This window comes from Cibotium barometz, chromosome 2 (genome assembly GCF_041138505.1).
Source record: "Cibotium barometz isolate CiBa-2024 chromosome 2, ASM4113850v1, whole genome shotgun sequence".
NCBI lineage: Eukaryota > Viridiplantae > Streptophyta > Polypodiopsida > Cyatheales > Cibotiaceae > Cibotium > Cibotium barometz.
In genome coordinates, this window is record NC_141047.1 from 73920248 (window position 1) to 73992336 (window position 72089).

Sequence of the window (72089 nt, forward strand, 5' to 3'; positions counted from 1 at the left end):
TGGCCTTAAGCAAGCTCCCACATAGTATGAGAAGATACACATACTTGGTTGTAAATGGTTTGTGCAACAATCCAACTAAGAGTACCCTCTATGTAAAGAGAAATAAAGATTGTTATTGAGTCGTCATTTTATACACATTCATGATATGCTGCTGACAAGCCCTAATGAGGAGAAGATTTCAACCTTCAAGGATGAATTACATGTGTCATTTGTTAACATGACAGATTTGGACTCGTTGCATTATTATTTGGGCATACAATTTATGTAGCATGATGATGGTAGCTTTATGATGGTATTATGATGTTGTAAGCAAAGTACTTACATGGGCTACTTACACGGTTTGGTCTTAAAGACCATAAGCCTCTCTACACCAGTAGAGACAAGTGCTAGGCTTAGTCTTGAGGAAGCATGTGAACCATTTGATGTATCACTTTATTAGTAGAGGTTGTAGGATGCCTCGTCATCAATATAATATGAGGCCAGATATTCAATTTGGGGTCTCCCAACTGAGTATGTTTATGTAAGTCTCGAAAGTAAGCATTAGTAGGTTGCTAAGTGGGTATTTTGATACTTAAAGAGCAATCAATCCCTTGGCCTATTCTATGCTAAGAGGGGTGATATTTAGCTGCATGATTTTAGTGATTCCAATTGGATTGGATGTTATGACATGTAGGTGTCCACCACTAGTGGCTTTTACTTTTATCTTGGTGATTCATGTATATCATGGCTCAGTAAGAAGCAACCCCGTCAATGGCCAGTGAGTTGTGAAGCAACTATGGAGTGTGTATGGCTCAGACACCTTTTAGCAGATCTTGGTGTTAAGACAACAATCCCCCATCTCCATCTTCACTAATAGCTAGAGTGCTTAAGCCATTACAAGGAACCCAATGTTTCATGTTCGCATCATAAAGCACATTGAGATACATTATCATTATTTCAGGGAGACGCTCATTGCAAGAGACATTGGCTTGGCTTATGTATGTACACACAACGATGTGGCAAATATGGTCACAAAGGCTCTCTCATGAGAGAAGTTTGAAGCATTTCGCAAAGCTTTGGGCTTATTGCCATTGGGGATTAATTAACCACATGATCCCTATACAAGTTTACATCATCATTACAAGTACAAGACATCCAAAGAAAAAATTAGAGATAGAAACTATCTCAACCCTTAGAAGAAAATTTATAATCATTAACAAAATAAGTAACTACAAGAGTTTAAGCAAATATTACAGACATATGATTTGACACGACTCCTTGATTTTAGTAGACCTTTATTTCCAGCATTATCTTTGATTGAAGAATTTTCAAGAACAAGTTTAAAATTTATAATTAGTTTAAAGTTAAGGAAAATTTTGTTGGGATGTAAGTTTCAAGGGGAATCGGTCTTTCCATCTTAAACTTCTATTCTTAAAGGGTATTTACATGGTTTAATCTAGTGGTATGGGACACTTAGATTAATTTCATGTGAATACACTATACACATGTGTGTCTCTTATCTTGTACCAACAAGCGTTTGTATGTGGAATATGCCTTCGTGGTACGGGACACATAGACCTATTCCACATACAAGCGTTTGTATGTGGAATATGCCTTCGTGGTATGGAACACATAGACCTATTCCACACATGATTACTTAATTGGTTTTAAGAGTACATGTCTACTAAAATACAAGACTCCGTCTTCCACATTTATCATAGAGTCATCCGCCCATACAAATACACAACTAAGGGCAGTTTACAACCCAAGAAAGAGGGGATGCTGCAAGTTATCCATCCAAGTGTTTATTAGGGACATTATATTTTTAGTTCTTAATGGGCATACCCATGTGAACTATGCTACTGGGCACATATATTGCTTTGATACCATCAGTGGTGGATGGATTTCCATGCATGGGTGGACTCCCATATGTTTATGTTGACATTTTGGTTATTTGGTATTGTATTTTTCTTGTGTTGTGCCATTTCTCATGATCTCATTGGGATTGATTGATGTGTTGTGCATGGATGAACTCCCATATGTTTATGTTGATATTTTGGTTATTTGGTATTGTATTTTTCTTGTGTTGTGCCATTTCTCGTGATCTCATTAGGATTGATTTATGTGACTTTAATTGATTGCTTAATTGACATGGATTATATTTGTTAGTTTTAGGTTATGAGCTACGTGAGGGTACTGACAAAGGTGTCACACAATGCAAGGGTACCGATTCGAGTGTCGCATGGATGACGAACTGAGTTGCGGACTAAGAGATGGTGTGAAGATTGAGATCTGAATATTTAATATAATATTTTGGTGACCATGTGATTTGAGTATTTAATTTATATACTATTTACATAGCTTGATATTATTTTAATGTGCATTTATGCATAAATTGATTTATTATGGCTAGACACACATGTACATAATTATTGGACAAAGGTTATTATTTTTTATGGTACCTTGGAACATTGGACAAAGATTATTTTTATTATAAGGAAAGCCTAGACTTGGAAAAGATGCTATTATGGCTCCAAGGGATAATTTTATGAATATGATTTAAATACCATGTGTAGGGAGTGGAGCCACACACATTAGGGGGGAGATTGCACCCAATGAGTTTGTCTTTATCTTCTTGAATATTTTTGTCAAAAGCTATGGTTAAGTGAATTGTTTAAAAAGTTTTGTGAGATTGATGGCACCAATAGTTTATCGGCTGAATTGTTTGAAAAGTTTTGTGAGATTAATGACTCCAGTAGTCTATAGGCTGTGTGATAGCACTTTTGGTTCACTAGAGTCATGGCATAGTTATAGTGCTAGCTCATGTAGCTAGGTTCACACTATGGGGACCGACCATTTGTATGCTTTAGTAGGAGAGTAATTTCCCTTATCGTAAGCACTCTTATCTTTGTATTATGATTATAGAGAATGTTGGGTATTCCAGAGTCTAGGCTGAACACCCCCTTAGGGTGTGAACAACCCTTATTAAGGTTTAGGTCAAACGATGAGGCTTGATATCTATAGCAATGTACGTGGTGGAAGTATTATCATGATTCATTCATCATTGTATTGTGCAATCTCTCTCCATTGTGCTCCCTCCCTCCCTCCCTCCCTCCCTCTCTCTCTCTCTCTCTCTCTCTCTCTCTCTCTCTCTCTCTGCCATTGTCATGGATTGAGCTTCCATTTTATCTCTCTACTTGCACCCTGTTACTACACACCTATCATGATATATCTTTCATGCTCCATAGCTGTATATGTGTGATCCTGAATGCCAAAATAGTATTAGAGCTAGGCTGAACCACATTTGCATTTTTAGGGTCTCTGTATTTTTTAAAAGAGGTTTTGTGTTTTTTTAAAGAGTTTTTACATTTTTTAGGTTTTTACTTTTTCTCTACTGCCCCATGATCTGAAAGATCCCTGCCCCCTCCGCGCAACGAATTTCGGGGGTGCTAGCAGTAGCAGAAGTAGCACTTCTTGCGTAGGGCAGAGCCTCCCACTCGGGGCCTGGCCCCCCACCGATATCCGGACAAGAGACTAATCCCTCGGTTCTTCCAAAATCGAACCTGGAAAAACTTCCCTCGCCTAGCAGACATAGGCGATTCCTCTAGGATAATTTTATTCTAACGTAGTCAAGGTCATCACTAACCAAACTGATCCGACTGAACCCATAAGTCTCATGGTCAGCTCAAGGAAAAGACTTGCACTTGGATCATAGAGTCAATTTTTTCTCATCAAGAGGCACAGCCGTTGATTCTTTTCCATAAAACAAGGGTTATCCAGGATTTACTTCAACTATCGTAACTTAACAGAATTGAGTCTCATTTTAGGGATCCATGAGTCCAGCCTAACCCCATCAGACCCATGGGTTAGCCAACCGCCCAACCACTGTAGTGATAGGATCCATTTAGAAATTTGGTTATGTTTTGCCCCGGGTACCAGGGAAAAGAGTTCCCAGGCCCCCCTAGCTGGCGCTTCAAGCAAACTTCAAGATAGTCACACCACTTACACACCCCCAATATGAAATTGCCTGTTTCACAGATTCAGCTGTCTTTAAAACAATCTTTTAATGAAACCATAGTATCACTAATCATAATCCTCCAAATATCCGATTGAATTTTAATTTCGAATCATTTCTTCATCAGTGTACCTATGACATCATTGGCAACCAGAACGCTCACCACCAGTTCACTCAGGGGCCTTTCCAATAGTTCCTAGCTCATAGTACCCGATAATATAATCACATAAGAAAATCCAGATGGACTCTCCGTTGAAGATCAGTAGATCAACTAACAGATCCATATAAAAGAGCCATGGACTCATCCGTTTGAGGACCAGCAACGACAATCAACCAGATCCATGCCCGAGTTTAGAAAACAACTCTAACACCTTGTTCCATTTTCTTCCTCGACGCACGCGTGGGTATCTTCGACGACCCAGAGCCCGAACACCGTATGGTCAGCACCCTCTAGGCTCCTTCGCAAGTCACCTAGCACTTCACTTATAGGCCGCTTTCCTTGGTCCCTCATCCACTGTACCAGAAGCTCACCATTTAAATTAAACCGAGGCTGGTCAAGACCTCGGTCGACCTTGCTACGTGAGACGTCCTCCGTTGACTCTCCGTCAGCTGTTGCAACTTTATCAATTAGGTCTCCAGACCTCATTCACAAGATGGTCAAAATGCTTTCCCAGCATTCTTGACATAAAATAGTCATTTAAAAACAGGTCATAAATACAATTTCTAACAAACTCTCATCTTTCCACATTGTTCCACATCATTTCTCGTTATTCCACATTCTTCTACATCAATTCACATTGCTTATTCCACATCCAGTCATATGTATTCCCATCGTCTTCATCCATTCTCATCCAATCCCATCATATTACATCTCTTCATCCATTCTCATCCAATCACATCATATTACATCTCTCATCCAATCACATCATATTACATCTCTTCATCCATTCTCATCCAATCACATCATATTACATCTCTTCATCCATTCTCATCCAATCACATCCAATCACCTCATATTACATCTCATTATCCATTCTCATCCAATCACATCATATTACATCTCATTATCCATTCTCATCCAATCACATCATATTACATCTCGTCCAATCACATCATATTACATCTCATTATCCATTCTCATCCAATCACATCATATTACATCTCATCCAATCCCATCGTCTTCATCCAATCACATCATATTACATCTCATCACATCTATCCTCATCACATCTCCTCCATTCACATCTACCCATATCCACATTACATCACATCACATCCATTCACATCACATCTCATCCATTCACATATACCTAGATCCACATCACATCACATTCATCCACCTTACATCTCATCTCATCCATCCATTCTCATCCAATCCATTCGTCTTCATCCATTCTCATCCAATCACATCATATTACATCTCATCACATCTATCCTCATTACATCTCATCCATTCACATCTACCCATATCCACATTACATCACATTACATCCATTCACATCACATCTCATCCATTCACATATACCTAGATCCACATCACATCACATTCATCCACCTTACATCTCATCCATCCATTCACATTACATCACATTCATTTATATTCATTCAGATCCACATTCATTTATATTCATTTACATCCATATCTCATCACATCACATCCTTTAACATATCATCACATCTCAATCTCATCTCATCACATTCACATCCACATCCATTTACATCCCATCCACATCTCTTCACATCCACATCCACATCCATTTACATCACATCACATCCCACCCACATCCTATCACATCGCATTTACATCTTATCACATCCACTCACATCTTATCACATCGCATTCACATCTTATCACATCGTATTTTATTACATCATATTCATATTTTGTAACATTTTCTACTTTCGATACCGATGATGGGACTTTTCCAAATTTCTGCCAATTGCTTGGCCTAGTTAAAGGCACTTTTTCTCGATGGATATTTTCATATTCTTTCTCAAATTTCTCAAGTGAAATATATTCAATATTCTTCTTTTTGAGTAAAAGATTCATGGAATCTACAAAAATCAATTCTACCTATATTTCCCAATTAAATTTAATAATGCTCAAAATTCCACTTTTGATAAATACTCATAATTTAAATTATGTCAAAAATTCCTCTTTTACCATTTAATTTATTGGATCTCAATTATCATGGGAATTTCTCTTTTTGCATAAAATAAATTTACCAAAAAATTCTCTTTTTTCATTTAATTACTTGATTCTCAAATATCATGGGAATTTCTCTTTTTGCATAAAAATAATTCTACCAAAAATTTCTCGTTTCTCTTAATCAATTAATTAAGCATAATTATAAAAAAATTATTTCTCATGAATATGATGAAAATCAATCTTTTTGCATATGATGTCCAATCCTAGAATATGGTAGAAAGTCCTCTTTTAGCATTATGCATAAAAATAAGATGTGTTAATTTCTAAATTTTTTGCCATAGCTTCGCTGCTATTACAGATAATTTTTAATTTTTCTAAAAAAGAATAAGACTTTGTAATACAATTATGACAGAAGAACTATCCTTAAACTTAAATCCAAATTATGGAATTAAATCATAAATTTACCATTATTTTATTAACATAAAAGCATAAAAATACTATTCTCTTAACCTCTAGCTTAACAAGCTTAGAGTTTGGTTTTGAATTAAGAATTTATCAATGAGGAGCACTCTTTTTCTACAGAATTAGCCATAGGAATGACTATTTTTTTGGGAGAGAGAGATATATATAAAAAGCATTTAAAATAAGCATAAAGATTAACTTTTTTGTGATTAATCATTAAAGTTCTTAGAGAAAGCTTGATTTGCATTAAAAACAACTAATTAGAAACTTCTCAAGCTTGAGAGGAGTTGAGAAGTGAAATCATTTGAGAATATTAACAAAAACCATGAAATTTCTTCTTACCTCTAGGTTAGGCTTGCTTCTTTATCTAGAATTGAAGCCCCCAACCAATCAATTGGTTTAGTGAGTTGATAAGAAAGCTCCAAGCGTTGTTGAAGAGAGAGAGAAGCTCCAAGCTCTCCAAAAGTAGAGGATTTTTAAGGGATAATAGAAAATATCATTATTTTAATGTAATACTGACATGGTATAGTTCACATATTTTTTTATAAAAGACTAAGGATCTATTTATAGGTGAGGGAGGCCACTAACCAAGTCCAACTGGGTTCTAGAATTTTCCAAGTTCAGTTTCACTTAATTTGGACAATATTTTGACAAGTTTGGCTCCCTTTTTTATTTGGTTTGATCCAAGAGAGAAGAGATAAAAATATGACAATTTTTTTGAATTAAAAACCCTTCCACATGTGTGAAATAGGCACCTACCTCAAGGGTTCTCCTCTCCTTACACCAAGGTGTCAAAAATATATCATTATTCTAAAATATCTTATTTTTTAAGTAATATCTCTTAATTTTTAACTAATAAATCTTGTACTCAATCAACTATTCATCTTATGTGAGCATTTACTCATTTTTGGGTATTTTCTTTTATTCTTTGGATTTATCTCATCCCAACAGTCTTGGATTTATCCTATTGGCCCATAGGAACCTTAATTGGACCATAATCCAAAATTTCTAAAAATGTAGACCCTTAGGCTAAGGTCCTTTATACACATTTTCAATTAATTCCAAATGCACCCTGGAAAGTTCATTTTGAATTTCTGTTTCAGGGGAATCCATTTTAGACACTAGGAGGATTTTTATATCCAAAGATATCTTAATTTTGGATTATCTCTCTCTAGGCCAAAACAGGGTAAAACAAGATCTTTCTTTTATTTCAGAGAGGAATAATTACAAGAACAGAAGGGGAGGATCTTACACCTTTACACCTTAAAAGCTGGAGGGAGGAATTTTACATGATCAAACTTGCATTTTCTTCCATTCAGCTTTGCTCTTTTTTTTCTCAAATGGGCCGCCATCATCTCATCATTCTCTGATACCACTAGCTAGAAGGGAGTCCTCAGCTCTAAACATAGGCATAGGAGGATAACCATAGTCCCAAATCAACATCAATCTAATAGCCTATAGAAGCAAAATACACATCATAGAAGTTGTCTAATAGAGTCTACCTCTTCAAGGGGCCAACATTCAACCCATGACTTCCACCATCTGCAAGTCTATTGGTTGATATAAATAGGGTTTTATAGCCCTCAAGAGATTTGGGGATTTCACAGATGATTGAGAAATTAGTATTCAATAACTTGAGAATTTGGGGCTTTTCTCCAATATGGAGAAATTCATCAAATTGGAGATTCAATGCTTGCAAGGATTTGTAAAAAATTCAACATTAAGCCTCTGGCATCAAATTGGAGCTTCTGCATTGATTAAAATTTAGGGTTTTTCCTTGCTGCTCCCAACTTATGTATATACAAGTACTCTGCCTTGGCCTCTATACCTAAAAGGATAGCCCAAGTGTCTATTACTTGGCAACACTAATGAAAAAGGACATATCTTCATTGGAGCATCGCTAGAAGTTTCCATATATCTAAAGTTTTATCTATTTCCAGTTATTAGTCACGGGTTATCTGCGTGAGATGTCCCCCAAAATTTAAATATTTTGTAGTCATGGGTTCTTTGCCCGAGATGAGTTATTTACCCAAGATGTCCCATTCGAATCTGAAAATTTTGTAGTCATGGGTTGTCTACCCGAGATGTCCCATCTGAATCTTTCGGGTTCCTCTTTTATAATTCTCCATCTTTAACTTGCCTTAAGAAGGGGAGGGGGGTATATTGGTAGATTGATGTAGGCTATCTTTTGTATCCCGAGGTAGGACATGACCTTTGAGTCTTATCGCACTGAACCATACTACATTAGCCTCTCAGCCATGCTAGTTAGCCTAAGCCATGTTCATGAGTCTCTAAGCTAGTTTCCGGGGACCATGTTTTGTTTCTTTGCTAGTGTTGGAGTATAGAGACTACCTTCATCACTCCGAAAGGGGGTTTGTTGGGTATTTCGGAGTCTAGTAGTGCCACCACATCCTAATGTGTGCATAAAACCCTAACTCGTAGGTCTATAAACCTTAAATTGATTACCCTAATTGTAACCATGTTACCTCTTCCTCACTCTAGCTCCAGTGACATTGTTAGTGCTTAAAATCCACCACGAATCTTAATTGTAAATTTGAGTTATAATAGTGTAAAATACGATTTTTCAAAGTTTTGTTCACAACCTTGGGGTATCACTTAAAGAAAATGTACAATAATATCACTTGCATGTACAAGACCATTTTTCTAGAAAGGTTTAGATGCATTATATGTAATTCTAAAATATATTTTGAAATGATGAGACTCCATCATATGCATGTATGATATGAGTATCAACTTTTCAAAAAATGCAAGTTATACCTACATTTTATTACCCATTGCACAAAGTTTTATCTGAAGTGAGTTTCTTGAGGGTCAAAAAACTTATTGAATTGTATAACTCATTGCCATTTCCCCCCTCTTTAAGCCCCCCATGTTTCATGTTTCTAATTTATTAAAGATTTTGAGAGTGTTCAAAAAACTTATTGAATTGTATAACTCATTGCCATTTCCCCCCTCTTTAAGCCCCCCATGTTTCATGTTTCTAATTTATTAAAGATTTTGAGAGTGTTCAAAATTAAAACTAGTGCAAATCACAACCTATCTCCCTTTTCCCTACATTTTGCTTCTTTCTTGTTTATTCAAGATAGCACCATGTGCATAGTAATCCATTTTTTATATTTATGATGTGAATTATTTGACTTGATAAACAGAGCAAGTGAGTAGATTTAGGAGAGTTAAAAAAGAAAATTTTGGTTTGGAATGGATCAAAGTATTCGGTGTCAGTTTTATGTCAAATTTATTATTAATACTGGGTAGTCATTTGACTTAGCCATCATCTCTTTACACATCAATATTTTTGACCTAGCTTCCACCTTTTACTCCTTACATGGTGACCCTATTAAACTTGTCATTAGCTTTTATTATTGTTTGCATCTTTGTTAGAGAATATGTGAGCATGTGACATGGTTGCTCATGTAGTTTTCTAGTGCTAGAGCCTTGGGTTTGTAAGCAATTTTACATGCATCCAAATCATGATGAAGCAAACAAGAAGGTAGGATCGAGGAAGGCTCTCTCATGTTATGCAGAGTCCTTTACCGTTGTAGAAAAATCCATGGGCTCCTCTGAATAGTAGGATATCAAGTGTGTATGCACACTAACGTTAGAAATGAAAACATTGTTTTTTGAAGTAAAATAGTTACAGATGAAGAAACTTGGTTGTTGATTCTTTGGGGCTTTACACATATCGTGTGATCCTTAATATTAAGAGGAAGTTGAAGTCATCTCATTCACCAACTCTAAGCACAAGGGTGATGCCCAAATCTAAATTCATCTTATCTCTTACTCTCTCCATTCCAACTAAGAGACCTCGCGGTTTCTATTGTAGCTAAATGTTGAGTAATGTGTGTGTGTCTTCGCCCATGGAAGTGTCCATGATTAGGCATGGGATGCTCACGCCATGTGAGGGCTAGCTTATGGGGACGGGACTACAACTTGCCATGAAGACGCTAGGGAGTGGGTTACCCAAGAAACTCACTAAGAACGTATTGATTGGAGACGCTCAAGCCTCAAATGATGAGAGAGAGAGAGAGTCTCTCTCTTCTCTCTGAGCACTATAGTCGAGCCACCTGGGACACAGCCTTGTGATTGCGCACATTGATTGAGGAGAGAGAGAGAGAGAGAGATGGGTAAGAAAAAGGAGAGGGGAGTCGGGACTCGGCGGGAGGGCCGGCAGCGATGTTGATGGAAGGCCCTGGAAATGATAATTATACGAGGGACCGGTAGGGTAGGCCCCAAACACTTGCCACCGACTAGAAGTGTAGGCGGGGGCACGTGCACATCGATCAGAATGGCGTGTCAATGTCAAGGGCAATGGCAATGGCGACACAGCTCGGGACGTCTGAGCGGTAAGTGAAAGCTCATATGGCCCTTGCTTGGTTAAAAGTTAAAAACTGATGAAAAAATAAACTAAAAAGAAGTCACAGAAAGTGAAGAGCCGAGCAGTACAATCTAATAGCAGCGCTTGCAGCAGCGGCAGCAGCAGCTCTGACGGGTGTAATTCGTGCAATGTGCCAAGACGTGATCGTCATACACAGCTGTCTTTGCCAACCATCACGCTGTTCCAGCGCCCCACAAGCCCGCATCACACACACGCACACGTTTCATACACAGACACCCTCGCACCCACCAGCAAGAAAGCCCTTCTCCTCTTTTACTTTTCTTCCATCCACCAATGCTGTATACCACCACCAAAGCGAGACCTGCAGTACATACCCATCCCGTATTCACAGCAGCTTATATTAGCATACACAACAACAGGGTGAAGATTGAAACACCTCGCCTTGTCTTGCCCAAATCTGTCCACATCCCGGATGATGATGAAGATGGAGTGGATCAGGCCAGTATTCATCCTGCTCGGCCTCCCCTTCCTCCTCTCTGCTGCCCTGGCACTCACAAACTCAGATGATGGTATGCTAATTTGCTTCTTCCCTCACCCATCTCATTAAGAGAAGCAATTCTGTGCAGTCATATGCTCGAAATTATCTCCTCTGTGGATTCACCCGTGTCCTCCCGTTGGTATTTTTTTTGCAGTGGCGGCTCTCCAAAGCCTGTACAGCAGTCTCAGTTCAACCGGCTCCTTGACATCCTGGACCTCCAGCAATCCAGATCCGTGCGGCCAATCATGGAAGGGCATCCAATGCAGCGGCTCTGCTGTCACTCAAATGTAAGACTTGCTTAGGAATCTTTCATCATTGCCGGTCATCTCAAATGGAGGTGCTTGTGCTACGTATGCAGAGTACATGTACATGTTGTGTATATCCTACATAGGCGGGTGTGCTTTGATTGGCACAGAAATCAACATACAGAGGTGTACGTGTCTTTATAGTACACAGGCCGATGTACTATTTTGGTGTTGTTTGTGCAGCAATCTCTCCAGTCTCGGTCTTTCGGGTCAACTTGGCTATGATATGGGGAAGCTCACTTCTCTCACTGTCATGTACGTCTCATTTTTTTGAGCTAAGAAAGCTGAGTTCATAGATATTTTGAGACCTTATCTCAAATTGTGGCTTAAAGGATAAGAATCCTTGACCTCTGTCAATGCAGGGATTTCAGCAACAATCAGATATCCGGCAATATACCTTATTCTCTACCTCCCAACCTTCAGACTTTGTATGTTTACCTTATCTTTCTGCACTTCACAATCATTTTTGTTTTACACACTAGGTATAATCCTTCAACTTCTCCTTGGAGATTTATCATTTAATCTCACCTTTGTTGTTCAACTTAGAAATCTAGGAAACAACAATTTTGCGGGCAACCTGCCGTATTCGATTTCTGCAATGACAAGCTTGGTGTACCTGTAAGCTCCAGTTAACATGTTGGCTGTTTTAGGCTTATGCTTTGTAACATATCAAGCAGAATGATAAGTAGTGCAATAACATATGGGACAAACAAGTGCAGGTATGCTGGCCACAATCATATGACTGGAAGCCTTCAAGACATGTTTTCGAAGCTCAATAGCCTGTCTGTCCTGTAAGTTGGATTCTGCCTTGTCATGTAAAGATGCTTTTTTTTAAATAATTTGAGCAGATTGTAAGTAGAAGAAATCATTGCATTGTCATATAAATAACAACTCCACCCGTACACTAGTCTTGCAAACCTCATGCACTGACAACAACAGATGAAAACCAAGAGATGGGACAAAAAGAACCTGGGAGGAATGCTTCCCCCCTCTGCCATCGGGAACGATCTCTAACCTGCCCTCATTGTGAATAGGGATAGTGGACTCGTCAGCAATCAAGATGTGACCTACGTGCCTCCGAAGATCCTATAATAACTCTCGGGAAGGAGTCGTGTTTCGAAGCACCACTATTTAGAATCCACTCCCGAGTGTCCCTAGTGGTGAGTCCAAATGCCTCCCATCTCGAAGAAGATGAAACGCCGGTGTCCATAATCTCCAAGTGCACAAAAGCTGGAGTCTTCACGGATACTGCAGAGGAATCTGCACCCTGTTCGGTGCTTCGCTTAGGACATTTTCTCCAATAGTGGCCTTTCTCGCCACAATTGTTGCAGGTTCTCTTTGCCTTCAAGGCATCACGATCCATGTCGGGCTCTTGCTCAGAAGACTTTGCCTGTGAAGAGTTCCCTTTGCCTGTACTGCGGCCTTTCGACCGCTGGCTAGTCAATAGATCGGTACAACTACATGAAGTGGGGTTAGGAGTGGTATTTATACCAACCCCCCATACTGGTCGGCCAACAAACAAAAAGGCAGCCAATTGGCTGCTGGACATGCTCACGACTGTATACAAGCAGTCGGCCAGTAGGGGGACAGTCAGCTAGGTACAAGGCTCAAGTCGGCCAGACTAAGGCTAGTACAACTCCAGGCGGCCAGCAAACAACAGCCCCACGACCATGAAAATAGGGAAAAGATACAGAAAGTGGGAAAAAATGGAGGAACACCTAAATGGGCGGGCACACCCACAATAGAGGCCCTAATGTGTAGTGTACAGACAGGAGATGACTGCTAACAGAACAGTCCCAAGCCTAGGACTCAGCATAAACGTTTTGATGGAAGACTTTTGATATATAGCATAAGTTTTTGTATCATGCACAAGGGCTTGAAAGAAGAATTTACAATTAAACTTTTCAATTGACTAACTTAGACTTACTTTGTAAAGCTCCTAGCTAAGAAGGTAACCCTTTAAGTGAAGCCCGATAGAGGCGCATCTAGCGTTGAACACAAATCGCTGTAGTTATCCATGTAGCATCTCCTCCTCTGGTTAAGCAATGAGAGACTCAGGGTCACGGACAAGCTGTGGCACATTCCAAGGCCTCCATATAGTAGAAGCCAAATAGGCTGTGGCACATCTTAAGGCCTCCGTATAGTAGATTCAGTGGTCTCCATATAGTAGAAACCAATGGTCTTTGTTTGTCTGTCTGAGGAAGAAGGGGGAAGAAGGAAGGCAAGGGAAAGAGGAAGAAAGAGAAAGAAGTAGAGGAGGAGAATGGGAAGATCGAGATGTTTTTAGGTTGTAGCAAGGTGATAGTAAGAGAAGGGTCCTATGGAAGGAGAGTCTGATTCTAGTATTGGGCAGATTTTAACGTAGGCAGAAGAGAATTGCTAAGAAAAGAGGTTAGAAAATTAGGGCGAAACAATTTTTGATTGCTGAGTGTTCAAAAGATTTGCAAGCTAGAAACGTTTCTATTTCTTTGTACAAGGCCAACACTGCACTAGAAACCTTTCCAAGGTTTTTGCAGACTAGAAATGGGTTTCTTTTTGTTTTTATGCACAAGGCTAAAACAGCGGATGTGACAATACTCAAGCCTTTATCTTGTGGTGAGTCTCTTACTGTATTTCATGTTTGTATATCAAGATGTAGATAAGAGAAAGAAAGATTCACCAAAATTGTAGACAAACATGACATTTGTACTTGGTTAGATTTTCTTCTAGATAACCTTTACATATCCTTATGTGACTCTTTATTTAAGCAAGCAATTGGTATTCCCATGGGTTCCAATTGTGCCGTCTTTCTTGCTAATTTTTATCTTTTTACTTATGAGTTTGATTCTATGGAACGCCTTATTTGTAAATACTTGTCCAGTCTTTCTTCACAAACTTTGTAATGTGAGACGTTTTATAGATGACCTCTTCGTTCCCGACATTCCTTCCTTTCAAGAGTTTTGGTATATCAGTCCAAATTCCTTAGTGAATGAGTGCACAGAGCGGAAGCAAATAAGCACTAGAGTGTGTTGAGTAGAGAGTGGAAGAGAGAGAGATACGGAGCAACTATGCTGAATATACTGAAGTGATACAGTCCCAAGCAAGAGACAGAAAGTGTCTCATAAGTGAGGGAGCAAAAGAAAGACTAGGCAAGATACAAAACTGAGAGGCCAGCCCACCTATTTATAGGTGGGGAGAGCTGGCCGACTGGACATGCTGTAACTAGCCGATTGGGCATAATAAAGCTGGCCGATTGGGAAAAATCCCAGAAAAATATGTAAAATAAGGGGTGGCTAGCCCACAATCAAGGGCCATGCAAAAGAGACCAAAAGGACGCCAAACATGGGCAAAAATTGGGGATGAATGTGCTAACACCCCCTCTCAACACCAGATGCTGAACAAACTCCGAGAAGCCGAAAGCTAAGGAAGCTTGAGAAACCGGCTTGGTGAACAATTCTGTAGCATTCTCCGTTGAAGGATAATACTCCAAACGCAAATCTCCAGCAAGAACTTGTTCACGAACATTGTGATACTGTATCTCAATGTGTTTCGTACGAGCATGAAACACAGGGTTCTTGGCGATGGCAATGGCGATGGCGATGCAACTCTGATTGTCACACCAAAGAAGAGTAGATCCAGTAGGAGGACAGCCAAGCTTCTCCAATAATCTCCGCAACCAAATCGCCTCACATGCAACATAACAAATTGCACGATACTCTGCCTCTGTAGAGGAAAATGCCACAGTAGGTTGCTTTTTACTGCTCCATGAAATGGCCCCAAACCCAAGTGAAAAAACACAAGCAGTGGTCGAACGTCGAGTATCTGGATCTCCAGGCCAATCTGAATCAGACCATCCAAGAAGAGTGCATCCTTGGCCATAGAAAATGCCAAAGTCCAGAGTGCCACACAAGTATCGAAGAACTCTAAGAGCACACCGCCAATGCTGCTGACGTGGTTTGGATGAGAAAGAACTCAATAAGCTGACTGCAAAACACACGTCCAATCGGGAGTAGGTCAACCAAACCAAACAACCGACGAGAACTCGATACTGTCCCTAATCAATCCTTGGAGAAGCATCAAGAAGAGAACGCTTCTCACTAGTACCCATAGGAGAAGATATTGGTTTGTATCCAGTCATCTGAAATCTGTCAAGAATCTCCCATGTGTACTTCTGCTGAGAGAAGAAAATCCCTTAGGGGTCTGCCAAATCTCAAAGCCAAGAAAATAATGCAGAAGGCCAAGATCCGTCATCTCAAACTCTGTCTCCAAAGCATCCATGATTGAACGGATCCTCACAGAATAAGAACTTGTAAAGATGAGGTCACTAACATAGACCACAATGATAACAATCAACCTCCTCTCAAGGAGGATATAAAGGTTCGAATCTGCATGAGAACGGCGCTGAGCCTCTGAAAGAACTCATCAATCCGTTGGTACCAAGCCCGCGGAGCCTGCTTCAGACCATATAAAGCTTTCTTCAGTCGGTACACCTGATCCTGTTTGCTTGGAACAACAAATCCCGGCGGCTGTTCAACATAAACCTCTTGTGTAAGCTCTCCATTCAGGAAAGCTGACTTTACGTCCATCTGGAATACGGGCCATCTATGATGTCTTGCCAAAGCAAGAACGGTGCGAATGGTAGTCATCCGGGTCGTCGGAGCGAAGGTCTCATCGAAGTCAACTCCAGGGCGCTGAGCATAACCCTTGGCAACCAACGTCGCCTTGTGCTTGTCCAAGCTGCCATCAGCTCGGAACTTCGATTTGAAGATCCAGGGCACACCAATCACCTTCTGTTGCAGTGGCCTAGGCACCAAAATCCAAGTGCCATTCCGTTCAATAGTATCCAGCTCTGCCTGCATAGCACGACGCCAAGGCTCATGTGAAAGAGCCTCGTTCAGAGAAGAGGGATTAGAAGGACCATGAATGATAGAGGACATAAGAGCATAGTTAACAAACATGTTGCCCTCATGAATTTGTTTCCTTGAAACTCTGGAAGATCGCCTCAGAGAATCAGGTGGAGGAGCAGAAAGAAGCTCACGTAATCCAGAATCACGAACTGTCTGAAAGTACCATCCAGGCACAGATCTGCTTGAACTCGTTGGAGGAGGAGCAGAGTGATCATCATCTGACTGAGAATCCACAGCTGGAGGTGTAACAGAAGCAAAGGGAGGAGGAGGAGAAGGAGGCGGAGGAAGAAGAAGCTCACCCCCCCCCCCTTTGAAGATGTAGGAGTCTCGTCGAACACCACGTCACGGCTCACAACAACTTTGCCGGCCTGAGGATCATAAAGACGATATGCCTTGGACACAGTGCTGTATCCGAGAAAAGTCATGCGCTGAGACTTCGAGTTCAACTTGGAGCGATGCTCCTTTGGCACATGAACATACGCGGAACAACCTAATATCTGGAAATAAACAACAAAGGGCTCTAAACCATGGAAAGCCTCATATCGAGTTTTATATGGAAGAGCAGTTGTAGGAGACCTGCTCTGAATGTAGACAGCAGTAGACGCCGCCTCAGCCCAGTAACGTCGAGGTAATGAAGAATGCTCAAGCATAGCACGGGCCATCTCCGTGTTGGTCCTATTCTTCCTCTCAGCAACTCCATTCTGTGATGGAGTATATGCTGTAGAGTAAGCTATCTCTGAATGCCATGGGTCCTGTAATATTGCTGAAACTCCTGGGGTATAAACTCACCCCCTCTGTCGGTCCTGAGAGCCTTGACCGAGGAACCGGTCTCTTTTTCCACCTCAACTCTCCAATCGCAAAAGTGCTGAAAAGCCTCATCCTTGGACTTCAGAAAGAAGACCCAAGTATATGCGGAGAAGACGTCCACCATCACGAGCACGTACAATGCCTTATTCAAAGACGCGGTACTCATAGGATCACATAAGTTTGCATGAACAAGAGCAAGTGATGTCGAAGATCTTTGTGTCGCCTCCTTTGGAAAGGCGGCTCGGTGCTGCTTCCCTTGTAAACAAGAGGAACAAACAGAATTTGGTGCCTTGATGGTCGGTAAATCCTCAACAAACTCATCCTTCGAAGCTCGCTATAGAAGCTGATAGCTCAAATGGCCAAACCGAGCATGCCAAAGAGCAGAAGAAGAACCAGAAGAAAGTAGAGCGGTCAACTTGTATAGACCACTATCTTGGACTCCCTGAGCCAAGATGCTACCGGTCTCCTTATCACGAATGGTAATCTCATAACGAGAGAAGTTCACCTCCACACCGACAAAAGGTTAAATGCCAAATCTGGAATGTATAGAATGTTAGAGGAGTACCTCTTGTCCTCGGAGGAGCGGAAGATGGGGATGGTGCCATGTCCATGCATTGGCACGGAAGAAGAATCACCCAAAGTGATATCGCTTGTCCTGGTAGTGAAGTCCTCGAACCAATCTCGATGGGGAGTCATGTGAGCAGTAGCACCGCTATCCACAATCCATGACCGCGATTGAGAAGTCACAAGAGCAAGTATACGACGAGTACCTGCTAATAGAAGAAGGCGAGCGTCCTTCTTGGTCTGAGACATCGCTCTAGAGGAAGAGTTCTTTGCTTCTTCATCCCGCTTCTTCTTGTGACATTGGGGCGATTTATGACCCTTCTTGCCACAATAATGACACTCAATGTCCTTGTTTTTAGAAGATCTGCTTTTGTCTTTGTCTTTATCTTTGTCGTTATCCTTGGAGTTCTTGTCAGAACCCCCTTTCCCTTTCTTCTGTTGATTCTTCCCTTTATCTCGTGCAGCCAAAGCTCCTTTAGAACCACCAGAGGTGCCAGTCCGCTCCTCAAAGCGAGACTCAATCTGCATAATGGAGGGGAGAACTTCCTCCCAAGTAACTGGAATAGGATGAGGAGAAGAAACAAGAGTCTGAAAATAAGCATCAAACCTCTCTGGAAGCTTGGAGAGAAGCCAAATAGCCGTATCCTCTGTAGAGATATCCTTGCCACAAATAGCATGCTCGTCCCGGAGGTCTTTCATCTTCGAGATGAAAGTAGATAAAGATGGAAAGGCAGAAATTGACAAGTTCATAAGCTGCTTTTCCAACACCAAAATCCGACTTGGAGACTTAATCTCGTAGAGATCTGCAAATGCCTTCCAAACTTCATGTGCAGCATCTCCTGTACGCACATGAGAGAGAACAGAATCCTGACAATTCAACATCAGAAAGGAGAAAACACGACGATTATTCGCCTGCCAAATATCAATTTGTGCCTGAGTCACACCACCGGAAGAAAGGGTGGGAGGGGTGGCATTGGCAGGTGTATCAAGCCAATCCCAGAGATCCACTCCACGCAAGGTTGATTTCACCTTCACCTTCCACAAAGTGTAGTTGGAACCATCCAACTTTGCAGACTCTGAGAACATATGAAGTGTAGTCGGGGCAGCCATCACAAGAGCTTGGGCTCAATCTTAGAAATATGCACAATCTCGGAAGGAGTGTCCACCACAGGTACCAAGGTTGCCACCAAAGCCCGAACCACCACAATACCCCCTCTACACAAAGGAATGTCCATTGGAGGGGAAAACGCAGCCAAAGAGGGGCTGCTGTCCTGAAAAAACAGGCCGCCTAGTTCCAAACTCCAAGTAGAAGAAAACGCTGATGAGAAATTACCTTCAAGCTGTAAGCGATGAAGCCAAAGTGAAGGGAAAGCAATCAGCAGCGGCTGTCCAGAAAATGCAGCATTCAGAGGGCTGCAAATCTGAGAAAAACGCAGAGGTAAAGGGGCTGTAGATAGGGCTGAATCTGGGGCAGCAAAGGGAATCACTGAACTGGGAGCAATGATACCATGAATGAGTGCACAGAGCGGAAGCAATTAAGCACTAGAGTGTGCTGAGTAGAGAAGAAGAAGAATATATTATCGTCCTCGGGAGTGCAAGAGAGAGAGAGAGAGAAAGAAAGAAAGAAAGAAAGATTTTATTAACGTCTTCCAAAAGACCGAACTTGGCCTATGAGACAAATCGGTGTACCTGTATGGGGTATCCTCTGTCATCCCAACAAAATGAAAAAGTACTAAACTAAAAAGCTGAATCTGGGTGTGCAATAAGTACAATGAGTGGGGGAGGGGATGGAACTCTATTACTAGGAGAATGCAAAGCTATATGCGTGGAGTATACAATCATGATATGCAACCTAGCTAGCTCCATCCTGTACCATACTGGGGATATAAAATGGTATACATCAATGAAGGGGGTGTCCACAGCTCCCTGAAGAACATGCCTAGGTTTGCTCTGAAGCGAGCCAGTCGCTCCGCACCCTCTCTGTGAAACTGAGCTTTGATCTCTGTCATCTCTCTCTGGTATAGGCATGGTGTCCGAAAGCCAGGTGTCCTCTGTCTCCTGCGGGCTCTGAGTGTCTCTGCTCTCTGGAGAGTAATTCCCTGCCGTGTAGGGGCTGGGAGTGGGATGGATCTCTGAAAAAATGTAGTAATGTGTGTCTGTCGTCCCCCCTCTGGAGCTGTCTGAGCCTGTAATGATGTCTCTCTGTGACGCTTTATGTCTAGAATGAATCTTCCCAATATGCGCTGGTCTGCTGCCTCAAAGATCTGGCGTAGGGAATGTGGCTCTCTGAATAAAATGGGATATCTCTCTCTGATGGCTGTATATGCTCTGCATCTGCATACATAATGCTCCTCACTCTCCACCTCCTCTTTGCACAATCTGCATACCCTCTCCTCTCGGGGGATCCGTGCTGCTCTGCCAGTCTCGATCTCCAATCGATGTGATGAAACTCTAAGCTGACCAATAGCCACTCGGGAGCCGTGTGGTAAAAAGCCCTCCATGTATCTAGGCCTCTCTATAAATCCATCATCAGTGATACTCATGAAGTGATCTCTGTAGTATAGCCTCTTCGGTGGAAGAGGCTATGTAGGCGATATCCATGTCTCTCGTGTATAGAGCTGCCATAGGTCCTGTCTCAATACTCTGTTCCTCTCACTATGAGAGACGGATATGTGGTGCATCTCGGTCATACTGGAATGGTGGTAGATGATCCATGTCTAGGCCATGCTGTGAGAACCAATGTGTGACCTGTGCATACCATGATCCTCTGTCTCCTGCCTCAGCCAGCTGTCTAGATGCCTCGAAAGCTTTGTGTGACAATCTGTCCTGTGGCATCTCTCTGAATCTGTCTAGCAGGCATTTAGTCTGAAATATGGCCTCTACCATCATAGGAGGCGCAGCAAACTCTGCCCGGATAATGTCATGAGGTACTGACGGTTTGCTGCGTATCATGCGTGGCATCATGAGGGCCTGTGGTCTCTCTAGAGAGAGAGATGGAGCAACTATGCTGAATATATTGAAGTGATACAGTCCCAAGCAAGAGACAGAAAGTGTCTCATAAGTGAGCAAAAGAAAGACTAGGCAAGATACAAAACTGAGAGGCCAGCCCACCTATTTATAGGTGGGGAGAGCTGGCGGACTGGACATGCTATAACTGGCCGACTGGGCATAATAAAGCTGGCCGATTGGGAAAATGCATCCAGGTTGGGAAAAATCCCAGAAAAATATGTAAAATAAGGGGTGGCCAGCCCACAATCAAGGGCCATGCAAAAGGGACCAAAAGGACACCAAACATGGGTAGAAATTGGGGATGAATGTGCTAACACTTAGGGGATCTATCCCAAGGAATTTTGCGAACTTAACCGCACCTCGAATAGTGATAGTTGTGCTTTTTTAGACCTTAAGATCACTCAATCATCTTCAGGCTTCATAGTAGATATTTATGACAAATGCTTACAACTTGAATATGCTAACTTAAAGATCATTTGGATGCCACACTTTTCTTCTAATATTTTTGATACAGCTAAGTATGGTGTTATCTATTCTCAACTTTTTAGATTCTCTCGTCTTCGCTCTACTAAATTTGCCTTTATCTCTCAATCATGCCATCTTATTTTGTTGCTTATTGAAAAAGGTTATAGTTTCAATAAAATTTTGAAAAAGGTTCGTTCTTTCATGAATCGTAATAAGTTTATCTTTGGTATTTCAGCTTTTGGAATGTTTAAAATGATAAGGAGTAAGTTTTATAGAAGTGGGGAGTTGAAAAGCCCACTTAATTCATAATTCAATACTCTTTTTTGTAAAAGTAGCTTGTTTTAGCTTAGAGTAGGGTTTGTTGTTTTAACTTAGAGTAGGCCTTGTTTAGTCTTTTTGTAATTCTTTCTCGCTCTAGCTTAATATAGACTTAGTTTGGTTCTTTCCTATGTTTTGTGATTCTTTGTTGTTATACCTTAGAGCAGACTTTGAGTGCTAGTCTCTATCATGGCTGAGTATTCCCATCACCTCCGGAGAGTGATACAAACTCAATTCACTGTTTTTATAAAGCATGTTCTTTTGGACTAACCATATACAAACCTGCACCTACTCTTGGACACTGATGACGTGAGTAGGGATGTCATAGCTTATTGTCCACTCTATGCATGATAGAGTTGATGAACCTACACTTCATGTTCGTACAGACATTGGAGTTAATGGTTGCACTTTTGAGTCGAAGTCTTTTTTAAAGTTTATCTTAATGTTTGGTTCTAGCTCTTAAGTGCTTTAGGTCTAGAGTTTACAGTTCTTTGTTTTGCTATTTTGTGTTATTGTTTAGTATCTTAGCTCAAAAGGTTTAAGTTCTTATTAAGAAGTGTGTGTATGCTTGTGTGTGTGTGTGTGTGTGTGTGTGTTTTATTTTTTTTATTTTTTATTTTTATTATTTTTAAAGTTTCTTTCATTCATGTAATTGTTTTGTTTTTTTTTCTTGTTTTCTTGTTTCTTGTTTTTTGTTTTGTTTGTTTGTTTGTTTTGGGTTTTTGTTTTTTGTTTTTTTTGTTAATGTTTTAGTTAAAAAGTCTTTGTTTAATATTATCTTTTGATTTCCCCTCCTTAGTGGCTAGGTTTGTTAGTTTATTTATTTTTGATCTTTCAAATGCTTTGTTTTTGTCTTTGTCCTTTTTCACTATTATTTCTTTCTCAAATCTCTGAATCCGTAAGTTCAGATTTTTCTGACTTTATGAAGGTATATATGAAAAGGAGAGAGGTTTATGTACTGCTAAACTGTTGCATATGAATAAATCCTCTGATTTTAATGCATTTGGCGGGGGGAATTTGCATTGATGCAGTGACTTGTCCTACAATACTATATCAGGCCAGTTGCCTCAGTCCTTTTCGACTTTGTACAACCTAACCTCCTTGTAGGTTCTTATTGACAACCTTCTTTGAAGTTTGAATCATCCAAGTCCTCTTAGGCTTGAAGGAAATTCAATATAAATGTTGAAAGGCTAATTTGGTACCCGTGCAATTCGCAGGTATCTGCAAAATAACCAGTTTACAGGAAGTCTGAATGTTTTAGCCAATCTTCAGCTTCAAGACTTGTGAGTTCTTACCTTTTTGAATACAGCAGATACACTAGTGTGTGTGTCTGACTAGCTTTCTTAGGGTGGCTTCACAACATTTTAGCAGGTCTGGGCATTTGTGGTCCTTGGAGGCCCTGGAGGCTGCCTGATAAGTTGGCTGTCCTCGTAGCATGTCCAGGCTTGCCAACTTACCAGGTGGCCCTGGAGGCGGTCTTACCCCCTGGATGCAATTGCAGCACTGAGATGTTAGTAGCTTTTTGACATGGGTATTGGCTGAGGGTCAGTACATGCAAATGACATCCTTATCATGCCTATGTTCAGGAATGTTGAAAACAATCAATTTACTGGTTGGGTTCCAGCATCTTTCAGCTCCATTCCGAATTTGAGGTGAGTTTATACTTTCCTTCAAAAAAGGTGTATGTTAGTGATCACCATCTATTTATTCATTTTCACCTTTACAACAAAGTTGCTCTTTTTGTTGATTAAACAGGGATGGTGGGAATTCTTTTAGCTCTTCTCCAGCTCCTCCACCGCCACCTTATACCCCACCTCCCCCTGTTCCAAAGTCGTCCCCAAAGAATTCGAGCCCCAAGGGTTCATCCAAGAGTTCTGAGGGCAACAAATCTGTCATTAATGGTGGAGCTATTGCTGGAATAGTGATTGCTTGTATTCTAGGAGTCATGGTTGTTGCTCTTATTGCAGCATATTTCCTTCGGACACCTCGAGATAATTTCAACGATGAAGAGAAGTTGCAATCGACAACTCCGGTACTAGGATCACTTACACCTGATAACCAAGGCAAGTTTTTGTACAAGCATTTGTAGTTGGACAGAAACTAAAAATAAAGATTTGAGTAGGAACAATCATTGTTATGAAGCATGCTTTTGCATGCATTCTTGTCTCCAGAGCTTTGCTAGTTAACCGAGTACTGCTTGCCTTAGCCTCGTCCATTGCCTCTTGTTGGTGCTTCTCTTGTGGATGCATTGGCGAGTTGCAGAGATTGGTCCGTAACTTTCTTTGGTCAAGTTAGGATGGTTCACTTGTCGCATGCACCCTGCATAGGAGTGCTATGTGACACACTGGCTCTACATCAGTGCAACATTCATCAATAGGATTTACCTTTTAGGAATATTTGTCGTATGCCGTGACCCTATTGGGAGGCCTAGTTTGGGACATGTCAGGCACGAGCTACGTAGGCCAGTCTCCATAAGCAGCGCTTATCATTCTCCATTTTTCATTCAGAGTCAGATCAGTTCCCAGCAGTTACCAAGCAGTTTGGTGTGCTAAAAGCCTCCAGCTTCCTTGTGCATACTTTCAGCAGCATTCCCAAGGTTTCCCTGAAGAGTCTTTTTAGCATTCAGCCAACATATGTGCATTCTTGAAGAGTCTCTTTAGCATTCAACCAACATATGAGCATGCATAGTGGTCATTGAAGAGCTATTCAAAGGAGCTTGGACAACATTTGGATCAACCTGCATTAGGTCTACTTCGTCCTTGCGTTTGGCAGTCCTCAGTCATCATTCATATTCATTGTAAAAGTTCTCCAAAAAAATATAAGCAAATACTCTTGCTTGCAGGGGGGGCCCTTCAATGGGTAATTGGGACCCAATATCGTGTCGACTACTATCTACGACAATCAACCTATTGCATGATACATCACTAGACACTTGGGCTAGAGTGGCTTGGGAGACTGTTACATGTCCCATACATGAAGAGGGGCTGAATATTGTAGATTCGGATATATAGTGCAGGGTATTGCTTTGCAAGCTAGTGGTCAGAGCATTCCTCCTAGGCACCGAGCCTTGGAATGTTTTTTTATGTTTCACATTTCCAATTGTACACCTCGTGGTGGTGGAGATTGGATGCTCAGTTTACGTTTCATTTTCATCAAGGTAGATTATTGGCCACCTTCTTCTCCACTTATAGTTGCCATTATCAGAGCGTAAAGTTGCGTGAGACCTTTTTTGAGACAGAGGCTTCCTACATTAGTGGATGAGGCTGATAGCTGATAGACAACCCATTATGTGTGATGACCTCAGTAGAGATGAAGTTGGATGATTTTTGGGTGCGTCCAGATATACGTAGTGGCCTGGCCGGGAGAGATGTGCATTGACAGTTATTTTAAAAGTCTCCCTATGGATCGGAGATTTGTATCTACCTAGTACCTCAGAGAGAGTCTTAGACGAATCAATCAAATTGATGCAGCTATATCTCATGAGTGGATCACTCACTGTCCGTAGTGCCAGGCTTCTTCTACTTGGGCAGATTTAGAGGACTCCTACTCACAGGCCACGCTGCAAAAGCTATAACAACAGCCCGTCGATTCGAAAGAGGTTTTCGCGTAGGCTTTGCCGGCACTTGTAGGAGCCAAAAGAACATATCTCAAGGTTGGCATCATGCGAGGGTAAGAGCGAGGGTAAGATTTGTATCTACCTAGCACCTCAGAGAGTCTTAGACGAATCAATCAAATTGATGCAGCTATATCTCATGAGTGGATCACTCATTGTCCGTAGTGCCAGGCTTCTTCTACTTGGGCAGATTCAGAGGACTCCTACTCTTAGGCCACGTTGCAAAAGCTATAACAACAGCGCGTTGATTCGAAAGAGGTTTTCGCGTAGGCTTTGTCGGCACTTGTAGGAGCCAAAAGAACATATCTCAAGGTTGGCATCATGCGAGGGTAAGAGCGAACCAATGCCATCATCCCATGTAGCATCACTCAAAAAGTCAAAGACATGATCCATTGCATCAATAGGTATATGGGCATGAGCCAAACCATGCACCATCTCCTCATGTGTAAAACCCTCTATGTATGTATGATGATCTAGGATAGCAATATGGTCATCAGCATCATCATAGTCATCATTGAAAAATGAAGAGACATCCCCACATGAAAGATAAATGGTAAGAAAGATATATTAAGCGTCTGCTAAAGACCCAATGGGCCTATGAGACCAGTGTGATATAATAATGTCTATGGCATATCTAACTATATATATATATATAGAGAGATAGAGCGAAAGAAAGAAAGAATGATATATTAAGCGTCTACTAAAGACCCGAAACTCGTCATGGAATACTAAGAACATAAAAACATGGGAGCAACATCAGCTCCGTGTAGATGGTATACCACTCTCCAAAATGTCAAGCATGGGGTTGACGAGTATGGCCGAGAGATCTCCCTCAGCTATGTCACGTGGAAAGGTTGCTCGATGGCGGTGGAGCTGTCAGAGGGCGCAGCGGAGATGATGACAAGATCTGGGAACATAAGAGCAAAACGCAATGCAGAAAATAACAGCGCAAGAGAGAGAGAGAGAGAGAGATAAAGGCGTGTAACTTTGCTCTATATACACAAGGAAGATCCCAGAATGATACAATGTGTGGCAAGGGACTGGGGGCCATTTTATATGGCCCCCCTACAGCAGTCGGCTTGCTGCAGGGCAGTCGACGGGGCCTGAACCCTCACGACCAGCCTTCACCACCAGTCGGCCAGCAGCAGGGTGTCGACCAGCTCATCTGGAAGGTCGTGGACCTGAAGCAACACAAACAGCCAGCAGCACATGTCCAAATGCAGTCGGCCAGCTTTAGAGGTCCTCCTTCCACCGCGGGGCTGCCACCCAAGCCACAGAAAAATAGGGAAAAATGGGAAAAAAATACGGGGGCGGGCACACCCACAACAAAGGCCCTGGTGTCTACAGAAAGACAGGAGATGACTTCTAACACCCCCTCTCAGCTCCTGGCTGTGAAACCAACCACAGGGAGCTGGGGTGCCGCCTGAGCAAATCCTGAGATAGCGACTTCGTGAAGAAGTCCACTGTACTGTCCTCCGTCAAACAGAACTCTGGCAGGATGTCATCAGCAACGATCTGTTCACGAACAAAGTGCCTTTGGATGACCATGGGTTCCTCCAGTGGAAGCCCAATCCTGCAATGCAACCTCTGCATCCTCACCACCTCACAAGCATCCCGGTACTCTGCCTCTGTCAATCGTCGACAAGGCAAAAGATGACTGCCTCTTACTGCTCCATAAAACTGCTCTTGGGCTTGAAGTAGATCTCCTCGTGTCCTGATCTCCTCCCCAATTTGAGTCACTCCAACCGTGGAGTCGGACTCCATCAATCAATCTCCCTCCTGTGTAAAAGAGTCCATGATCCTTCGCATGCTGCAGAAACCACAAGATACGCAATCTTGCCTCCCAAAGAGTCAGTTGCAACCATGAGCTCAACTGCCTCATGAGGAAGCTCCCGTCCAATTTGGTGTCCATCAACTAGATCAATGAACCATTCCGCTTCTGAGTCAAAGAGGCATCACACTACTCACAAGGATCAACACTTGTTACGGTGCAAAGCCTAGTCCTGGAAACCTGCTGAAGACCACGCAAGGCCTTCTGAAGCCTGTCAACTACCCCCTCTGAATCCGGAACCACAAAGTCTGGAGAATGCACCTCCTTTTGCAAGTAATCAACTGCCACCTGCTTGGCTTTCTGAAAGGTCCCCGTGGAAAGAACATCCTCATCTATAGGAGTTTCTTTGTCCCGAATACTACGAGACATCAGAGCATAAGTTACTGTGACGGAACATACAACACCTGGGATGAATGCTTCCCCCCTCTGCCATCGGGAACTATCTCCAACTTGCCCTCATTGTGTATTGGGATAGTGCATGTATCCCCAGTAAGTATGTGACCAGAATACCTGCAAAGATCTTGTAAATCTGAATGGGAAGGAGTCATGTGCCTGGAAGCACCACTGTCTAGAATCCACTCCCGAGTATCCGTTGCGGAGAATCCTCCAACCTCCTCCCTGCCTGAAGAAAATGAAACATCGGTGTCCATCACCTCCAGGTGCACAAAAGCCGGAGTCTTCATGATTGCTGGTGAGGAATCTTCACCCTTCTCGATCTTTCGTTTGGGACACACTGCCTCCAATAGTGGCCTTTCTCGCCACAATCATTACAGGTCCTCTATGCCTTTAGTTTCTCGCGGTCAGTAACGGACTTCTTCTCAGAAGACTTCTCCGATGAAGCCTTCCCTTTGCCCGTGTTACGGCCTTTCGATCGTTGGCCAGTTAAGGCCTCCGAACCTCCGCCCTGAGGAGGGTTCGTGAGTCGTTCCTCCTGGTCCAAGACCATGGGCACAAGCTCCTCCCACGTGATGGTACTGAGCGTGCCACTGGTAATCAAAGACGAGTAAAATGCTGAGTACTGAGAGGGCAAATGCGACAGCAATGTTATGGCCATGTCCTCTGACGATATCTCCTTTCCTGCCTGAAGAACTTCTTGCTGAAGAGCCTGCAGCTTGTTAATATGCTCCCGCATCGTCAACGACTTTGCAGGGCTCATAACCCGCATCTGTACTTCGAAGGAAATCCTCTGGGTGATACCCTGTTGTAGAGAGAGGCCAAATGCTACCATATACCTCTGGCCAGTGTCATATGCTTTACATGATTGATTACCTGCGGTGTGCAGTTGGGAAAGATGAATGAACGGACCCTGGCGTTGACACGATCCGACATATGTGCCTGTGCCTCCCAGTCTTTTCGGATCGACGGTAACTCTCCTTCCTCTACTTCCGGCTGTGGAACCTAACAACGATGAAATCAGCGAGGTCGTAAGACTCCAGAAGAGATTCCATCATAACCTTCCATATGTTGTAGTTGTTCCCGTCCAACTGACGGTCCACAGGGAACGTGGGGAGTGTAGGGATCTTCACATGCCTCTCGGCCATCTCTAACAGATTTGCCATTGCGGGAATGTACTCTGAAAAAGGGTGGGTGGGTGGGAACAAAGAAGAACTTACACCTGCAAGTGGCTGTCCAGCAAATCAGCCCGCCGTCCTCTTGCTTCTCCTCTTCCCAAACAGTCCCGAACAGTCCACCAATCAGCAACACAACAGTCCCCCTCTTGCTCACACAAATCCCAAGAACTATCTAGAGCCTAGGCTCTGATACCATGTCAGAATGCGCAGCGGAGATGATGACCAGATCTGGGAACATAAGAGCAAAACGCAATGCAGAAAATAACAGCACAAGAGAGAGAGAGAGAGAGAGAGATAGAGGCGTGTAACTCTGCTCTATATACACAAGGAAGATCCCGGAATGATACAATGTGTGGCAAGGGACTGATGCCCCCCCCTACAGCAGTCGGCCTGCTGTAGGGCAGCCGACAGGGCCTGAACCCCCACGACCAGCCATCACCACCAGTCGGCCAGCAGCAGGGTGTCGGCCAGCTCATCTGGAAGGTCGTGGACCTGAAGCAACACAAACAGCCAGCAGCACATGTCCAAATGCAGTCGGCCAGCTTCAGAGGTCCTCCTTTCACCACGGGCCACAGAAAAATAGGGAAAAATGGGGAAAAAATACGGGGAGGGAGGAAAAATGAGAAAACACCTACAAGGGCGGGCACACCCACAACAAAGGCCCTGGTGTCTACAGAAAGACAGGAGATGACTTTTAACAGGAGCATGTCCTGGATTTGGAGCTGATGAGGTGATCGTGGCCGACGGGGGAGTCGAGGGCGTCGGCCATGCTAGAGTGCAGAGGCTCGGTCCGAGGTAACTCCTCTCGGGCGGGGTAGGTCCAGAGCAGCTCGTGGAGGGTCCAAAAGATCCACTATGTCGGTGTCCTCCACCTCCTGGGTCCGGAAGAAGCTGGTGATGGTTGGCTGCCGAGGGAGGGAGCGGGGTGGCTGGGGCCTGTGTCTCAAGAAGGTGTCCCCGTGCCTGAGGAGCTCAAGCAGGAAGAGACCCAGGCAACGCTGGTCCTGGAAGTCAATGATCCTGGAGAGTGGACCGAATCCCTCACGAAATAGACAGTGAAACCTCCCGCGGATCTCATAGTATACTGGGCAGCGGCATATGTAATGCTTCTCCGTCTCAACCTCTGTGTGGCATAGTCGGCAGATCCTCTCCTCTCCGGGTCTCCGTACGAGCTTCCCGGCTCTGAAGATGCACTCAGCTCTACCTGTCTCCACTCTGAGGTGGTGGGAAGAAACCCGTTTCTGGCCAATCGCAATCCGCATGGCATGGGACATGTGAACACTCAAGTAGCCCGCCTGCTGGATGAATCCATCCTCAGTGAGTGTGAGGAAGTGGTCTCTGTAAAAGTGCATCTTCGTGGGGAGCTCCGGGGGTGTGATCCATGCTCTTTGTAGTTCGGCCCTAAGAAAAGTTGGTATAACTCATCCTCTTTCTGAGCATAGAACTCCTGTTTCTTGTGTCAGGTGAGCCGTTGAGAAATCCGAGCGCTTGGTGCTTCGTGATTTGCCCAATCCGTACCTCATGCTTAAGACGGGAGCGTGTGGCCTAGCATTCGTCATCATACCAATAGTTATGGGGCATGGAACCGCAAGGTGGCTTGGCGGTAGACCGCCGCGTGCAGCGGTGGCGGATGTGTGGAGTATGGTGCGGAGCTGTGATGTGAGGGTGGATAGGGGGATAGTAGGTTCCACATCTGGAGTTGGCGGTAGATGTGGTTGGAGTAAACAAGGTCAAGCTCGTGATCAAAAAGTGTAATGTGAGATGGGGAGTGGTGGTGGAGGGACGGGTGGTGTGCAGGTAAGAGTGAAAGAGAGGTACGCATGGTCAGCTTCAAAAGGGGGTGGCGGGATGGAGAAGTTGGGGAGAAGGTGTGCCAAAGCCGGAGATCCCTTAAGGTAGTCCACGGTGCTAGTACCTCCTGAGCGTGGGAAGGAGGTGAGGGCGCCGGAGGAGGGCCATCGGGACATCCCGTTATAGATAACGAGACCATGTGGAGCTCCCAGCTCTAAGAAATATCTCCCATTTACTGTCACCTCCTCATGGTCGTGTGATGATCGCTGCAGCCCTGTGTCAGTGATGTCTAACTCCTGTAGTCTTATAGGGTCGTCTAGATCAAGTAGTAAGACCTTCTGACTTCCCGTCCTGGCGTTGAAATCCCCGAGCAGGAGGACTTCCCCCCGCTGTGAGAACTCCATAATATCCCCATATAATGGTAAGTACGGTGACTGGCCATGCTGTGCGGCGTAAGGGGAGTGGTGTGGTGCAAAATAACTCACAGCAATGTGGATGACTGTCACTGCTAAGCTGTAGCCGCACCCAAAGATACCGTGCATCCTCATCCTTCCGGATGATGCTGAGAATCTGTCGAAGATGGTATCTAAAAGGGACAGCTACCCCTCCAAAGCCACATACTCCTGATATGCGGGTCTCGCCTCGGAAAGCTGACTCCCACTCATACCCGGCCTGTATGGTAAGCCCCTCTCAGGGCTCTGATGAGGCAATAACATCTCAGGACAGCACAGGTACGAAATGGACAGCACAGGGCACAGCAGCAAAAGGGCAGGTGTAGGGGTTGCACAGGTACGACACGGACAGCACAGAGCAGCGCAGCGCAGCGCATAGCAGCAAAAGGGGAGGCGTAGGGGTTGCACAGGTACGAAATGGGCAGCACAGAGCGCGCAGTGCGGAGCACAGGTGCAAAATGGGTAGAGGGCGACTATGCACTGTGTTTCTTGTGGCTGTCGTAGTGCAGCAGAGCAGGGACGTGGAGCACAGCACATGTACGAAACAGACATCGCAGCGCACAGCAGCAAAAGGGGAGGCATAGGGATTGCACAGGTACGAAACGGACAGCACGGAGCGTGCAGCGTGGGGCACAGGTGCAAAACGGGTAGAGGGCGACTATGCACTGTGTTTCTTGTGGCTGTGATAGTGCAGCAGAGCAGGGATGTGGAGCACAGCACAGGTACGAAATGGACAGCGCAGCGCACAGCAGCAAAAGGGGAGGTGTAGGGGTTGCACAGGTACGACACGGACAGCACAGAGCAATGCAGCGCACAGCAGCAAAAGGGGAGGCATAGGGGTTGCACAGGTACGAAACGGACAGCACAGAGCGTGCAGCGCGGGGCACAGGTGCAAAACGGGTAGAGGGAGACTATGCACTGTGTTTCTTGTGGCTGTCGTAGTGCAGCAGGGCAGGGACGTGGAGAAAAAGGCTCAATGGGCCTATGAAATAAAAGATGATTACAAGATTCATGAAGTATCCTTGTCGTGATATTGAAGAGAAAAAACTGAAAAATAATCTGAAATCATAATGACTAAGATAGCCGAGTACTTGGATTAGTGCACCTAGTAATAGGGATAGTGAAGTCAGAGGTAGAGAGAGAGAGAGAGAGAGAGAGAGAGAGAGAGAGAGAGAGAGAGAGAGAGTGGTTTGAAAACAATTGAACCAGCCAAGCTTAGAATTGTATCTTGTTGAAGGGATGTAATTAATGCATGTTGGTTCTTTATTTCTTGCTTCTTGTCTGGTCTGTACTCATAGTTTTCACCTATCGAGCAGTTAAGGAAAAGCATGAGTTCAGGGCAACCCTCTTGCCACTAGAGACGGTATTAAAGCCTCCACCTTCAGAGAGCATCAAGGAGCCCGTCATAGAAAAGGTTTCAGGGAGGAAAGCCTCCAGCAGAAGGGGGAAGAGCCCAATTTCTGCCTCAGCTTACTCTGTTGCTGACTTGCAACTTGCTACCAACAGCTTCAGTCAAGAGTGCCTTATCGGTGAAGGTGAACTGGGTCCTGTATACAGGGCGGAGCTTCCAAATGGCAAGGTACGTGTGCATACAATATATGTAGATGAGAAATGGAATCCTGTCACCACTTTGCTGAACATGAATGCGTGTGTTTGGTTATTCTTAAGCGATAATGGTTGTCCAGATGGCCATGATGGGGTCTTATCTGTGCAGCTTTTAGCAGTCAAGAAGATCAACACGTCTTCGTCTTTATCAGTCCAGAAGGAAGAGGATTTTATGGAGATCATATCTAGTATTTCACGTCTCCGCCATGCTAATATTGCAGAGCTGGTTGGATATTGTGTTGAGCATGGTCAACGCCTGCTGGTATACGAGTACTTTAGCAAAGGGACATTGAGTGATATGCTTCATATTTGGGAAGACTCAACCAAAAGAGAACTAACTTGGAATGTTCGTGTTAAGATTGCGTTGGGCATGGCTCGGGCTCTGGAGTAAGAATTGTTTTGTTTTGGACTTGATTGTAATGTTGGAAACTTTTACTCTATTCACATGGCCTTACTTGGGCTTTGTTTGCATATGGGATAGGTATCTCCATGAAGTGTGTCAACCTGTCGTTGTCCACAAAAACTTCAAGTCTGCCAACATCTTACTGGATGGGGAACTCAATCCTCATCTTTGTGATTGTGGGATTTCTCCGCTGTCATCTAATTCAGAGTTGCAGGTAGAACAACTGGAAGATGATTCTCTTCAAATAACATTTAAACTTTTCAAGGTAGCTCAATAGCAGCATTTTCTGTGCTTGTGCTATTAGGCTTCTGCCATGGTGGGTTCATCTGGATACAGCGCTCCAGAGTATACCATGTCCGGAGTATACACGTGGCAGAGTGATGTATATAGTTTCGGCGTTGTCATGCTTGAGCTTTTGACAGGACGCAAGCCCATGGACAGGTGACTAAGTTTTCCTGAACAAAGGAAACATTTGTTTTAAATGCATACATGCTATTCCTCACAAACATGCTTTGCTGTTTGGTTGCAGCACAAGGCCGAGGGCAGAACAGTCATTGGTAAGATGGGCAACTCCCCAGCTTCATGATATTGATGCGTTAGCAGATATGGTTGATCCTTCTTTAAATGGCACGTACCCCGCCAAGTCCCTGTCACGTTTCGCGGACATCATTGCACTATGTGTACAGGTTGTACTTCAGCCTTTTCTAAGATCTTTGGAGTGCCTGAACCTGTTGAAAGTGAATGACATGATTTGTTGTTTATAATGTTCTCCTTAACAGCCTGAGATGGAGTTCCGGCCACCGATGTCAGAGGTGGTCCAGTCTTTAGTGCGGCTAATGCAGCGGGCAACTCTCAACAAGAGGAGATCTGGTGAAGAACAAAGGGGCGCAAACACCCATGATCAATCAGATGTTTAACATGTCAGACCACTAGCAAGGTCAAAGGCATGACACCGCTCAGGTCTTGATTTGAGGAATATTATGCCAGCCAATTGCACAGTGGGTCCAAATTGACTGATATGGTTTAGGGAAGCAAGTGATACACTACAGTTCCACCCAGGGCAGTCGATTCTTTAGTGAGGGTGTATATTGATATGGATTCACGAGTCTGAAGTATTGCATACCCATGAGAAGGGTGTATATTGATATAGTTTAGGGTACAAGGAAATCAATATTTTCTTGGAAACTATGATTCTTTCCATTTATTTGTTGCTCATTCCAATAATTGTCAAGCCTCCTTTGGCCATCGTTCTTTCCAGTTAAGAGCCCTTAGGTCCGTTACACATACACCACCGCCCATGTATGGGCGGGGGAGATTGCCTGCCCATGAATTATGGGCGGTGGATACCCCAACCACATCAGCATGGGCAGGCAGGGGTATGGCGATGTGTAATGGGCCTTATTTTATGAAGTTCTAGATCCCAAGCTGCGTAATCCACCATTTTTTTGATGATACAAAATTGTTTAGAGTCGTTCCATTGTTTGTGCAAGGCATCACATGAATGGAGAATGAAGATGTGTTAACTTGCAACATCGTAGGTTTGGAAGAATGTTGGCATCTTGCAACCCTAATTTTGAATCAGCCTATATGTCATGAACCATCTTGATGCTAGTATTTGACTATTGGTCTTTCGTGGTCTGTGGTATCTTTCAAGGGGCTTGCTCCCAAGCCACAAGATAATGTAATGCAGGTAGTCGTGACTCGTAATTCCAATGCAACTTCTTATTCACCAAGGCATTCAGTTCAATACAAAATACCTGCATAGGTGCTTTTTTTTTCTCTTGAAGGAGCAGTAACTTGCGTCCATGTGGTTCTATTTGCATTGCTCTCAATTGATGTCTTGATCCATGGAACTTCTATTCATCCATTCAAAGTGGGTCGCATCATGCATATTGCTGTCCAAGATCAAAAGCTATTTTTTTCAGGAGGAACGGACTTCTGATGTCCTGATCCACGCAACTTTAGATGCATCGCATACAGCCATTAAAAGTGAATCTGTCATATGCATATTGCCGTCCAAGCCCAGAACCTTCTCCAGGTCCACGAGGACAAACTGATTAAGCTCACATGCGAAACAGGCTCTTTTCACTCTCAAAGCCAATGCGGTCAAAGAAACATCGGTTTCTCATGAAGTTTCAATCGATTTGTTACACATTGCAACAACTGAAATTGCTAAATCATACCAGACAATCCAAAGCCTAATTTGAATTTAAGAAGACGCTTGCACAAAATTGTAAGCGCAATTGTTTTGTCATGATTTGACCATCTTGCTGTATGGTTCTATCTTCATGTATATGCACAAAGATAATATTTGTTTTTTTGTTTGGCAGTATAGACAATTGTAGGCTCACAGAGCATCTATCCATGTTTATGCCAAGAATGTAACATACTTCCTTTATTAAGACATCACCTGCATAATGACAAAAGGGCAATTTGATAAAATCCCCATAGCTCATTTAAGAGTAAGTCCTCTAATGACCTTTTTAAATTGATACCCACTCAACAAAGGAGTTTGCATGTTAAAGATATCAATCTAGTTCTCGTATGTCCTTTTTTAAGTGGTGCTTTACTCAACCAAGCAGTTTGCATGTTACAGATCTCAATCTAGTCCTCATATAATGATGCCTTACTCAACCAACAAGTCTGTGTGTTAAGATATCAATCTAAATCAAGACGTTCTAGTCTTCGATGTATAATCATTCCTTGAATTTATTTGGAAATTAACCCGATCGTTTCACGAGTGCACAAATATCTTTCCCGAGGTTTGTGGGCAATAGCCGCATTGGTGGCTACATTGTTGGGATAGGCTCGACAAGTCGTAAGGTGACTCGTTGGATTTGCCCTTTTCTCCCTCTTCTAACTAATCACGTAGAAGAGCTAGCACCAGATTTGAGAGGGGTACCAACGCTAAGAATATACCGAGCCCTATCCCTATGGTCTCCTCCTCATATTCCTACCTACCCTAACCGATAGCTAGTCCGTCATCCGAGAGTCTCTTGGCACAAGTCTTCATTGCCAAGGATAATCCGAGATCCGAATTTCATAGGCTTGCTAGTCTCTTACCTTAACTACTCATATGAATTAAAAATATGGAAGATATTGGCGTGAATGCAAGTGTGAGCATGAGTGCGAGGTGGTTGAGTGTGAGTGCAAGTGCAAGTGCTAGTGCGCTAGCGAGAGTCGCGAATTCACCCATGTTTGTGGAGGGAGAAGGCAAGCCCATGCCATTGTTGAAGAGCTAAGAGCAACATATTTGGATAATCCTAGATGATGGAGGTGCTGGATGTAGTTGAGTAGTGTGCAAGTGTTTTCAAACTGTTGAAAATCAATGCTCCACCCTCGTCACTATCACTATGCGGGTGTGATGGGTTGCTCTATTTTATGGGCCCCTATATGAGGAGTAGCCATTGTGTTGAGCATTGGGGTGCTCGTATTCTCGGACATTGGATGTTGGCCATGTGTAGTTGGATGGGGCTAGGAGACATCTTATGTAGACGTAGCACTATGCTAATAAGTAGGATGCATGTTGGTGCAAGCTGATTGGTTGCATTATTGGGTAGAAGAAGGGACACATCCGTGGGTTGTGGAGGGGCCTTTTTGAGTGCCCAAATGCCCTCACATGGGTTTGAAAGCTATGCTATATTGTAGGTTTCTGGTGTTGTAGTATGATATGCTTCGAGATGGGTGATGTGGTCGCCCATCCATTTGGACCAATCGTAGAGTGGGTGACATTGGTAGACCTACAATGATACGAATAACCCTGGATACTATATACATACGAATTCGGCAAAGTCATCGAGATCAACAACTTTAGATCACACTTCATTGCATTGTGCACCCTTGTATGTGCATGACATCCTTTGTCTAAGTCCCCTCCTAAGTCTCCATGGTCTCCTCTATAAAGAGTCGTGCATCCATAGTCTACCTAGATCGCCATTCAAAGCACTTATTGGAGGGCACGGGTGGGTAGATCACCATCAATTTTTAACTTTGGTTTACAATAGTAATTCAACATTATTCTCTATATCTCTTACTTCAAGTTCTTTGTCTTGTGATCAAGTTCTGCTTAGTGTATTTTCTTACATGGCATGATAGCTCAAGCTTTAGACAAGTTCGGGGGAAAATTGTTCATTGGGAGCAGATTTGGTTAAATGGCACAACCTACAACTATAAGGGTCCGACCACCATTGTCAACGATGGGAAGTTAGATGGAGCCAACTATACACACTTTGGAAGTTCAAGATAAGGTCCATTCTAGATCCTTATGAGTTTTTTGGGAGACATCAACTGGGATTGATGTGAAGCTAGGTCCGACTCAAGATCCAATAGATCTATTTTGCAAATAACCTTGCTAGATTTTTCTCTTGCTTTGGCATGGAGGAGGGGGAACACAGATACTCCGTGTGCCATTGTCACTAGCATTGTTGAATTCTGATTTGGCCTATGACTACCATGACAGAGGCCTAGGTGATTCTATATGAAACGCATATGAAAAAAACAAATTAGACAAGGATACAGAACCTTGAAAATCAACCAGTGTTGTTAGAGAGGCTTTCTGATGGAGATGTATTCGAGTAGTTTATTACGTCAATCAAGGATCTTTGAGATCAGATGATGGTGGAAGATGGAATCAACAAGTCTCTCTAGTATAAAGGTGCATGAGAATCTTAGCCCATAAGTAAAGCCATATTTTTGTACCACGTAATGCACTTCACGTAAAACGATTTTATGGGAGATCTCTGAGCTTACGACATGTGTAATGCCAAATAAAAGTCAAACATCGAGCTTTACAACTTTTGTAATACTGGTGATGTATATTTAGGCTAGGAAATTAGCCTAGACTAGCTTGTTGGGCCTCTGAAGATTAGTTGGGGCAAGCCGGGCAATGTACGAATGAGTATTGTATATACTAATAACAAAACATAGAATCCCATTCTCATAATTGAGTTAGAGCCTTCTTGCTCTTGTGATTGAGTTCTTGTATGCTTTTGTCTTCTTCTTTGTTGCATGCGTGCTTAGGGATTGTGTGGGTAAGTGATGGAGTTAATGTATGCTTCCTTTGGCGGCTTACCCACTCTTCAGCCTTAGGGCCTCGATCTCCTAAATTGCCTATACTTTATGGAGACTTATGATGCCAACCAAGCTACAGGGCAGGTCATTGACAATGAGGGCCATCCCTAGACTCTCCACCTTAGTCTGGACCTCATAAGGGAGGCACTTCATCTCCCCTGCATTGAACAACCCTACGTCTTGCTCGCAAATGTTATGCGACATATGTAGGATACCTACCAGGGACCAACCACAAAGCACGTTTTGGAGTGGCAGACTATCTCTCGCCCTCGAAGCTCGTTATGCTGGCCCGAGCCCTATCCTTCCTCCTCACCACCCATTGGACAGACAGGTTCAACTGTTGTAACCTGTTCACCCTAGCACGCGTCCACCAATTGGGCCGAATACATCCAAAAGGAGCTTCATTCCATTTGCGCCAACCCCGAGAGGGAAAGCTTGCCACTTCCTCTCTTCTCACCAAGGTGATCTACCACGCAGTCGACTGATCGGAGCTACCACGGCTCATTTGCCTCTAGAGCTTAGCTCCAATTCACACTCCTCTCCCAGAACCCAAACCCTCTCCAACCTATTTGCCCCCAAAATGCCATCACATCGAGACCCACGAACAGGAGGACACTCACGCCACAAGATGCTCTTGAGGGCTAAGGCTCTGCTCAAAGCTGAACAGGGGGAAGAAGCTTGACGGAAAGCGCAAGAACAAGAGGATATCCACTACACGGTCACTATTTTCGCTCTTTGCCCCGACCTTTCTGACTGAAGAAGGCCGCCCTTCATCACTCTCCTCCTCTCAAAGGCACACCATTGATATGGTACGATGGGTCCATCCGGGCCATTTCCATTCCTAGGTTGCCTAAACCAAGGGCATCCAGATCAACACATGGGGCCGTACTAGATTTCACCCAAGGATTCTCCAACCTCGCCCGCCCCCCACGAGCTTGTCTCCTCCATGAATGATTACATGCAAAGATGTTAACCACATATTGGTTAACACATTCCTACGACAACTATGTCCGCACACTTATGTAATGGGCGCCCCACTATATATTGTAAATCTTGTGTGATGAGGGAAACACCCTAAAGACGCTCCCAAGTATTGAGCTTCAAAGGATAGACAAGAGGACCCGGTCAGTTCGCCAAACCATAGAGAAAAGCCTTGTAAGTATGTTTTGGCCACCTTGGGTCACTTACTCCCGGGCGGCCTAGTGGGAATCACTTGTTCTCTCATACTTCCCTCTTGCTTCTTCTCTCCCTCTTGCTTGAGTGATTAGGCTACCATCGTGATCGTCTTCCATGGAGATCCCACACAATATTCACGAGAGAGGTTTCACCACACCTGTTGGATTAGCAACCGCCTCAATGTGACAATGAGTGCGGGAGGATAGCGATGACGAGCGGCTACAGTGGAGCTCTTGAGCATAGCTTGAGCTCAGAGGATTAGTAACTTCCCCACGACACGTTTCGGTGAGCTTAACATCTTTGGCCGTTGCTGGGGAGTGCCAATCGCTACTTGTCAAAGCCTTCTTTGATTCGAATCCGACGGAGTCTCCATAGGCCGGTGCCAACTGAGTAACTATGGCATTCCGTTTTTGGGTTGTTTGATTTGTTTTGTTATTTTTGTTTTGATTTTGTGCATAGCTTGTGATTGGGAGTATGATTAGTAAGTGTTTGAGCAAAAAAACTAGAGAATTGAGTGATTAGAGAGCTCAAAAAGAAGAGGGTTTTTGCTTAAACATAGAGTGTTTTTTACTATTTTTTAACTTTCAAACATGTTTTTCGTTAGATTAGTGTACATAGGTAGCTTAGGAATGTAACATAGAGCCCTGATCAACCAAAAACCCCAAAAAAATCACAATCTCTTAACCAAGCACACCCACGTGCCTCCTCCTATAACCATGGATCTATTCCCACTCCCCACCCATGTACCACCTCCCCTTGATCCCTAAATTGACATTGCAAGCTTAGCATAAGCTCTAGGAAGGGGACTGACACAAAAATGCACCCACAGACATCACATACACAACCTATGAGGGCACAAATTTTCAAACTTATGCCGAAATTTGGTTGAGTTGGAGATCTTGTATCCCACCTAGAGATCTTCAACCAAATTTGTCAGGCATTTAAAATTTTTGATGATGATGCAACAAAGGTCTATCATCTCTTTGGACTCAACCTTGAAGGCAAGGCAGTGCACTGGTTCCAATCCTTGGACCCTTGGCACAAAGGCACTTTCAAACCAGTGAGAGAGGCCTTCATTCTTGGATTTCAAACCAGTGAGAGAGGCCTTCATTCTTGGATTTGCACCCTACGGGCCCAAATGGAGCCTCGTAATTCAATTGTTCCACTTGGAACAAAACCCATAGGAAATCTTATGCGACTAGATTCGTGTTGCGAAGAGAGGGAAAAATTGAGTGACAAGCACTTAATGGACCATTTCCTCTTGGGCTTGCATAATCTAAGATTTCACGACCACATGTTGGTAAAGGACCCCGCCACCTTTGATCAAGCTTGCAAATGGGCGATCGTTCTTGATGACAACATGCGAGAAAGCCATTCCACGCAATTGGCCATCGAGCCAATGACAACCCAAAGCTCATTTCTAACATTTCCCTCATCTCCTCCCAGGCACCATGCATTACTGGTGGCACCACCCCCAACTAACCACTCCCACATAGCGCCACCACGACCTTCCATAGTGCCCACCTTTCCATTCCAACCGTTGTCTCTCTAGGCAAACTCCATTGAGCATGGAAAGATTAAACCCGGGTCCATTGCTAAACCCTTGGAGCCCATGCGCTCCGCCACCCCCCCCTGAGGCACCCATAACACATCATCTCCCTTTTCCTGTGCCTCACATGGACCCACACTATAGGTGCATGGAAAGATTAAACGCGGGTCCATTTCTAAACCCCTGGAGCCCATGCGATCCGCCACACCTAAGGCAACCATAACACATCATCTCTCTTTTCTTGTGCCTCACATGGACCCACACTATAGGTGCGCCTGCAGGGAAACCACCTCGTCAGTGTTTCCTTTGCCACCAGGGACCCCATAGAGTGGCTGAATGCCCTCAAAAGAAAAGTCTGCCAATGACACCACAATGTCACGGCTGTGGAATCGACCATTACTTCAAGGATTGCCTTTTGCAACAATGAGTTTCTCACTCCACGGTCGAAGGCATGCCATCCCTCAATGTGTTGAGCGTTCAACATGGGAAGATATCCACTGTCCCATTGAATGTCACACGGTTGCACCTCAACCCCCATCAAATAAGGACCAAATTGAACTTTCCTATACCATGGCTGGTTCACCCTATAAACTAAACATGAGGAAGCTCCTAATCAATGTGACCTTGCCGGCCTCTCCGCCTTTCTTTCTTCCCAAATCCAAATGCCCATTGGAACCTTGTTAAAAGGAAATCCAAATTTATGGAATGACCTTAGGGATTGGATGGAATGAAAACTACAGGCTTCCGTAGAGGAGAGAGATAATTCAAATTCCTCAGATGAATCCACAACCCAAAGGTGCATCATCTTGCACTACTCCATGAGCACAACCCACAACCCAAAGGCGCACCAAAAATTCGAGTAAATGCGGGGCCACTACTTTAGATGATGACACAAATGTAGCCCTGTCCATTTCCTACAAACGGTCATGCGGTCAAGGGGTACTTGCGTAAGTGTCCTCACAAGAACATGCTAGGAAAACTGGGGACAACCACACCTTGATCCCACCCAATTGGTGATAAAGCTTTCCGACGAGACATCTACATGACCCCTTGGCCTATTGAAGGACCTCAAGGTTAGACTTAGTGACATGACCTTCAAACTCACCTTTGTACTCATGGCCTATCGTCATGGTGGCTATGATAGCATCCTAGGAAGACCCTTTATGAGATAAACATGACTGGTCCATGACTGGGACACAAATCATGTCTACCTCCCCAAAGGGGCTCAAACGCTCAAAGTAGATTTACATATCTGGCATACACATCCCATGGTCGTCAGAGGTCCCTTCGTCGCCGAAGGTTCTGTGACCACAGCCAAGACCGACGATCTCTTTGTTTTTGCGATGATTGTCATCAAACCCTTGATGATGTGCGGGAGCTATATACAATCGCTTCTGTAAATGATAGTCGCTTCTATCAATGACAATCGCTTCTGCCATATACAGTCACTTCGGTCAATATCAGTTGCTTCTGTCAATGATAACAAAGTCGACCAATGATTGGATACAATTGATGCACTCCCCAGTCACAAACTGGGAATGCAATTTGTTGTCCCAACCGGCTTTGCCTCGCTTAACACCCTAAGTGTAAGGGTAGCTCCGCAACATGAAACGATAACCCTTCAGGTATGGTTAGGCTTCCCCTTTGGCATAAATATGCAAAGAAAGCGTGCCTTGCTGTCTCCTAGAGCTAGCCACAATCTTTTACCATGGGAAACATGGGTCTCCCTAGGCAAACCATCTCTTCACAATGCTCACACCAAAATTCAACTGCCTACTAGTGGACAATGTATACAAAGCGTTGGCTCTTTTACACAAATGATACATACTATCTCTAATCCATTAGCTTGTAAGTTTTATGTGGTTCCCACACGCGAGACTACAGAAGCAGTTATCCTTGGAGGGAGTTGGGTCAAGAACGCTACATGTACACTCAACTCAGCTGACAACACAACTACCCCTCGAGCTTCCCAAGGGCAAGGTAACGATGATTCTCTGGGATAGGGAGTGCACCGAATCCAATCCTCTACATGTACCAACTGCTTCAACAAAGGGTACTCTCTCACCCCCAACAATAACTGGTAATTCTTCCACCACCCCTGAGCTTCCACTATAACTAAACCCACCAAGAATATGGAAATGACTCCCGGTGACTGAGAATGGTCTACATTGTTGTGGTGGCAAGCCCACATATATCCCATGGTCCACACCAATCTCATATTCTTGGAGGCATGGAAAACTCTTGGAAAACCCACACTTACAAAAGAAAACACTTACATTCAAATTTGACATGAAATGCGTCTAATGAGTGTTGGGTATTTCATTCCTAAATTTTCTATCGAAAACAATTAGTTGGAGTGCAGATTTCATGTCATAGATATAGGAGCACTACAAGGCCAGATTATAATTGGAAAGGAGTGGATTGATGCCACTCACTGCAACAAATAGATTGGCGAGAAAAAATGGCCACCATGGAGTTAACGACAAAAAATCCACAGTCCTCTTGTGTCCCCAAGAGGAAATCATTCACACACCCACACCCACACCCTCGACCAGCCCTCCCCCTCATGTCCCATCCTCATCATCGGCAGTCTCCCTTGTTACTACACCCCGTGCCTCACCAATGCTGGTCGAAAGGGCACTGTCATCGACACCATCCAACACTGATAATCAAGCCTCGTCATCGACAATCACCCTTAACTCTACATCCTCGACCACTCACACCTCAAGCACCCCGACCTCTTACCATTATCATGACAATCAATGGTGGGTGCCCATAAATCTTCTTGCATGTCAAGGATTCTACGATGGCTTTGGATCCCAAAATGGCCATCTACGAGACCCAAGCGCAAGAAGCAAACCAAGCCAACCAAAACCAACCCTAAGCCAAAGCTTCACCGTTGGCTCATCCTACAGCTTGCTAAGAGCAAAAGGCTACTATGAAGGCAATGCTCGCCTCTCGCTACTACCCAAGCATGCCGCCTGTGCTCATCCACCACAACAACTCCCCAAGGAGCTACGAAACAAAAGGCCCCACGGCCAAAGTTTAGGCAACCCCAAGCACAGTGAAGCCAACAAAGATGGGTGCCTACCAACGTCCTCAATGTTCAAGGCTTCCATGAAGGCAACACACACCTGTGGCTCCCAAAGACACAATCCAAAGCTTGTCCTCAATGTCAAAAACCTACGCGTAGCTCAAAGCCTCGTCGTCGACAACAAACAACCAAGCAGCCTCATCCATGGGCCCTCTTCACTCGCGGCAACGATGGGTGCCCAAACATCTCTTACAAGCCCAAGGCTTCAATGATGGAAACTCCAACATTTGGATCCCACGACATAACCCTCACCAGTTGGCCCAAACCACACGAACCAAGCCAGCCCCTATCCTATCGACGCAGCTGGTTTTGGTGACCAACGAGCAAGCAAGTCTCCTCTTCATCTACTAAGTCCTATGGACTTTCTCACACACACAACCCATGGGCACTCACAAGCTCAATTTGCCCAGCTCTTCCACCAAAGGAGCCTTATCCATGAAGCTCCACCCCACCCCTCGACTTCGTCTCCAAACCATGGGGCCGTGCCGCAAATGTCAGAGCTTATACAAGCACTCAAACACAACCTCAAGGGTAAGCTCACAAATCTAGCCAAATGGGCTACTTAGTAAAAAATCCTCTTTTGGGGTGCTAACACATGTAATTCCTCACCCCCTTGGAGGCCCAAAAAAAGGAAGTCTTAAGATGATTAGGAATATGTAGGTGATTAGGACCACAAGCACACCTTTTGCCCTTGCCCATGCACAACACGTGCAATTCTCACTGGGCTCTATCCTATGCGCACACATCGCACAAAGCCTCAGCATCGACAGCCATCCAAATACATCTCTGGATGGGGGGGACCATGGAGGGTGCAAGCTTAGTCAATGGTACAATCCATTCCCTGGATCTTCTTAATCACCCGTGTTTCACCCAAATAACTATGCTTCATGTCTAATCAATCCTACCCGTAAATTCTTCTTATGCTTCAACACCTAGGATCCTCGCCCCCATCAAATACAACTCTCATCAACATAGGATCCCAGTTCCATGAGATATATGTCTAATCAATCCTACCCGTAAATTCTTCTTATGCTCAACACCTATGGATCCTCGCCCCCATCAAATACAACTCTCATCAACATAGGATCCCAGTTCCATGAGATATAAATAAAAAAAGACAACATAAGCAGGTGATAGCTGCCCAAGAGATGCTCCTGGCCAAGGCTGACCAGCAGCAAACCCAATAAACCCTCCAAGAGGCAATCCTCGCCAACCAATAGTTGCATGCGGCCCTGGAGGACCGAGAGGCTACCCTCACCACCACTCTTGCCACATAGTTAGTGAGCTCTAGTAGCAAAGACTACAAGCCGCTTAAGAGGCTACACCAAGGTGTGCCAACACCTAATTCCCTTAAGGTAAATGCAAGACTAATAAGAATGTAATGCTACCCATGAACCCAACTATGCCAAAGAGTGAAGGAGGAAATAGATAATCTCATAAAGGCAAGGTTCATTTCAGGAGTGTCCAGTAGTGAATGGTTGTTTCCCATAGTTGTAGTATTCAGTAGTGAATGGCTGATTCTCATAGTGGTAGTACTCAAAAAAAAAAGGAAAACTCAAGGTATGTGTACATTATAGGAAACAAAATGCTTAAAACAGTCAAGGATCCATTTCCTTTGCCAGTCCACTGACATGATGCTAGACGTGATAGCTAAGCATAGGATGTATGGTTTATAGATGGGTATAATCAATTATCAATACCCTAGAAGACTGAGAAAAGACCATATTCATCATAGAATGGGAGGCATACGTGTACCAAGTAATGCCTTCTGGCTTATGAAATGTCTCAACCATGTTGATGGAATGTTTTTTTTTGGGATTTTTGCCTAAATTTACGTAGATCTTTGTGGATGACTTTATGGCATACTCAAAGATGGGGGAGCATCTAATGTATCTAAGGAAGATATTTCTTAGATACTAAGAGAAAAGAATATCCTTAAATTCGTTCAAGTGTGTCTTATGTGTGTACAAGGTGGAATTACTTAGTCATATCATATCTTGGGATGAAATTGAGCAAAACTTAGGTTATAGAAAAAATTAGTTCCCTAACAAAAGTCACTGTAGGTTATGTAGCTTCTATACGAGATTTATCCAAAATGTTACAAAAATAGCTACTCCCTTACATGAGCTAACAAGATAAGATGTCAAGTTTACCTAGGGGAGTGCAAGGAGTTGGCGTTCCAAACACTCAAGATAATGGCTATCAATACACAATTCTTAGGCAACCTAGATGGGATGTAAGTTTCCATGTTTATGCATCAAGGTTACAATACTAACCTAGCCTGAGGGAAAGGTTGATTTCCTAGTGTATTTTGCAAGTAGGAAGTTCTCGGATAGCAAGATGGCCTATACCACAATAGAGCAAGAGGCTCTGGGGATGGTCTACAGTGTCTAATAATTTAGGCACTACTTGCTAGGAAAATTGGAAGGATTTTATCACCTTGAAAATTGATATCAAAACTACCCTAAATAAAGGATGGACAATCGGGAGTAGCTTGCACTATGGTCTAGGGACATGCCATCGTAGCACAAGGCTACAATACAACCCCCCATCATCACATAACCCTCATATAGCTTTTTGGAGTCACTTTATTAACTTATAAGCCTTAGCCTTTATAAACAACCAGCTTTTACTAATCTTTCAGGTCCCTTAACCCATAGACTAGCCAACCTAACCCCCAAGCTAACAATCTAACCCCCGGGTTAGCCAAGCATCAAAGGCTTTGGCAAGCCTGTTTGTACTTCCAGATTTAAGCACATAAAAATTGTGTCATGCAAAGTTATGCAGAAACTTGTGTTGTCCTCAGCACGAGTACTGTATACATTCTGCATGAATAAGTCTCTTACAACAGGTAGAGTGGGTCTTGCAAAATGGGACAGCAAGACCTGGGGAAAAAAGTGAGGAAGACCGTTCCAATCATCCATGTGGTTGGCCCAACAAAGACTCAAGTAAGAAGGCAGCCCTCTCCCACTCACATCCCTCAGTCCTTTGTCATCAGCAACTTCTTTTCCACTCAAGCTCCCACTTGGGAGCAAGCAACAAAGGCTTCTGTTTGTAATATAAAAATTGTGTCATGCAAAGTTGTACAGAAGCTTGTGTTGTTTTTCAGCCCAAATATGGTCTGCATGAGCAAGTCTTACAACAGGTAGAGTGGGTTTTGCAAAATGGACCAGCAGCACCAGAAAAAACAGGGGGCTGAAAAAAGCGACCAGCCAACACCAAAAACAAATAGTCCATTGAGAGAGATCCCAACCAACCACTCAAACCTTGCTGCTCTATAATTTTACTTTGCAGAACAATGTTGTTTACGTGGTTTAATTCATTTCAAATTCAAAGAACTGTTTATATGGTTACGCTACCTCGAGGGCAAAAAATAAGATTATTATCCACCCAATGCCTAAAAATGACCTTTCAGCTTACCAAGTTGCATAAATTTCCCTGCCTGGTCCTGATAGTCATGGCCACCTTTAGTCATGTCATAGGATACTCAAATACATGTGGCATTCACCTACGCTAATTGCATATTGAATAATGCTATAAACCCTTCATTTGAACAAAGTTTAAAGCCAGTTGACTCTGCATCTGCCCTCAGGGCAAGCCTCAAATCATGAGATTCAATTGGGCATGACATGCAGGATAAAACTTAAAACCAAAAACAGTTCCCTCATAGTAAAGGCACCATGCTGATCCCCCATGACATGACATACTAAAACAATACAAACAACAAATTCAAGCCTCTCAGATTCCGTCGGTAAGTGGATAATGTAGTTGAGAGATGTCAAGAACTGAAATATCTAGCGGCAGCATCTGGATCAGACAGTGTATTTGTCATTATAAAAGATATCTGCAAACAAACATCAGCAGCACACAATAGATGTTGTGTCACACCTTTGCAAAAGCACATCTTACAAAGAAAAACACTAATTATTTACTCCAATCAAAGTCCAATGACTGCATTATAAAAATCAGCTGAAAAATCAGCACATTTCAATGGTTTGCCAGAATGCTTGCAAGGTACTCTTAACCTCCAAATAAATAACTTGCAGCCTGCTCTTCATTGCCGTTACAGAGCTGTAAGGCTTGCATGGAAGTCTGTCTATCAAATCCAAGCTGCATGAGCCTCGTTATTTTTGCCTCTATATCAGGAAAGCCCGCAGAAGGTGCAGCACTTGCAGGCTGCACAGGTGGGTTATTTGGCTGCCTTGCTGGAGTTGATCCACCTTCATTCTTAAACGAGGGCAGATTTGATGGCATTCCCGATGTTGAGGCCCTTTGATTTGAAGGGGATGTCAACTGGGCATACTCCCGTTGTTCTTTAACATGGGCTGGAAGGTCTTTTTCTTGCAAAAATGGCACAGCAATTTCTCCTCCACCGACGTGCAGAACATTGTCTTTCAGATCTATCGAGCACTGATGCTTGCGTAGCATGTCCAGGCCAAAAATGAACTCCACGTCTGGCTGATCCAAGACGGTGAAGGAGCACATGTAAAATTTGCCTCCTATCTTGATATGTGCCACATGGATGCGGCCCACAATCTCTGATTGCCCAACCCCTTTGGCAATGCCCACATACCTCTTGTCTAACAGCCTCAAAATCCCACAGCGTTCGGCACAGCTCTTGGAGATAATTGTCATCTGTGCTCCACTATCAACAAAGGCCTTGATGGGTACACCATTTACCTCCATGTCAACATACAGCATGATGACTCTTGCAAAGGCCTCAGGGTTGTGCTCCAGAGCTGCTTCCCAGTTCTCGTCAATGTTCTTCTGCTTGATGGCCTCCTCAATTCTGCGCTGGGCATCAAGATCAAAGGGGTCTGCATTGAGAAGGGCGATTTCCTCCTGCTGCCGGCGTTGCAGCTCAAGTTTTTGGACGTGCTGCTGTCTGAGGAGGCGCTGAAAGGTGTCCACATCATCACCAAGAATAGCTTGTGCTAATTCGGGGTTAGTGTTAAGAAGCTGGCTAATGATGTTGGGGTTAGTGCGGATGTGCTGCTGCAGAGCTTGAGGGTCTACAGCAGAGCCATCTGGGTTGAGAGATAAGTTACCTGGGGCAGGGGGAGCCTGTGCGGAGGAGACGTCCATGATGAGGAGGTCGCCTTCCACGATGCCGATGGAGCGGAGGGTGGCGGAGTTGGGGACATCGCGGCTGTTGTGCAGCAGGCGCTGGTTGGGCAGAGAGATGCCCGTCTCCACCTCCAGCAGCGCCTTCACGTTCTCCACCAATTCGTCCGGCTCCACGTCCAGTGTAAAGAAGCGATCGTCCCTTGTCATCACGGTGATCTTCATCTTGCCAAGTTCTTACTCAGACACACAAAGAGACCAGATTAACCCTAAAATCCTCAGGCGAGCTTTGCGACGCGCGAGCTACTTATAAAGGAAAACCCATCGCTTGACTTTTTGCAGTCGGTCTGCAAAAACAAAAGCCAAAAGCAAAAGCAAGCTCAAAGGCGACTAATTCTCCAAGGTTAGGTTATCAATGCTTCTCACCCCCATGAGTTGAAGGGGGTTGGGATGATGTACTTTCAAAGTTTTAAAGAACCTTCTCCCACCGTTTTGAGAAGGTTTTCTCGAAATTCGAACAAGCTCCACTTTAAAGCAAACCTTGCTTTACTTAAACCCGAGTTTGACGACTTCAATTACTTAACACAGAGAAGTTCCTCCCTTCTTGCAAGTAAAACCCATAGAATATAGTTGGGGAAGGCACAAAGGTATCCTTGGAAAAACTTAGTAATTAGGAAGGCTAAAAAGAAAAAAGAAAATTGTGTGTGTGTGTGTGTGTGAGAGAGAGAGAGAGAGAGAGAGAGAGAGAGAGAGAGAGATGATGATGATGATAACTTCCTCCAGAGGCTATATTGGGACCAATATAATCGCAATGTATCAATTAAAGACTGAGAGTACTCTTTGATGTTCTCTCTATTAAAGACCGAGAGTACTCTTTGATGTACTCTTAAAGACCGAGAGTACATCAAGGAGCCATAAAATATACAAAAAGAAACATAAAAGAAAACCTACAATAACATCAATGTTGCATCCACATCCGACGAAGGAGAGACTATCAATTTAGGAATGTGAAACTCCTCAGTGATGACCTCGGAGAGTTTAGGATTGCCTAAGGATAGTAATCATATCTGCTTTGGTCTTGAAGGTGCTTGATTGTTGTTTTTAGAATCGGTGGTAGATGGAGTTCACCTCCCATTTGATCATTGATGTGGCATTGGCCATTTTAGTGTTTAAGAGAGAGAGAGAGAGAGAGAGAGAGAGAGAGAGAGAGAGAGAGAGAGAGAGAGAGAAGATGGTGATGACGAGACGACATTGAATATAGCGTATGGGACCCAAATTACAACTATTTGGTGTTAGAGACCTTAATTATAAGAAGAAAACACAAAGAAAAAAGAACCTACTTTTGTTACTTAATGACGGACTCTGCTTGTTTAGGGGTATGGAATCCTTGATGATAATTCATCCAGGAATTCTTAGATGATAACTCATCCCTCTCCAAGCATTGTCACTTCATGGTCTACAAATTGATAGTCTCTACTCATTTAGGGGTAAGGAATCCTTGATGATAACTCATCCAAGAAGGGGTTCTTGGATGATAACTCATCTTTCTCAAAGCATTGTTTACTTGCTGAAAGAAAGTAACAGGGGTGGGTTAGTCCCTCACCAAGGGAGTGGCTTATGAAGGAGTCACCACTTAGCATCTCACGGGAGAAGCTCACCATTGATTCTTGGAACAGATAACATTATCATGAATGACCCATAATCCCATTTACATTGGTATTTATACTCCACCCAAGAGTTCACACCTACTTACTAGTTGTCCATGGCCTTGGGCCCATAATGCTTTCTTACAAACCATCCCTTCCCCAATGGTTTCGTCCTCGAAACCTCAAATGAATACCCCAAATTCGGAGAAGAATGTTCCATGTGGCTGAATTTACATCAACCCATATTGCTCTATCAATGCTTCATATCCCTCCAATGCTGAAATAGGTTGCCATGAAGCTTCTTCCTTAGGTAAACCTTTCCATTGAACAAGATACTCCACCAAGGTACGAGTGCGAAGTACCTTTTTCCTTGTACCCAAGATAGCTTCTGGAATGTATTCAATCATTCCCTCTTCATTCATTGGAGGTAACTCATCAACCATTTGATCGATCATACCCACATATCCTTTCAAGTGAGAGACATGAAACACATCATGAATCTTTGTTGTAGATGGAAGTAAGAGTTGATATGCAACCTCCCCAACTCTTCGTATCACTTGATAAGGACCATAATAGCGATGAGCTAGTTTGGTGTTGGTGCTTCCCTTCAAAGACGCATATCTTGACTTTGGTATTCTCAAAAGAACCCAATCTCCCACTTTGAATTCCAATGGTCTTCGATGAACATTGGCATATTGTCTCATTTTCTCTTGTGCAACCTTCAAATTACTTTTGCATTGTTGCAACAAAGCTTGCATCCTTTCAGCTTCCTCCTTGGCATTATGGTTAGAAGTCTCATATGTACCCACCAACATAGGCAAATTGACCTTGTAACCATATAAAGCCTCAAAGGGTGACATGCCAATGCTCACATGATATGTTGAGTTGTAAGCAAACTCAGCCAAAGGTAACCAATCATCCCATGTGCTTTGAGTATCATGACAATAGTGGCGTAGATATGTTTCCACCCATTTGTTTACTCTTTCTGTTTGACCATCGGTTTCGGGATGATAGGCGATGCTTGGAGTAAGCTTGGTTCCCATATATTCAAACAATGCTCTCCAAAAAGTGCTCATGAATTTGACATCGCGATCACTCACAATTTGTGATGGCATACCATGCAACTTGAAAACCCCATCAACAAATTGCTTGGCAACATTTTGGGCTGAATATGTGACCTTGGAAGGAATGAAATGGGCCACTTTGGTCAATCTATCCACCACAACATACAAGCTGTCCCACCCTTTCTTTGTGCGCGGAAGGTTAGTAATGAAATCCATTGATATATGACTCCATTTGCCTTCGGGAATGGGCAATGGCTGAAGCAAACCTCCCGGTTTATGTGTAGGATCCTTGTTTAATTGACATGACCGGCACCCACTTACATAAGCATGAATGCTCTTCCACATCCCCTTCCAAAAGAAACTTTTCCTTATTGCATCAAAGGTTTTGTAGACACCCAAATGACCAGCCATAGGAGTACAATGCATCTCTTCCATGATCTTCTTGATAAATGATGAAGTAGGAACCAAGTAGACTTTTCCTTTGTAGTAGAGGAGACCATTTTTCAGCTCATAATGGGGTAACTCTTCACATACACCTTGCTGTAATTTCTGCACTATTTGTGAGGTTTCTTCATCAAACAAGTACTCTTCTTGTATCTCCATGATCCAATCTTTATGCACCTCAGAAATAGCATACAATGAGCAGGCCCACATACGAGACAAGGAATCGGCAACCACATTTTCTTTGCCCTTTGTGTATGTGATTTCAAAATCATAGTTTTGTAGTGTTGCTACCCAACTTCTTTGCTTAGGAGACAAATTGGGTTGTGTGAGGAAATACTTCAGCACCCTATGATCACTTCTCACATAAAAATGACTCCCATATAAGTAATGGTGCCATTTCTTGATAGCATGGAGTATAGCAATCATCTCTTGCTCATACACATGGAGTTCTCTTTCTTTGTCATTCAGCTTTCTACTTTCATAAGCAATGACTCCATGGTCTTGGTAAAGTACTGCACCAATCCCTCTTCCACTTGCATCCGCCCTTATTGTGAAAGGTTTGGTGAAGTCTAGACATACCAAAATAGGTGCTGATGTGAGCATCTTCTTCATATCTTCAAAGCTTTTGTTGGCAATGGCATCCCAAAAGAAGGTTTCCTTCTTCAATTTGTCCGTCTCATTGGGGCTGCAATTTCTACATAGTGGGCAATAAAGCGCCTATAGAATGAAGATAACCCCAAAAATCCCCTCAATTGAGTAGTGTTTGAAGGAACCGGCCAATTCCTAATACAATACACTTTCTTTGGATCCACACAAATGCCATCCTTGCTCACAATGTGACCCAAATATTCCACCTCATGTGCCATGAAGGTACATTTTGTCTCCTTAACATACAACTTGTTTTGCCTCAAGACCTCCAAAACCTCTTTCACGTGCTTCAAATGCACTTCCTCATGTTTGCTATAGATAAGTATGTCGTCAAAAAAGACCAATACAAACTTGTAGAGGAAAGGTTGAAGCACTTTATTCATCAATGCTTGAAAAGTTGCCGGTGCATTGCATAATCCAAACGGCATAACCATGAATTGGTAAAGACCTCTTTCTGTACGAAATGCTGTTTTGAACTCATCACCACTTTTCATCCTTATTTGATGGTATCCGGAACGCAAATCAATCTTTGAAAAGCATGTGGCACCTTTCAACTCATCCAAAAGATCATCCACCCTTGGTATTGGAAAACGATTTTTGATGGTGATCTTATTCAAATCACGGTAATCAATGCACAAGCGGAAAGTACCATCCTTTTTCTTCACAAGTAGCACCGGAGAAGCAAAAGGAGATTGACTTGGTTCAACCCATCCCATGTCAATGAGTTCTTTGACTTGCTTTGCCACCTCTTCCTTTTCAACCTTTGACAAACGATAGGGAGGCTTGTTGATTGGTTTGGCATTTGGTTCCAAATCAATAGCGTGATCAACACTCCTCTTTGGCGGCATTGATTTTGGCATGGTAAACACATCTTCATAATCCTTGTGTAGCTTAACCATGTCCACATTTTCGATGCAATCCTTTTTGCTATTATCTTCCTCTTTGCAAAGCTGTAGTACATAAACATAGCCCTCTTTCTTGAACTCTTTCTTCATTTGAGTAGCATTGATCATGAAGAGCTTGGACCCTTGCATTCCATTCAATGTAATAACCCCTCCATGATGCACAAAAATCATGAAACTTTTCTGTAAGTTCATGGTAAAAGAGTTCAAAGTGGACAGCCAATCACATCCAAGTACTATGTCAATTGGTCCCAACTCAATCACCAAAAGATCAACTTTGCAAGAGTAGCTCTTGGACAACTCCAATTCTGTACTTTGACACTTCATATTGCAACCCATTGAATCACCATTGGCCACTTGCACCATGTGCTTGTTTGGTAAAGAAGTTGGTTGCATTTTGAGAGTGTTCAAAGACCTTTTATTGACAAAACTATGCGTGCTTCCAGTATCAATGAGTGCATATGCTGTTCTCCCATTCACCTTGATCTTCAATCTCAAAGTGTTGGCACCCTTACTTCCCGCATAAGCATCATGAGAGATTGTACACAAGGTAGTATGTGCACTATTGTTTTCATTCCACACGCATAGAGGCATCCCATCATCCATTTTGTCATGAGCAAACTTTAGTTTCCCACCCGGATCAAAAGGAAACTCGGGATTTTCTTCATCAAAACCATCATCATGAGAACCTCCACCCTCATGAGGATCTCCCCATCCTAAGGCATCATTGCATTCAAGGAATTCCTCCTCCTCATGATTAGCATTGTCCTCAGTGATAATGTAGCTTATGGAAATATCCTTGGATTTGCATACTTTGAAGTGATCCTTGTTCCATTTTTCTCCACATTTGAAACATAGACCTTTGAGCCTCATTTCATGCAAACGGTCCTCCTTGATAACCTTGCTTTTTGAACCCCCATTTGTTGGCTTGGACTCATTGTATGTAGCTTTGTTGGAGATAAATGGTGGTTTAAATGGAAGTCTATTAGACCCTCTACCATACATGGTAGGAAATCTTGGAAGATTAGGTCTTGTGTTTGCATGAGAACCCATGTCAGTCCTTGTGATCACTTCCCCTTTGATATTCCCTTTGCTAGCCCACTTTGTCAAGTACTTCTCTTCATGAATTTCTGCAAGCATCATTGCCTTCTTCAAAGTGGCGGGTTCATGAGACTCGACATCACCACCAATAGGAGCTTTCAAGCCCCTTATATACTTGACAACAAGATAATGCTCATCAAAGTCGTCCAAGTATAATAGAAGCTTTAGAAACTTATGAGAATATTCCTTCACGGTTGTTGGAATTAGGGTTGCAGGAATGCACACACAACTTCAAGAAGATGAGGAAGCTTGAGCACAACACAGTAGTGTATTATGAGTGCCAAAAATGAAAGATAACAAGCCCTAGAAGATAATGGGCGTATATACAATGCACGGGGGAAAAAACCTCCTAGTGAGGGAAAAAGTGCCCCGGCGGTCCTAAGTGTGTTCACACACATCACTACTATAATATGGTAACAAATCCCCCCTGGAGTGATGCGGTGAACAAGAGCTAGCACTCATGTATAGGGAAGTGTCTAGCTATGTGGACGAATCCACAAAAGGGAGTAAGCCCAAAGCTTTGCGAAAAGCTTCGAACTTCTCACGAGGCAGAGCCTTTGTGAAAAGGTCTGCAAGGTTATCCTGTGTTGGCACATAAGCCAAACTGATCTCTCCTGCAGAGAGTCTCTCCCTGACATAATGGTAGTGCACCTCAATGTGCTTCGTACGAGCATGGAACACTGGGTTCCGCGCAACTGCCAATGCGCTCTGACTGTCAGTGAAGATGGTGGTGGCAGATGGCTGCCCAACACCCAAATCAGCCATAAGGCGTCTGAGCCACACACACTCAACCGTAGCTGTGAAAGCTGCCCTGTACTCAGCTTCACAACTAGAAGTGGCCACAGTAGGCTGCTTCTTGCTCAACCATGATATGCATGAGCTTCCAAGCATGAAGCAAAAACCACTCGTGGACACGCGTGTGTCATAACAACCAGCCCAGTCAGAATCTGAAAAAGCATGTAAATCTGGCGGCAATGATCCCCCCTTGGGATAAAACAACCCAAGATGCCGAGTACCACTCAAATAGCGAAAGATACGCTTCACTGCCTGCCAATGCTTAATGCCTGGGCTATGCATAAATCTGCTCACCTGTGAGACTGCAAACTGAATGTCTGGCCTCGTAATGCATACATAAATGAGGCAACCAACAGCTGTCTGATAGAGTGTGACATCAAAGTGATCTCCAGCATCATGAAGACTCAACTTCAAACCTGTCTCCATTGGAGTAGCAATAGGCTTGCAGTCTTCAAGGCCAAATCTCCGCAACAATGTTTCAATATACTTTGTCTGACACAAAGCAATACCTCCATCACACTGCTTAAATTGTATCCCCAAATAATGATGCAAATGCCCCAAATCTGACATCTCAAAAGAGGCATTCAAATCAGCCTTAAAATCAGCAATATGACTCTTATTTGGTCCTGTGAGCAGCATGTCATCGACATAGAGAGCAATGATTAGATGTACACCATCCACACGTTTAACATACAAAGTGCTTTCTGTTGGACTATTCTGAAACCCATGTGCAGTCAAATATGCATGTATTTTTTCATACCAAGCTCGTGGAGCTTGCTTTAAACCATATAAAGCCTTTTTTAACCTGCACACTTTGTTTTCCTGCCCTCTTTGAACAAAACCACGAGGCTGCGATACATACACCTCCTCATGCAAATCTCCATTTAAGAACGCAGTCTTTATGTCCAGCTGATGTACATTCCAACCATTATGAGCTGCTAATGCACAGATGCTACGAACAGTGGTCATACGACATGTGGGAGCAAAAGTCTCATCAAAATCAATGCCCTTCTCTTGAGCATAACCTTTTGCAACAAGCCTAGCCTTATGGCGATCCACTGTGCCATCAGGCTTACGCTTCAATTTGTATACCCACTTAGTGCCAATGGCCTTCTTGCCAGGGGGCAAGTCACATAAAGACCATGTACCATTCTTCATAATAGCATCGTATTCTGCTTGCATAGCAGCCATCCATTTATCTGAACTTTGTGCCTCATCAAATGAAACAGGCTCACTTTCATCGCACATACTAGAAACAGCCAATGCATAACAATCTGACGCATAAGAGGCACCATGAGAGCCAGAACGAGTGCGACTAGACAAAGGGGCATCCAACTTGCTGTCACGCAAAGTCTGCACCAGCCATCTAGGCATATTCCTAGAGCCCTCAATCTCTTGTCTCTCATCCTCAAGTGCATCATGCACATCTGCATCAGATATAGGCTGATCTGTGCCATCATTTAAAACCTGCATAGGCTGAAAAACTGCCTCATGAGGTATTGCACTTGACTGTGCACCACTGAAAAGAGGCAACAATGTATCATAGACATCACGTGAGCTGATATCTGTCTCCTTAGTACATGAAACCAAGGGCTGAACTGCATCTTCCACAAATACAACATCACGGCTAACCAAAATGCGCTTTGTCTGTGGATGATACAAACGATAGCCTTTGCTCTCAGCACTATATCCAACAAAAATACATTTGACAGCTTTGTCATCCAATTTTCTGCGATGTTGCACAGGCACTAATGCATATGCCAGGCAACCAAAAACACGTAAATGGCCAACAGATGGCTTGCGGCCATGCCATGCCTCATATGGAGTGACAACCTGTAATGCTTTGGTGGGACACCTGTTTAGTACATAAGTGGCACACATGACAGCCTCAAGCCAAAAACCATGTGGTAGACTTTGACTCTTAACCATACATCTTGCCATTTCCATGAGAGACCTGTTTTTTCTCTCAGCCACACCATTTTGCTGTGGTGTATACGGCACTGTACATTGGTGTTTTATCCCACGCTCAGCCAGAAATGCATTAAATTCTGAAGACATATACTCCCCCCCTCGATCTGAACGGAGGGTGCCCATCTTACTTTTTGACACATTTTCAGCCATAACCAAAAACTGTTTGAAGCACAAAAACACTTCGGACTTTGCCTTCAAAGGATATACCCATGCATGCCTGGTAAAATCATCAATGAAAGTCACGAAGTAAAGGTAGTTTCCAAATGATGGAGTTTGCATGGGACCACAAACATCACTGTGAACAAGCTGCAATCTGCGTTCAGCTCTCACTGATCCATCTTTGGGAAAGGAAGCACGCTGCATTTTACCCAATATGCAGCCCTCACAAACATGCTTGACAGGTGCCTCAAGCTTAGGCAAAGAAGACACCATTTCAGATTTTTGCAGGCGCAGCAAACTTGCAAAATTCAGATGACCAAAACGTGCATGCCACAGTTTTGCATTTGAAATAGCCTGCGTATCCATAATAGCACATGCTGAATCCTCTACACATTTGCCATCCATATTGAGCTTATACAGCCCTCGACATAGTGAACCAGATGCTACAATGATGTCACCACAAGAGAGATCATGAACAGTACATCTGTCATCCACAAATTTTACAACCAAACCTGTTTTGGCAAATGCGGAGACTGACGGCAGATTCTTTTTGATCCCTGGCACATACAATGCATCAAAAAGTGTAAAGGTGTTGCCATTTGCAACATTCAGCATAATCTGTCCAACTCCTTTAACGGGATAAGAGGAGTTATTGGCACAAGTGACAGTATTCCCTGTGGGAGCAGACTCAAGGAAAGTGAATAAACTGCGCTGCGAGGTGATATGCTTAGTGGCACCACTGTCAAAGTACCATACATCTGAATCTACTGCAGACATACATGTGTCATGCAAAGATGGGTCATAACTGCACTGCGCATTGAATGCCCATTCTGTATCTAGCACAACATTAGCAGATTCATTGTTAGAAGAAGAGGCATCTGCAACAGCCATACCAGCCTCTTTCTTCTTAGCCTCTTTCGCAGCCAGCTTAGGACACGCTTTGATGACATGATCATTTCCCTTACAGTACTTGCAAAATGTCTTCTGTTTGTCACCCTTCTTCTCATCTTTGTCTTCCTTCTTTGGTTGCGCAGCATTTGCAGATTTCTGCTTACTAGAAGAAAAGCCAGCTTTACCTTTCCCGCTTCTCTGACTAGCACCGAAAGCTTGATCTGCGACACGCATAATATTCCTGTTTTGCCTTGACTGGTCTTCTTGCAGCAAAACAGAAACTAACTCCTCAAATGATAAGGCATTGGGATTGCCTTTCATCATCAAGCGAAGAGTGGAAGCAAAACCCTGATAAGAATCTGGTAGACCATTCAAAACAGTCTGCACAAGTGAACTGTCTGACAGGATTTCATCTGCAGAAATGAGCTGCTCTTTGAAATCCTTGATCTTTGTCAAAAAGCTATCCATAGAATCACCTTCGTTCATATGCTCATTCTCCAACTGTTTTCGGAGATAAGCAACACGAGCCTCATTTCTTGCCTGATACAATGTGGCAAGTACATCCCAAGCATCCTTAGAAGTCCTGCAGGAGCGAATATGTGGGATAATGGTACGTTTGACAGACAGCGCAATCAAGGCATGAGCCTGCGCATCTCTACCATCCCAACGAATCTGCTCTGCTGAAAGTGGTGGTTCTCGAACAGCTGCTACAGCACTTGTGCCTGCACCATCATCAACAGTACCTGTTTCTGATGTGTTTGCAGCATTTCCAGCCACAATAGGACGTGCATCAATACCCTGCACAATATTCCATAACCCCTTTGCTACCAATACATGTCGCATCATATATGCCCACAATGGATAGTTGGTGCCATCCAACTTATCCTCAGCAGCCAACATGCGGAATACATCATTGTTGTCAGCCATGGCCAATGACTGTACTACTAGATGTAAATGCTGTCTGCAAGAGGTAAACCTGTATAAAATCGACCTGTGCTATATAGCACAGCCCAAAACAGACGAATGGGCACCTGTCCTGCAGATTTTAATCTTGACAGAAAATCTGCACAGTAGGACGATTTTGCCTGCGCAGTACTTGGAATGCAAAAACGGAGGGCGAAATGACTTCAGATCAAAATTCTAACCTGCAGACGCTCGTGAAACCTCGTCGCAATCGGAGGAGATGAAGCGGCAGGTGCCGGTGATGCTGCCCGGGAGGAAGAAGCCTGCTCTGATACCAATTGTTGGAATTAGGGTTGCAGGAATGCACACACAACTTCAAGAAGATGAGGAAGCTTGAGCACAACACAGTAGTGTATTATGAGTGCCAAAAATGAAAGATAACAAGCCCTAGAAGATAATGGGCGTATATACAATGCACGGGGGAAAAAACCTCCTAGTGAGGGAAAAAGTGCCCCGGCGGTCCTAAGTGTGTTCACACACATCACTACTATAATATGGTAACAACGGTAGTGATTTGCTCTAGCTTGTCCCATTCCACAATGTGATTGTCCATTTGCATGCGAGAAGTAAACTCTTCTGCCATGTCATTCTTGAATTCTTCCCAAGTAGTGATGACATAACCATGAGATTGCTTCCTCCTCCACCAAGTGTGAGCAAAACCTTCAAGATGAAGTGAGGCGAAGTAGACTTTGGCAATCTCGCTCCTTGGGCTGATTTCGAAGTAGAGATCCATCTTGTTTACCCACTCTTCAAAGTCTTCGATAGAATTTAATTCTCCTTTGAACTTATTAAATATGATTTTGTCCTTCACAGCATTGTCAAAATCACCATGCATTCTTGAACCCCTCTGCCGTGCTCTTGGATCATCAAATCCTCTTCCTTCACCCAAGTGTCTATGCATTTGCTCATCTTCCAATTGCCAATCACCTGCATCTTTAAATCCCTTCTGTTCATACCCTCTTCTTGCATCTTGCATAAAGGATGAAGTTCTTGGAATACTGGCATTGGATCTCTCATAAGAAGCATCACCCATAGGTCTCTTACCCTTGTCCATGTAAGAAGAATGTGGCATCATTTGAGGTGGCATCATTTGTCTTACTTTGTTCTCTTCTGGCATAGAAGGCTTTCCATCATGTTTGGCATCATAATGTACACCATCCATTGCATTCATATCGGCTTCTTGGTTGAGCTTGAGACGAGCCAATGCACTAATGGCTTTCTCCAAGTCTTTTAACCCTCTTTGCATCACGTCATCCAGGTAGTGGTGTCGCTTGTCGAACCGTTCCATGAGGTGTTCACCAAATTGTTGTTGCCGATTTGTTTGGTTATTTTCAATCCTTTGAAACATACTCTCCATAGCCATTAACATCATGTCCACTGTTAGCGGAGTAGTTCCCAAAGATTGAGGCATTTCCACTGGCTGAGACTCATCTGGAGATGGTGCTTTTATGGTTGAACTTTCTTCATTCCTCGTTGATGAACTCGTTGCCATCATTGCTTCCGGTTGTCTTTGATCATTTTCATTCCGGGCTCCCTTGTTTTGACCTCCTCTAGTCATTTCCATGCGCGTAATTGATCCCTCCTTGCAAAGACCACTTACTTGATTTTTTTTTCTCTATTCAAACGGTATCTGATTTGGGTGATCTTTATATCGATGCAAAGCTCTTGACGAGACGAATAAGAATCCCCAAAAACAGATCTGAAAAAGTCAACAGCCTTTGACCAGTCAACTGTACCGACTGAAAGTCAACTCTTGATGTTAACCGCTCAATTCTTATCTGATTTGGGTGATCTTTATATCGATGCGAAGCTTTTGACGAGATGAGTAAGGATCCCCAAAAACAGATTTGAAAAAGTCAACAGCCTTTGACCAGTCAACTGTTCTAGCTGAAAGTCAACTCTTAACTTTGACCGCTCAATACTACTCCGATTTGAGTGATCTTTAGCTTGTTTGAAAGAGGTTTTCGGGTAGATTGAAGAGCTTTCAGGACAGATTTGAAAAGCTTTTGAAAAACCCTAGAAATTCAAGGATTTGTCCTGGCTGCAAGTAGGCAAATTTTGTAAAAATTTTGCCATGGTCTCCCCTCTTTTTGCACCAAATCTCAATCAAATCAAAGCATCTCAATCAAGTATTAAAATGCTTATGCATTTGACCACTGTAAGCAAATCAATCCTCAATCATTTTTTCATCTGAGCATGTGACCTTATGGCATCAATTTTGTCCTTTTGCATAAGAAGTCGATGTAGAGGATTTGCTTGTTTGCTCAAGTCGAATGAAGTGGTCGATGAAGCGTGTCGATGCTTGCCGATTTCCTGGCCAAGCACTTCTCACCCCTTCACCAACCAAGGTGAAGGTTGAGGCCATTTCTTTACCACCAAGTACCTAATCCTCTTCCTTACCGCGTTACCCGGCACTAACGGCAAGGAAGATTCAAGACATTCTCCCCTTGGCCTCTCCTCCAAATGCCAAGGTACCCTTACTTCATTCTAGATTCTAGGAATAAAATCGTGAGTTACAAGCTCAAATGAATGAGTAGAGTTGACTTACAATTGATTTATAACATGACTCATGCTCATTCATATCATAATACATGGTTCATAGTGCTTCCTTCATCACATCCATTCATGGCAATGTCAATACATTTCCACATACATCAACAACATCTAAGTGTCACGGAGCGGTGATCTCGGGTCGTGTTCTGGGCGCGAGTTCCTGCTCGGGACTAGAAAATCCAGTACAAAAGTGAAAATAGAGAGCAATTGCTAAATCTTGCACCTCAAGACCTATAGCTTGTCTCGAAGAGGACGACGAGCCGGTCGTTTTGAGTACTAGAACTCCAAAAACGGAGTTCGTATGAGAGAATTATGACCAAAAACGTGCAACTGGCAATGGAAAACGGTGTCACCAAAAAGTGGGCTTCCAACCCAAAACATTTTATTCAATCCCTCAAATGTGCCAAAAGCTATTCTCACTTATGCCAATATGCAAGGCATAGCATTGAATGGCTATGTGTAGCATTCAAGCATTCATAATGCATAAAGAGCAGCATGAATGGCCATGATTAAAGTCCAATTTCTAAAAAATTAGGGTTTTATGTGTAATAAAACCCTAATTCACTCCATAGCTTGAAAGAATGCTTCAAAATTGTAAGGAAGTGATGGAGCAACTCACCAATGTCACCCGGGAAGCCTTAATGCTTGAATTTGTTGAAGGAGATGAAGATTAGGGTCACTTTGGTGAAAAACGTGGGCAGCTTTGGTAGTGATTTTCAGCCACATTGGGAGCCCCATTGCTCATGGAAAATAGGTGAAATACTTCATAAAACATTGCTAGATACATGAGAGACTCAATGCCCTTTGCTCATGTTGAGATTCCATGGCTAGGGTTTGCAAGAAAGCTCCCAAACAAAAAAACGTTTTTGATTAACAACTGCTAATCAAGATTAGAAATTTTTCCCAATTTGGTCCACTCATTCAAAAAAAAATAGGTCCATGTGCTCAGATTTGAACCACAAACTCTACCTTAGCCATATCCCCTTCCCCCATGAATCAAATGAAGCAGAAATTTCACGAAATGAGAAGAAGAAAAGAAAAATTAAAAATCATGGATCAAAAGCCATGCTCTGATACCAATGAAAGAAAGTAACAGGGGTGGGTTAGTCCCTCACCAAGGGAGTGGCTCATGAAGGAGTCACCACTTAGCATCTCACGGGAGAAGCTCACCATTGATTCTTGGAACAGATAACATTATCATGAATGACCCATAATCCCATTTACATTGGTATTTATACTCCACCCAAGAGTTCACACCTACTTACTAAATGTCCATGGCCTTGGGCCCATAATGCTTTCTTACACTTGCCCACTTTTTGTGGGCTTCTTGACTCTTGATTAACTATGGGTTCTTTTGCTATCTTTAGCTTCATGCCCTTGAGCATATTAGATTGCTTGAGAATGTCAACGTGGGCTTTCTTTGGTTGAGAGAGATTTTGTAAGAAAGAGTACTTGAGAGGGATGTTTTATCAATACTCCTTGGGTAGGACATTGAAATGGCGTGAACCAAAGAGTACATCAGAGGGGCATAATGTTGGTGCAATGCCTTACAAAACACAAGCCTTACCAAATGAATTTGAGATCTGGAAAGATGGTTAAAGAGACAAGCTTTATTGATGCTAGATTTATCTATGAAATCAAACACATGGAATGGGTTTTACTAATTATCGTGATTTCTCCAAAAAAGAATTGACAACTGCAATGGTTAAATTACTTTCGGCATGTAGTTGCACCATTTTATAACCACTTTTTGTTGTCTAGAATGCACGCATTCATGCCCAAGAATTCTATACAAAGGTATGTTTGTAGAGGCTTTTTAGTAGACAAAGGTATGTTTGTAGAGGCTTTTTAGTAGACAAACCCATGTGCATTCCCGACATGATCGAACAAAGCACATTGAGATTTAGTATCATTATGTGCAAGAGCTGATTGAGGATGAGATAGTGGAGGCGGAGTACTATTCTACAAGCCCGAACTATGCCAACATATTTACCAAGGCTCTTGGCAAGGACCATCTCACTTGGCATCTTCATTGGGGTAAGAACATAATCTGTCTTTTGGAAAACATTGAGGCAGGGGGGGTGTTAGTATACACTCAATGCCCACCTCTCAGCATGTATCTCACATCGATGTTTTATGTACACTATCAGGAGAAGCCATTGGTGCATGTCTTTAGTGGAAACCCCGGCTTAGACATGGGATTTTTCTTTCCTTGCAAACTTCCAAGAATATCTCATGAGCTTTTAAAGTCCATAGTACACTATGGACTTTTCTATGAGGCTCGACTAGTACAGATAAAATAGGTACATGGATATATAAATTCAGATTGGGTTGGCAGTGTATTAAACAAGAGATTTAGTAGCTTTATGTTTTTTTTTTGGGAGTACTGGTGCTAGCTTGAGAAGTAAGAAGTAATAAATGATTTCTTTGTTGAGTATATAGGCTAAGAGTATAAGGGCACTGCTATGGCAACTTGTGAGTTAGCTTTGTTGTAAAAGCTACTTGTAGATATGAGAGTGAACCCATGAATAGGGTTTTTATCATTTCTTATGATACCATGAGCAGAATACAGTTGGCTACTAACCTAGTGTATCATGCTAGGACGAAGCACATTAAGGTGCATTATCACTTGTTGAGGGAGAAGGTTTAAGTAGGTGATTTAGATTAGGTATATGTCAACATAGAGGATCAGGTAGCTGATATCTTCACAAAGGCTGTTATGGGAATATATTTTAAGCCCTCTTAAAAATATTATTCTACCTTCTTAGATAATTTGGGGACGCTTGGATTATCTTTGTGTCATGCCAAATTATGTTAATATCATGGGTGATACCATTATAAATATTAATACATTTGGTGGATATTGACGTATGCTCGGGGTCTCCAATGTTTGTTTCAGTTGGTTCGTATATAGGGGTGATTCTTGGGTTACTTACGCCTGGCAAACATGTGTGTGATGATGGTTTGTATGCTTATGGCATATTTATTTCACCAATTTATTGCTGGTTATTTTATAGGTGAAGAGGATTCCGAGGATTGAGGAGAAGTTGCACCAATTTATTACTTGGCACAGCATTTTTGTAAACAAGCTTTGTAAATACATGTGCTAGCTTGTGCACATTTTGATTTATTTTGTAAAAGCTATAGTTTATTAAGCATAGACTTGATCTTTAATATTTGGTAAAGCGTGACATGCTTTAAACCCAAGCCTTAATTTATGGGCACTCTATTTTTGAAGATAAGAGAGTGTCGTGCAAGAAAAGCATCCCTTTTTGTATTTTTGGAGGCTATGGCGTAATTTGGAATAAAATATCTCGTAAATACTCATGTGGGGAAAAATAGGCCATACACACATGAGGGGGGATGATTGCACCCAATCTTGGAGTCGCATCTTTGTGAGTTAAGTATTTTCAATTGTTTTTGAATATTTTAATCATGGTCATGTGATGTTTGATGAATTGTTGAATTTAAATCCATTTCTTGCAATTTATTTGATTTCTATCTCCCTAGAAATTTAGATCCCGTGGGTGACAAAGGCATTGGGTACACAAAAGCTTTTGTTGGAAATTGGCTGGGTTTTCAAGTCCTCCAAGGAGGTCACCCATACTAGTTGTGAATAAGGTCAGATGTCATTCTCAATTGTTCTTCTTGACTAATTTTGATGGTGTGTCTCCTTAAATTATTGAATCAAAGAAACAAATTGGTCTAGCCATCCAGACCCCAAAACCTTAAGGTGATGGAGGACCTCCGGTCTATCCATTTTGTGGAAATCTACGCTTGGGCACCACTTTTCTCAACACCCCCCCTTGGTGCCAACTTGTCCACTTTTTCTTAGCCTAGAGATTGAACTTGTCTATATTTTCTTGGCTTAGATGCTCAACTTGGCTTCTCTCAGAGGTTACACATCGACCCATGGCTGTGATACTATGTTGGAAATTAGGTGGGGGATTAAGTCCCGAGAGGTCACCCATCCTAGTTGTGTTCACGCCAATGCATGCTTAACTAGAGGTTTCCACAAATGGGTCTAGCCATCTAGATCCCAAAACGATGGAGGACCTCCGATCTATCCATTGTGTGAAAATCTCCCAGTGCTACACTTTGGCACCACTTTTCTTAACAGCTTTGTAAGTTTAGGAGCTTACTTGGAGTGCAAGGTTTGGAGTTGAGCTTAAGAGGGAGTGTTGAGATATCGAGCTAAACTAGTGCGGATATGGGTGTGACACGAGGATGGCAGCTCCATCCGCACTTATGCCATTGGCATAGTTGGTGAGATTATGGATGATATATCTGTTATACGAGTTTTCCATCCATGTGTTTATTAGGAACATTATATTTTTATATACGAGGGCACATATATTACTTTGATACTAGCTAAAGGATTCGTGGTGTGGATGGATTTCCATGCGTGGGTGGACTCCCATGTGTTTATATTGACATTTTGGTTATTTGGTATTGTTTACTTATTGTGTTATGCCTATTTCTTATGATCTCATTAGGATTTATGCTGGCATTTTGGTTATTTGGTATTGCATTTTTATTGTGTTATGTCTATTTCTCATGGTCTCATTGGGATTGATTGAATGTGACTTCAATTGATTACTTAACTGACGTGGATTATGTTTGTGAGTTTTAGGTTATAAGCTATGCGATGGTACCAATAGAGGTGTCATACGATACGAGGGTATAGATTGAGGTGTCACATGAATGGTAGACTGAGTTGTGTGTGAAGATTGAGATTTGAATATTTAATGTAGTATTTTGGTGATGATGTAATGGCATTTGAGTATTTAATTTATATGTTATTTGTATAGTCCAACATTATTGTCATGTGCATTTGTGCATAAATTGATTTATTATGGTTAGGCAAAGATGTACATAATTGTTGAACAAAGGTTATTATTTTTGTTGGTATCTTAGAATGTTGTACAAAGGTCATTTTTATTGTAAGGAAAACCCAACATATTATTTGTGTTTTTGGGAAAAAGATGCATGGATTTTGCCTTGGGATATATATTTTCTTTTGTGTATTGAGGTAATTTGATAGGCATTTTTCAACGAGATGATATTCCACAAAAGATACGTAAATCTTAACATTTTCCCTAATTTCATTTTCTTATTGTTCCAAATTTCAAATATGGGTAATTTTCATAACATCCCACTATTCAAGACCAACTAGAAAAAGATCTTATGACTTTTGTATAGAAAAATTAGATTAAAGAATGATTAAAAAGAGTTAAGAAAATCGACAAGCAAAGTCCGACTTACTATAGTGAACCCAAGCAGCATGTTATAGGTGTCGTAAGCATGGACATTTTGCTAGGGATTGCTCGACAAAGAAGAAGAATAAGATTAAAAAGAGTTAAGAAAATCGACAAGCAAAGTCCGACTTACTACAGTGAACCCAAGCAGCATGTTATAGGTGTCGTAAGCATGGACATTTTGCTAGGGATTGCTCGACAAAGAAGAAGAATAAGATTATGACCTAATGTGTAACACCCCAATGCGCAACTAATGGCAATCATCTCAAGTAAGAGGTAACCCTGACAACACACTATCTAATGGTGAAGGTAATTACAAATTTCTTTTTATACTTTTTACAAATAGTTCACATTATTTATTATATTTGTCATAATTTTATACAAGATTTAGCTAGTAAACCTAGGCAGACAATAATTATTAGCAGAACCTTAGTCAACTAAAAAACTTTAGGAACATTTTTATCCCTAGATATTGGTAGCCAAGGACTTAGAGTTGGAGCACATAAGAGAAGTATTTTCAGACCTCAAGATTAAGATAAAGACTAAGCAAGTTTATGTTCATTGCATCCACTGAGGGCTCATTTAGCTGAGGTTTCTACACACACACACGCACGCACACACAAGCACGCACGCGCGCGCTTGGGTATAGAGTTGTGCAATTATTCAGAGATGGAAAGGAGCTACGGTCTAGCGATTCTGCCTTCTTCTTTACTTAGCTCACAGGAGACGATCTTTCATCTCACACAAAAAAGCTCACTCATTACAGTTTGTTTTTCCACTGTTTTTCAAGTCGCCTTGCTGCTGCTAAACGGCTGCTTTGAGCTAACCTAGAGCTCAGTTTAGAGCTTCACACATAGCGCTCTGTCTAGCTCACTTAGAGCTATACACAATCGACTAGAGGTTCACACAAAGACTCTTTGTCTAGCTCACTTAGAGTTGTGCAGATAAATTTCTCTCTACCTCTCTAGGAATGCCATAAAGACTCTTTCTCTTAGGAAATGTCCCTCTCACTATCTTTTGTTGTTGAGAAAATGAACTCATGTAATCCCATAGTGAATGGACTGCCCTGTTACACTTCACAAAGTATGTAAACTTAGAAATTACTCACAAAGTATCCACAGATCACTAAGAAGAATTCTTTCCACCTCCATTGTGCATGAAAAGTATAGTAATGCTTTTCCCTCTCAGATCACTCTTGTGTGCCATTCACATAAACAAGGAAGATGCAATCACATAGATTTGCTACAAGACACTCACATAGAGTTGACTTGAAAAATCGTTTTATCTCCTTTTATTTAATTCACTGTAAAAGCAAATGAATTAGTCCACTAAGCAACAAATGCAATCAATGAATCCTCACTATGAAGCCACTCAATAGTGATGATGAAAAGCAATAAACTAATCACCTAGATACCCACACACTCCTCACATAGAGAAAGGTCCCAAGAAGGGAAGCTCTGATATACCATGTTAAAAGACATGGTGTGAGCTTAGATTTGACAAGGATTAAATGAATCACTTAATGATGATGATTATCACTTAAGCTATACTCACACCAGATAACAACACATGAAAATCACTAAGATAAGATTAAATATGACCAATAAGCAATGGTGTGCTCAAGAGTCTCACCACATAGACATGACCATGAAAACTATGCACATAGAGCGTATCTTCCATAAAGGACCACTTAGATTACTTAAGTACACAAAGCAAGTACATAACTTACAGGTATTTCACACACTCTCCATGTGAACACTTATATGTATAGGCTCCATGGAGGAGGGCACCTATAGCCCTTAAATCTCTCCACCTCCCTTAGATTTCTCGCTTGACTCACCTAAGAGGTGATGCCTACATCGAGGGAATGTACCTACTAGACCTGCACCTAGTAACTCTACTAAATGAGCCTTCTAATCTTAGAACAAGGCATTCTAAGGTACCACTAAGGATCCATTAACGTATACAATAAGGATGGATACAAGATCACTTAAATTCTAATATGTTCACACCGTGAATCTAGAGTTTTTATCTGAAGGATAAAATCTTGTATGGTTTCATCCATTTTCTACTTAATTGAGTAAAGTTTGGTCTCTAGTATATTCGTCAAAAAAATGCATGCTTTGGGAATAGGGAAACTACTCATTCATGCATTGCACACTACGTAGATAATCTTTACTCCATTATTCTCCCCATAGTTTAAAGGCATCCTTATAAGTTTGTTTCAACAATTGTTAGAAGTTATAATAGAAACTCTTCCCCAGATCATCCATGAAGGGTCCAACTTCATCACCCAAGTCAAAATATATATGATCATCCTTAGGCTCCTTACCACAACTAGGTGATCAAAATCACCCATCACTAGAATGATGCTGACAGCTCTAAGGCTACCTTCAGAGTTCTGAAGTTCAATTTGATTTCAGGGCGTAGTGTGGTAAACCATCAACTGGCCTTGCCGTTAAGCACATTGTGAAAGTTTAGATCTTAGACGGCAATCAATAGCTCTAAATGCATCACAACACTGCATAAACTTATATGGGTTCATGGAACCATCAAATTTATTCATGTATTTGGATATTTCCAAGGCCACTTGTTTAAGGACATCCCTTGAGCCATGTGTAGCTCCTTCTTGGTGTAGGACATCTTTTAACCCATGTGTAACCCCCTTCCTAAACTATTCAGCATCTCTATTTTTTTGTGCATCTAGGGGTCAACTAGGTTGTGTAATGGCACCTGGCACTAGCACAAGATTTGCAGTGATTACTATGCCAGGAAGAAGGGAACCGAATGTCAGGGGGATTGGTGTGACGACCAAGGGTCTAAACCTCAATGATGTGGTGTGTGGCATGTAGGTTGTCCATGTCTTGGGAGGAGGAATCGGGGTTTACACTTGAGACATAGGCCTCAACAAGGCATGGAATTCACCGGCAATAGAAATGGGTCCCAATATTGATGGGTTAGGACCCCTCAAGTCTACCATAACTAAGTGTGCTATTTGTTTTCAATGAACCGTGCACTCCCTAAATAGGAATTTGTCTTTTGGCTATTGTAATTTTTATTTATATATGTATTTATTTGCACTAGCAAAAAGGAAAAGATTCAAAATAAAAATTTAGACAAACCAAAAAAAGACGAAGAGGGAGGAAAGTAGGAGCAAAGATAAAAAGCACAAAGAGAGAGAAAATCCTTGGATCACCTACCAGTCCTTATGTTTCGGATGCGCTTATGCCTTGCAAATATTTTGCACTAGCATCACCTTTTAAACGGTCCATGCCATTTATTTGTTGAGATGAGAAAGGTTAAAGGTTGAATTTAAGGTCAAATTTTGTTTTGTAAAACTTGTTGGTAAATCGTAGATTTTTAATATTTTTTTACATGTCCATATTTATTGCATGTTACAAAAGGGGAATTCCTTTGTGCGAGGTCTCAATCCACATATACATCCCTCTCTCTCTCTCTCTCTCTCTCTCTCTCTCTCTCTCTCACCCACCTTCCGAAACTAATGTATATGGGGCTTGCAATGCATGCTTTCTTTGGGGGCTAAAGAGAGGACCTTTTGCTCAATGTCTATGCTTAAGGGCATGCAAGGGAGGAGAAGGTGAGATGGGCGAGTGTCGTAAACACATGGGCACCCTTTTAAAACATTTACATTCTAGTTTACACCTTAGGAACGTGTACGGGTTAACCTTAGGGCCTTAATCGAAAAGATGCAGGGGGGAAGAGAGCTTGACCTCTTGCAAGCACACACACTCACTCACAAAACCCTAATAGAGAACACACAAGGTGAGAGACTGAAAATCTTCTTCTTCTCTACTCAACACTCAACACACCATATACAAGAATAAGAGTACACATAATATGAAAGGTACTCAACCAAATACATACACGGGTTCTCTATAATGTGAACCCGACTAAATGAGCTGGCGCTATAACTATGCCAGTCTCTAGAATGGCTGTCACACAGCCTGTCATCCCACTGGCCGCATATCTCCCATGATCTCACAAACCATGCCAGTGGTGTAAGTGTGGGGCCCATCCCCCAGGCGGGTCATCAGTGGCCACCGCCTCACTAGACGAGCTCGATATCTCAACACTCCCCCTCGAGCTCAACTCCATCTCATGTACACCAAGCGAAGCCCTGAATCTGCGGAGCTTCTCTGTACCCAATGCTTTTGTGAAGATGTCAGCTACCTGATCCTCTGTGCTGACATAAACAAGGTCAAGTTCTCCTGCCAAGACCTTCTCTCTGACGAAGTGGTAGTGGACCTCTATGTGCTTCGTACGAGCATGAAAGACTGGGTTCCTGGCCAACTGTATACTGCTAATGTTGTCACAGAAAATGACAACTTGTCTATCCACTGATAGACCCAAATCTGCAAGTAGCTTTCTCAACCAAGCTACCTCACATGCTGCCATAGCAGCTCCTCTGTACTCGGCCTCTGTACTCGATAGAGCAACCGTAGGCTGCTTCTTGCTGCTCCAAGTCATAGCAGCACTCCCGAAAGAAAACATGAATCCACTGGTAGATCTTCTGTCTGAGATACTACCAGCCCAATCAGCATCTGTGTACCCATGTACACATATCTCTGTCCCAGTCTCATAGAATAGTCCACAATGTAAA

The 72089-nt window shown here is 42.8% G+C and overlaps 2 protein-coding genes and 1 pseudogene across 2 annotated transcripts; 2 read left to right on the forward strand and 1 right to left on the reverse strand.

Moving 5' to 3' along the window:
• The first annotated feature begins 10613 nt into the window (after positions 1 to 10613).
• Positions 10614 to 34579, forward strand: LOC147641455 (protein STRUBBELIG-RECEPTOR FAMILY 8-like). Its single transcript, XM_086821704.1, has 16 exons — positions 10614 to 11531; positions 11655 to 11787; positions 11989 to 12060; positions 12168 to 12233; positions 12352 to 12423; positions 12525 to 12596; positions 22886 to 22957; positions 23072 to 23137; positions 23441 to 23506; positions 23610 to 23917; positions 32429 to 32691; positions 32827 to 33104; positions 33199 to 33334; positions 33425 to 33561; positions 33650 to 33806; positions 33900 to 34579. The coding sequence occupies exons 1-16, from the start codon at positions 11435 to 11437 to the stop codon at positions 34035 to 34037; spliced, it is 2133 nt and encodes a 710-aa protein (XP_086677830.1). The 5' UTR covers positions 10614 to 11434; the 3' UTR covers positions 34038 to 34579.
• LOC147641456 (uncharacterized) lies at positions 14571 to 21977 on the forward strand (annotated as a pseudogene).
• A 13357-nt stretch (positions 34580 to 47936) lies between the features above and the next one.
• On the reverse strand, positions 47937 to 49459 carry LOC147641457 (protein DNA-DAMAGE INDUCIBLE 1-like). Its single transcript, XM_086821726.1, has one exon. It carries the CDS (start codon positions 49296 to 49298, stop codon positions 48030 to 48032), a length of 1269 nt encoding a protein of 422 aa, XP_086677852.1. The 5' UTR covers positions 49299 to 49459; the 3' UTR covers positions 47937 to 48029.
• Between the last annotated feature and the right edge of the window lie 22630 nt (positions 49460 to 72089).

What these genes read in the sequence shown, in the direction of transcription:
- LOC147641455 (XM_086821704.1), top strand. Translation starts at nt 11,435, where the DNA reads ATGATGATGAAGATGGAGTGGATCAGGCCAGTATTCATCCTGCTCGGC. An exon ending in ACTTACACCTGATAACCAAG is followed by an intron (nt 23,918 to 32,428) that starts GCAAGTTTTTGT and finishes CCTATCGAGCAG; the next exon opens with TTAAGGAAAAGCATGAGTTC. An exon ending in GGACGCAAGCCCATGGACAG is followed by an intron (nt 33,562 to 33,649) that starts GTGACTAAGTTT and finishes GTTTGGTTGCAG; the next exon opens with CACAAGGCCGAGGGCAGAAC.
- LOC147641457 (XM_086821726.1), bottom strand. Translation starts at nt 49,298, where the DNA reads ATGAAGATCACCGTGATGACAAGGGACGATCGCTTCTTTACACTGGAC.